The 72,089-nt window shown below is 44.2% G+C and overlaps 1 protein-coding gene and 1 long non-coding RNA gene across 3 annotated transcripts; one reads left to right on the top strand and one right to left on the bottom strand.

Annotated features, from left to right (window-relative positions):
* Positions 1-11,882: 11,882 nt before the first annotated feature.
* On the bottom strand, positions 11,883-25,488 carry LOC142660631 (uncharacterized). 2 transcript variants are annotated; one of them, XR_012850542.1, is made up of 4 exons: positions 25,121-25,488; positions 13,777-13,918; positions 13,376-13,533; positions 11,883-12,733 (listed from the first exon to the last, which is right to left on the bottom strand). It is a non-coding gene; the product is annotated as an uncharacterized LOC142660631 (long non-coding RNA). The 2 variants fall into 2 exon arrangements; XR_012850543.1 differs by having other exon boundaries at positions 13,380-13,533.
* Positions 25,250-62,696, top strand: EEF1G (eukaryotic translation elongation factor 1 gamma). The gene is made up of 10 exons (XM_075837312.1): positions 25,250-25,374; positions 34,382-34,540; positions 34,655-34,718; positions 34,863-35,005; positions 36,466-36,609; positions 36,755-36,884; positions 38,958-39,153; positions 48,717-48,889; positions 59,287-59,411; positions 62,409-62,696. The coding sequence occupies exons 1-10, from the start codon at positions 25,363-25,365 to the stop codon at positions 62,565-62,567; spliced, it is 1,305 nt and encodes a 434-aa protein (XP_075693427.1). The 5' UTR covers positions 25,250-25,362; the 3' UTR covers positions 62,568-62,696.
* The last annotated feature ends 9,393 nt before the right edge of the window (positions 62,697-72,089 follow it).

Raw genomic sequence — 72,089 nt, 5'->3', positions numbered from 1 at the left:
ACATTTTTTTCAAAGTTATTTGCTTTTGTGTCGCCATATTTTAAGAGCCATAACTTTTTTCTTTTTTGACCGATGGAGCTGTATGGGGCTTTTCTTTGCGGGACGACTTGTAGTTTTTATTGGTACCATTTTTGAGTAGATGCGACTGTTTGATCACTTTTTATCAAATTCTTTTGAAGACAGGATGAACAGAAAACAGCAATTCTAGTGTTGTTTTTATTATATTTTTACAGCGTTCACCGTGCGGGTTAAATAATGTAATTCTTTCATAGTTGGGTTCGTTACGGACGTGGCGATACCAAATATGAGTAACTTTTTTTCATCATAAAGTATTTTGTAAGGGGAAAAAGTGTTTTTTTTTTTTTCTTCTTGGGACATTTATTTATTTATTTCAAACTTTATTAAACTTTTTTTTAACTTTATTTTTAGTCCCACTGGGGGAATTTACGGTGCAAAGTTTTGATCACTATTATAATACACTGCAATACTTCTGTATTGCAGTGTATTATTGCCGGTCAGTGTAAAACTGACAGGCACCTGTTAGGTCATACCTCTGGCATGGTCTAACAGACAATTACTAAAGGCAGGTGTATTAGGAGGAACAGCAGCTTGTGCCTCCTGCCGACGTGCAAGAATGTTCAACGCCTGGAGGAGTTGGACCTATCGAGACCGGAGGTCTAGCATAGCCGCCCGCATCTCTTGAGACGTCGTCATGGTCTTGAATCGACCAGCTGGATCCAGGGCCTGAACGTACTGTCACGAAGGGTCTGTGGACCCACTGGGCCGTACCGCCTTGGCGGTATGGCACCTGGCCAACAGGGCGCAGGTCAATGTCTATAGTACGTATAGGTACCTGTGGCAGCTTGGACAGTAGCAAGGCAGACTTGGATGGGACTAGGCAGCAGGTAGACGTCAGGTGAGGTGAAGCAGGTCAGGCATGGTATACAGCACGGCAAGACTTTAGCTCAATACAGTACTCGACCAGGATAGTAAGGAATGCAGGGAACAGGAACACACTAGGAGACCATTGCATAGATAAACTAGGGAAACAACAACAACAACAACGCTCAGGCATCAAAGCAGGGGGCTGGACCCCTCTTATAGTTCAGGGTACTCATGGCATGATGTTTATCAAACACCGGTGCGCATGCTCCCCCTTTAAGAGCGGGCACGAGCGTGCGTGCGCACCCTACGGGATCCGGCTGAGGTGAGTGGAAGCAAGCGTCTCCTGAGGAGGAGGCTGGGGCCAGAGCTTGCCGACTCGTGGCTGCGGCTGTCAGAGGGAGAACGGAGCTGACGGCCCGCAGCCACGGACATGACACCCTCTATCTGCCACAAGTTCATCCTGTTCTGCCTCAGTTATTCTCTGGACTACCTCCACATTATGCCAGTTTTGCGGATGTCTTTAGTAAAAAGGTGGCAGAGGTCCTTCCTCCTCATCGTCCCTATGATTGTCCTATAGAACTGCTCCCTGAAGCCTCACCCCCTCGAGGACGGGTCTATCCTCTCTCCTTACCTGAATCCCAGGCCATGTCCACATACGTCAAGGAGAACCTTGAGAGGGGGTTAATTAGGAAGTCTACTTCTCCGGCCGGAGCCAGATTCTCCTTCGTCAAAAATAAAGATGGATCACTTCGACCATGTATTGACTACCGAGGTTAAAACCAAATCACGGTAAAAAACAAGTACCCCTTGCAGCTAATCTCTGAGCTCTTTGATAGAATTTGTGGGGCCAAGATTTTCACGAAGCCAGATCTACGCAGCAGAATATCATCGCTTGGGCAGAATACCACAAGGTCTTCGTAGTCATCTACGACCTACACTTTTCTCAGAGGATAGCGAATATTGCGAGCAGTTTCAGAAAATATTGAATACGTGTTCTTTAGACCTCATTCGCCTCACAATCTAATATCTTCAGAAGTCTCTAAAAGAATCTACCATTAGAATCACGCTATGGAGAAAAAAATAGAAACAAAGCGCACATCGTGCCTGAGTCTGTATAATCACGGGGAAAGAAGGGTGGTCAAATGTACTGACCTGGTAATGTTATGCTAGGAGCATAACATCCCAAAGTTGCGTATCCAAAGTGCCCTTATAAGAGCCGGTTGGAGCCACAGTTTCCGATCCGGAGGTTTGGAGCACACAAACTCCGCTGAACGAATCCAGTAAAAGGAAAAAAGCAGAAAAGGACGGAAAGATCCAAGGGTGCAGCCGTGTGAAGATAATACATTTTTAATTGTACATAAAACAACAACAAATTATGTGTTTTAAAGCCGTAGTAGTTAATATTTCCTCCTACTCCCTTAACCCCTGTTCTTCATAAAGGTCTATCCTTCTGTCCCACCGCACCTTGTAACACATTTATTCTAGAACAAGAATTGAATCGTTTTTATAGAGCATTAAGATTAAAAACACATTTTGGAGTATCTGGAACGATCACTGATGCTACAGTAGAGAATTTACCACATACATCACTATCTATCTCACATTTGGGTTTAAGTAATCAAAGCAACTTTTCACCGCCTAGAATCTACCATGCCACTGAGACAGCTATTGAATTGATCAAGAGGGATTCTGAGAGCATCCTTAAAAAAATATAAACTAGGTCTATATCCACACCTTAAGAATATGACAAAAGAGGAGTCTAATGCACTAACATCTTTGAGAGCCAATAAAAATATCATGATTAAACCAGCAGATAAAGGAGAGGCAATAGTAGTCTGGGATAAAGCGGATTATATATCTGAGGTAGGAAAACCAATATCCGCAAGAAAATTTCCATTATCCTAGAACATTACCATCATTTAGGGACTATTGATGAAAAAACTCTTAAATATTTACAAATTCCTCATCCGGTAACTCCTGTCTTTTACATTTTACCAAAGATCCACAAATCACTTCAAAATCCACCAGGTAGACCTATAGTGGTCTCCACAGAGTCAATTCTTTCACCACTTTCCATCTTTTTAGAAAAATTTTTGACTCCACTGATTAAATCTACCAAATCTTTCATACTGGACACTGGTCATTTTCTCCAAAAAATTAAGGAACAATCCCGTGTAAATCCTTCATGCATCTTAGCGACTTTTGATGTAAATAGCCTGTACACCTCGATAGAACATGAAAAGGGCATACGAGCCACTAATCAACTTCTTGCATCCACTAATATGACTGCAGAATCTAAGGCATTTTGTCTAAAATTCTTAGACTTGGTATTACATGAAAATTTCTTTATGTTTGGAGATGAGTTTTATGTACAGATTTGCGGCACGGCCATGGGGGTCAAATGTCGCACCTCCTTACGTGAATGCCTATATGGCATTATTTGAACAAGAGCATATTTACACAAACCTAGATTTCATACAACATGCCAGATGCTGGCATCGATACATTGATGACATACTTTGCATCTGGGAGGGCACTCAAGACTCTTTAGAAAATTTTCTACTATACATTAACCAGATAAGGGATGAATTAAAGTTCACACTCAATTCAGACAGCAACAGCATCTGTTTCCTAGACACCATAGTCATGAAGGATAATGAGGGTAAATTGACTACAGACCTTTACTCTAAACCCACTGACAGGAATGGTTTATTACTTTATCAGAGCAATCACCCCAGGAACACCAGACATTCTCTACCCAGATCTCAGTTCACAAGAGTTGCCAGAATTGTTTCGGATGACAATAAAAAAATCAATTAGGTTAGAACAGATGGCTGATAAGTTTCTACAGAGAGGTTATCCTGCAACACTGCTACGTGATGAACTTCAGAGAATATCATCATCAGATATAGTCATACCTACCAGACATCCACAAGCCCGATTACCATTTGTACACACGTATCACCCCATAATGCCTAAATTGCAACAGGTCATCAGAAAACACTGGCCGTTATTGCATACATCGTATCCACAAATAGAGGCTTTCTCACACCCAGCAATGATGTGTTTGAAAAGATCAACAAATTTTCGCGATCACCTGATTAGGGCTGATAATGGATAGTTTTACCAAGATGACAAGACAAACCTTTTTCCAAACCCAATGTAAAGGCACATTCCCTTGCCTACATTGTTCAAGCTGCTCCAATATCATTAAAGGTGATACTCTCCAACATCCACACTGCAATAAAACATTCCCGATAAAGGGATACTACACATGTGACTCTAATTTTGTAGTTTATCTTATTAAATGTCCATGCGACCTAGTGTATGTGGGTGAAACAACCCAACACATAAGAGACCGCTTATCCAGCCACAAGTCCACAATCCGTTGTCATAAAACTTGGCTACCTTTACCTGACCACTTCACTAAAATGAACCACCATTTATCACAATTGCGATTCCAAGTGATTGAACAGGTTCCTAGACCAAGAAGAGGTGGCAATCATGTACATTTATTAAAAGAGAGAGAATCATTCTGGATTCATACCCTTGAAACACTAGCACCCAAAGGTTTAAATAGGGAATATGACCTGTTATGTTAACTATTGATATCATTTTAATTTTAACTATCTCCTATATCTACCTTTTTTCAGGCCCGCTAAGAAAAATACGAATTACTGTGCGACCAGATACAGGTACCATAAAACCGGTTTTCATTTTCCATCACTTTAATTTTTATTTTTTCCTATTTAACCTATTCCCTTTATATTCTATACTGTTTCCCTGGTCCTAAATTTTCTTGTTTTCTTATCTTTCCTTTCCTCCCTCTTGTCTTGTCTTTATATACACTATGACCTTCACTGACATCTTTCAGTGTATCTAGATTATACTCCACATCCATCTCCATTCAGGTTACTTACATCTTTATGCCCAGTTGTCCTGCCGACATCTCGACCCTATTATGCGTGCCACAACACTATGGTAACCACCAGCGTGCGTTTCAACTACCCACACCACACAATCACGTAACGCCATGGACGCATGCGCAGTAGTCCACGCAATCCAGGGTACTTCCACTTCCTGTTATAAGTCCAAGAGACGCACAATACGGAAGCAGACACACATGCAGAGCGTCTGGTAGATGCCTCAATACCCAGCTCCACGAGTGTATACGGGTAACGGTACTTTCATGTATTTACATATTTTCCTTCAGTTTCCTCCACATTATCCACACCACCGGTATCTTATGGTATGGTCCTGAGGGGTATTTTGTTAATACCCATCCATCTACTAAACTCACTGTTTATCTATTTACCATTAGTCAATGCATTTCTGCAGTGAATGTTTTCCATAGGTAATATCATTAAAGTTGAGCATGTAGTTCAATATTTTTCTGTCTCTGGCTATATCTCTGCTAGCTTACGGTTTGTTAAATGGATGCATATTCTTAGTTACTTGAGATATCTTGCATGCCAATTTTTTCAATTTAAATGTAGTTCCATCAATTACGTCATTATATGCGTTACATGTTCTTTATACATTTATCAAGCTTTTGCCTTCTTGTATAAATCCTTTTACTTTTATGTATAGTTGTATGCAATAATACTTATACTCTGTATCTCTTTCTTTTGTATATTAGTTTAAGCGATTATGATAAAGGCCTGGTTTGGTCGAAACGTCGATAAAAATCGCCTGTAAAAAATTACGGAAATCTTGGGAAGATTTGATAAAAATCGCCTGTAAAAAAATTACGGAAATCTTGTGAAGATTTACTTCAGTGAAGATAAAACTGAAAACAAAATAATAAACAAATCTTTCTTATCCATTCGCTTGAGTGCTGGGGTTATCTTCTTGATGTTTAGTAATAAGGTGGCAGGGGTCCTTCCTCCTCATCGTCCCTATGATTGTCCTATAGAACTGCTCCCTGAAGCCTCACCCCCTCAAGGACGGGTCTATCCTCTCTCCTTACCTGAATCCCAGGCCATGTCCACATACGTCAAGGAGAACCTTGAGAGGGGGTTAATTAGGAAGTCTACATCTCCGGCCGGAGCCAGATTCTCCTTCGTCAAAAATAAAGATGGATCACTTCGACCATGTATTGACTACCGAGGTTTAAACCAAATCCCCTTGCAGCTAATCTCTGAGCTCTTCGATAGAATTTGTGGGGCCAAGATTTTCACGAAGCCAGATCTATGCAGGGCTTATAACCTGATCCGGATCCGTAAAAGTGACGAATCGAGGACCACATTCAACACCCGAGACGGTCACTACGAGTATCCCGTGATGCCCTTCCACCTATGTAATGCTTTAGCTGTGTTTCAGGAATTCGTGAATGACATCTTCCGGGATCTACTGCGTTGTGGTATATTTGGACGATCCTGATCTAATCACTAGATCTTCCAACGCATCTGAGTCATGTTCGCCAAGTCCTGAATTCCTGTCGCGGTTAAGGGCATACGCTAAACTCGAGAAGTGCATGTTCGAGAGGAACTCTTTGCCCTTCTTGGGCTACATTGTCCCCTATCGTGGACTCAAGATGGATCCAGAGAAGGTGAAGTCCACAGGGTCTCCGGGCTATACAGAGATTTCTGGGATTCGCAAATTTCTCCATGAAATTTATCCCAAACTTCTCGTCTCTGACTGCTCCACCAAGAAGGAGGTGAACGCCAAGGATTGGACCCCAGAGGCAGAGTCTGCATTTACCAACTTCACTTGACTTCAGCATCCGTTCTTCACCATCCTGACGTGACTCGGCAGTTCTCACTGGAAGTTAATGCTTTTTCCGTTGGCGCTGGGGCACTTCTATTTCAAAGAAACACCAATGGTAAGACAGTGGCTTGCGGCTCCATCTCCAAACTATTTTCTCTTGCAGAGCGCAACTACTCCATTAGGGAGTGGGAGTTACTGGCCGTCAAGTTCGCCTTGGAGGATTGGAGACACCTTTTGGGCGCCATTCATCCTATCATCATCTATATGGATCACAAGAATCTCACATATCTCGAGTCTGCACAACGATTAAATCCTCGCCAAGCCAGATGTTCACTTTTTCGCCCGAATTCAGTTCCTTCTCCATTTCCATCCTGCAGATAAAAATGTGAAGGCCGATGCTCTGTCTCAGTCGTTTGAGACTTACGACTCTGAGGAGGCTCCTCAATATATCATAGATCCTTCTAGGATTGTTGCCATTAACCCTCTGCAAATAAGACATTCCTCCTGGAAAGAGTTTTGTTGGTCCTGCCTCCTCTGGGGACACAATTCCAAGCTGGCAGGTCATTGTGTCCTCTGTCTCTTCTGCATCACCTGCCATCAAGATCCCATCTGTGCCTAGCCATCGCTACTGTCTGGACTATCACAGGTACCCTTGTGCTTGGGCTATATATACTAACTTGGTACACTGTTTGGCCAGCTGCTATCCCGCTACGGCGGTACAGCCCAGTGGGTCCACATACCCACAGATCATGACAGTACGCCCAGGCCATGGACCCCGCTGGTCAACCCAAGACCATGACGACATCACGAGCCATGCAGGCAGACCTACGAGACCTTCGATCACAACAGGACCAAATCCTCATGGCGGTGAATTCCATTGCACATCGGCTGGATGCGCAAGCTGCAGCCGCCACAGCACCTGCTCCTGTTGCCCCGGCTGTTCCTCCGGCTACTCCTCCTGTCAGTGCCGACTTCCGATTCCCCAACCTCCTCACTACGACGGAGAAGCGAGGTCCTGCAGGGGATTTCTAAACCAGTGCCTGATACACTTCAGCCTATATGCCAGAGCATTTCCTTCCGATGGTGCTAGGATCTCATTCATAGTCTCTCTCCTGGCTGGCAAAGCCCTGGCATGAGCGAATCCCATCTGGGAACGTCCGGGATCAGAGACCCATGACTTACAGTGCTTCCTACAAACTTTCCGCACCGTATTTAAGGAACCTGGAAGAGTCTCTTCAGCAGCTGCATCCCTGCTGACCCTGCGCCAAGGAGACACCTCTGTGGGCGAGTATTCCATTCAGTTCCATACCCTGGCGGCCGAGCTGACCTGGAACAACAACGCCTTAGTGGCCACATTCTGGCAGGGTCTATCCTCTGAAATCAAAGACGAGCTTGCCGCTCGAGACCTGCCCTCTGCCCTAGATGACCTCACTCTTCTAGCCACCCGGATTGACATGCGGATTCAGGAACGGTCTCGAGAGGTACGTCGGTCCAGAAGATATCCTAGGCTGGCTCCTACATTTCAGCAACTTCTGTTGCCCTCATTAGCTACTCCACCTGAGGAGCCTATGCAAGTGGACCGCCTCAAATTGTCTGTCCAAGAGAAACAACGCAGACACACTTCGGGACTATGTCTGTATTGCAGTCTCGGAGGCCATTTTGTGCGTCTGTGTCCACAAAAACCAAAAAACTCCACTGCCTAACTTTGGTTGGAGAGACAACCCTAGGCGGAAGGGTGCTATATAAAAGACTCTCTCCCAAATTGCCCATTCCTGTGACCGTAGTGTCTGGCGAGAAGATGCACCGGGTCTCTGCCTATCTGGACTCAGGATCCGTGGCAAGCTTCATCCAGAAAGATCTAGTGGATCATCTCCAGTTGCCCACCGTTCCTCTGGAGACGTCTTTGGATGTTGCCTCGGTGAATGGTCTTCCTCTGCCCGATTTGATCGTGTCTGAGACCAAGCTACTGAAACTACATGTTGGAGCTCTTCACACTGTACGGATTACATTTCTTGTCTTGCCTAAAGCCGTCAATCCGGTTTTGCTGGGTCTGCCTTGGCTCCAGTTGAATGCTCCAGTCCTGGATTGGAATTCAGGAGTTCTCCAATGGGGCCCCAAATGTCCCCACCGCGGCCTTGTACAGATCCATCCCGTCCAGCCTCCACTGCCTCAGTCATTAGCGGGATTACCCACTCATTTTTCCCAGTTTGCAGAGGTCTTCAGCAAAAAGGAGGCTGAGATGCTTCCACCACACCGGTTTTACGACTGTGATTGAACTGGTTCATAACACTGCTCCTCCCCATGGATGGGTATGTCCTCTCTCCTTGCCAGAGACCCAGTCCATGTCGGCCTATATCAAGGAGAATCGGAGAGGGGTTTCATACGTAAGAGGGGAGATACTGTAACATCCATGGCCGCCGACCGTTGGGGTTACTAACCTCTCGACGGCCACAGCCATGGTCTGGTGAGCGCTGGCCCGCATCTCCTCTCCAGGAGACGCCAGCGCTCACTTCCACTCCACTCTGCTGTGTCCCGTAGGGGCCAGTACGCACACATGTAAAACATCATTAATTAGCCCATGACTTTCCTGGACTATCGGAAGGGCCCTGCCCCTTTGCTCATTGCATGAGCGTTATAAGGGTATGTTCACACGATAACTGCAAATATGTCTGTAAATTACGGAGCTGTTTTCTGAAAAACATCCTCTGAATTTGAGGCGTTTTCGAGGCGTATTTCGAAACTTTTTCATGTTGAGGCGTATTTTGGAGCGTTTTTTCACACGTAAATGAGTTGGTATTCGAGGCGTTTTAGACGTATTTTCAGGAGTAATTTGGGCCGTTAAGAGGCGTTTAAAGAACCAGCCCACTAGGGGCTGTACTTCTGGCCTGGGCGAAACCTGCAATTTCCCTTTTGGAGATAGCAGTACTGACTGAGGCAATTATTCCTTTGCTATGAGTTCCGTCAGTCCAGCAGGGCCATCCAAGCAGGGACAACATGTGCTGCAAAGGCCCATAAAAGTTCGGTGGCGCTACATGGTGGCCCTCATGCAAATCTTCCACAATGTCATTCGACGTAAACTAATTCGTGAGGTAAGTGGCTACATTTATGGAGTATGTTGTCAATGTTGTTTGTATTTGTTGCCATGATTCTTATAATGGACATTTGGTCACACTTTATGTTTCACAGGAGCATGAACGTGGACGCAAGTATTGGGTGCACCCCATAAATGTCCTGCTGAATGAAAGGGGTCACATTGGCCACCTTTATGAGGAATTAAGATGGTGAGTTATTGTCTGGATGCTTTATGCTAACGTGCCTTAGTGATATTTCCTCCCGTTTTAATGTGTACTTTAGCAGGTATTGGGCCAAGTCCTGCCGCACTGTGTGTTGCATCAGCCTACAAATGTTGCATGACACAGTCTGTTTCATTTTCCCCTGTGAAATGTGTTCCAAATTTGCCTACATGTGTTGACGGAAACTGTGTTGATTGTAACCTCTGGTTTGATGTGTGTAACCAAAATTTACACGATGCAACTTACAATTTTGAATACATATTGACGTTAGAAATTGTGGTTGCATTGCGTTAATTTGGGAAGCATTCCTATATGTGTGTTGCACATGTTTGTCCATGTAGCTTTCAATGGCCGTTTAGTTAACCCACATTTGTTATGTAACGTTATACCTTTTGGGTCTGTGGATGTCTTATAATGTGTATGTCTCTACAGGTTTCCACCGATTTCTGTCGGATGACAATATCAGCATTTGATGCTTTGGAGGAGATACTGTCGGTCCATCTAAGGAGGCAGGATACGGTTATGCGCACGGCCATTAGTCCTGTGGAGAGGCTGCTGATCACGTTGCGGTGTGTTAGGAATTATTTAAACGCTTTTGTCAAACATTGTCCAGTATGGTGGTTTGAAATTTCATGCTCAGTCATTTATGTTGTTCCTATGTGAATGTCAAAGTTATGCTGGTGTTCCATTATGAATACTTGTTCCTAATTCTTGTTTTCTTTTCTTTACAGATTTCTGGCAACAGGGGAGAGTTATTCATCCCTGCACCTGCAATTCCGGTTTGGGAAATCCACTATTTCAGGAATTGTCAGGTGCACATGCCAGGTGATCTGGCAGTATTTGCAGCCCATCGTGATGCCCAGTCAGACTCGGGAGATTTGGTTGCAGGTGGCAGCAGGCTTTCAATCTGTGGCCAATTTCCCCAATTGCATAGGCGCCGTCGACGGTAAGCACGTACGTGTGCAGCAGCCACCGCGGTCAGGATCACATTACTTCAACTACAAGAAGTATTTTTTCGTGGTCCTGATGGCGGTGGCTGATGCCTCGTACAAGTTTGTTGCTATTGACGTCGGCGCATATGGAAGCACTGGTGACTCCCGAGCATTACTGACTTCGGATTTAGGGAAGCAAATCCTGCTAGATCAGGTAACTCTACCTCCACCCCAACCTCTTCCGGGTACCACGCATCCAGTCCCCTTCGTGATGGTATCGGATGAGGCTTTTCCACTGATGTCCAACCTGCTGCGCCCATACCCACGGAGACTAGATGCCCGGAGGAGAGTCTTCAACGAGAGGCTGAGCCGGGCACGACGCTTCGTGGAGTGCACCTTTGGGATCATGGTTAGTAAGTGGAGGGTCTTCACCTGTGCCCTTCAGTTGGATGCGTCCACAGTTGATGGGGTCATTAAAGCAGCCTGTGTTCTCCACAACTATTTTAGGGATCAGGAGCGAGGTGACGTTGAGGTGGAGACACAGACAGCTTTCCGTGACGCCCACATCAACTGGGGCTTAGGAAGACCATCCAACCGTGGAGTACAGGTGAGAGATGCCTTCATGGACTACTTCATGAGTCCCGAAGGTGCCGTGCCCCGGCAGGATTCCAGCCACACTGTTCAGCAGCCGATCCCGGGCTAGGCCCAAGTATATTGTGTGTTGTCATTAAGAAATTGTGGCTATTAAGCAAAATTAACATCCTTCCCCACTTTGTATGCACTATGTGTGTTATATATTTTGGCATGTGTTGTGTTGGTGTGAATAAAACATCAATGTTTCGGGCCAAGTTGTACAGTTCGACCACAAAAAAACAAACCATTTACACCCCAAAACGTATGTGTTGTCCCGATTTTTCCTTGGACGTTGCTTTTTAGTGTTTGGTCGTGGTTACCTTTTTTTTTACAACAAAACACATGTGACATGTTACATTTGGAGAAATACTTTTAAATCTTTACTTAACATAACGTTAATGCAGAAACCAAAAGGTAACACTTTCCCCCAAACACAAGGATGCTCCTTGTCCATAAAAAACATAGTATTGGCAAACATATTTACATAACCTCCACCCAGACAAAAGGACGATTACATATGGGTAAATCGGGGAGGAGAGTCATAGGTTCAGGTAGGTGGAAAATTTGGGGGGTAAGTTGGCTGATAAGCACTTGTGCTGTATTGGGAGGGTGGGTAAGGGTAGAAGGATTGTACAAAATGGGAACCAGCAGAGGGATTGGATTGGGAGGGCGGGGGGTTTGTGGGCTCCATCTGGGTGGAGGCATTTTGCCATCTAGGGCTGTGGGGCATCTATGAACGCCCCTCCCTATGGCCCGCGGCCCTATTGAGGTTGCCAATTAACTCCTCAAAAGGGGGCATGTTGACAGCGAACTCGAAGACTGCCACCGCCACTTGAAAGTAGGTGATGACATCCTGGGCTACTTACGGTGGCAGCCGACGGCAACGAGAGGCTATGCCATAGCCAAAATAATTGAACTCATCGTCGCCGTGGACGCTCCGGATAAAGGACATGGCGTCTGACTCGACCTCGAGTTGCCTGTCCATTGTCCGGAGGGTTCTTCGAGTACGCTGTCGGGTGGAAGGTGTCCGGGTTGGGGGAGCCGGACCTGTTGTGGATGCCATTGGCAAAGGGGCAGCTGCAGCAGGTGCTTCCATGTTGTCGTCGGACCCCTCTGCTGCTGGGGCCCCCCCATGAAGGACCAGCCTCATCCTCGGAGTGGCCCTCCGCTTCTGGAGTTGCCTGATGGGAGGTAGATGGAGTGGCTTCCCTCTCCCACTGCTGCTGTTCCTCATGATCAACAGGGTGCCCTTCCATTCGTCGTCCTACGTTTCCAGTGGATCTAGGGTAAAGTAAAAAAATAGGTATAATGGCTGTTGTGACCGCAACTAACGTGTATTTGCGTCTGAACTATTTGTCAACAACAACATATTACACACTCACTAATAGGACATGAAACACATTCCTTAAACAAACACCTAGGGCAGAATCAGCTGATAATTATCCTTTGCTAGCCTAACAACTTGCCTGACGCATGGAGTAGTCCTAGAAATATTGCTTGCAATGATTAGCAACCCCAAATCCTACGCTCCTTCATGACACTGCCAGGGTTGTGGTACACAGTAAACAGGGGGAACCATTGTTTTTTGGAATCAGGACAATGCGTCAGTTCCAGTGAGCAGGCCATTTAGGGGCTCACATGAACATGTATGCTCTCTACAATGTCGCTACTTATCTGGACATCTCCACACACACCCACATTGAATGTTAGCAAGACGCAGTTCCAACATTCCATCATTAAGAAACCATAAAATGACAAGCAACAGTTGTGTTTGGGATTACAAAGTCCACATTGGAAAATGGTCTGGGATGAATTAACATGACCAAAATGACAACAAGATGTATTCAGTAAAGGGATGCCTACAAATGACCAGCATGTGTTGTTCGTGAATTGTCAGCCCTTCCGAAGAAAATGGACACAAACCTACTGGCGTAGTGCCCTGTTGGGCAGAAGGAAGAGCAGCTCCTGATGGAAAGGACACTGCAAGGCTTGTGAGGGAGAGGACCCACTCCTCTCAGCCTTCCGAATCTCCCTCTGGAACCGGTCCCTCACACTTTTCTACCGATTCTGCAGATCTTTTTCTGAGAAATAATACAAAAACAAACATGATAGTATACCTTTATGGAAGTGGCACTTGATTTGGGTGTTTGTTTAGAAACACAATTGTGGCATGTCTGTATGCATGTACATTTTGGTTCCTCCTCAGAGGCGTCCCAGACTGTCCTCACTAAAACATTGTTCCGCACATATACAGCATTTGCCGTTCAAACGCCACAACCTCATTAAGGTCTAAGAACCTATGTGTAGATATTATGAACACTCACCAATAACACCCTGCTCGTTGTTTGAGCGAGCCATCCAGTCGGGGTACAGCGCTCTACAAATTTCCTCCCACGCATCCTGGCGAAGGCCTCGGTTGCTGTAGCCAGAATGGCTCTTATCCCAGATATTGAGTCGCGCATGCACCTTTAAGAAAAAAGCAGAGATAAATTAGCAGAACTCTTAGCTTAGCACACAAATTTAGTCATCACAAACAAGTGTAGACAAAGGCCCGTTTTGCCTCCTCAGGTTTTCTGCAGTGTACTTACAGAAACCAGAAACACAAACATGCTAAGCTAGTGATTTGAAATCCTTACACCACAAACACTTTAAGAACATTTGGCTACTAAGGTTACTTCGTGTTGTAAAGTGCGTAATGGTATCCGCGAGGGTTGTACATGCAAAGAAACACAAGGAATTACCAATTGTGTGGGGTTTACACGATGCTGTGCTCCAAACACAGAACAAACAAATGCATGTCCTCACTTTAAAGAGGCTCTGTCACCAGATTCTCAAATCCCTATCTCCTATTGCATGTGATCGGCGATGCAATGTAGAGAACAGTAACGTTTGTTTGTTTTTTTAAAACATTAATTTTTGGCCAAGTTATGAGCTATTTTATATATATGCAAATGAGCTTTGAAATGGACAACTGGGCGTGTTTTTATTATGTCCAACTGGGCGTGTATTGTGTTTTTAACTGGGCGTGTTTACTTGTTTTACTAACTGGGAGTTGTGGAGAGAAGTGTATGATGCTGACGAATCAGTGACCAATCAGCATCATGCACTCCTCTCCATTCATTTACACAGCAGCATCGTTCTTACTAGAACGATGTGCAGCCACATACACAAGTGTCCTGATAATGAATACACATGACATCCAGCCAGGACGTCATGTGTATTCAGAATTCTGACACTTCTGAATCTTTTCTGTGAGATTCCAGCAAGCCGCGCGTAATCTCGCGAGCAGTGGCGTAACTACCGCCGTAGCAGCAGTAGCGGCTGCTACGGGGTCCGCGGCATGAGGGGGCCCGTGTCGCCCGCTGGCACGGGCCCCCACCATGGCCGCAGGCTCCGCTAGCAGCCGCTATGGCTGCTACAGCGGGACGCCACTGTACACTACGGCAGAGCAGGGAGGTATCTCCCCGCTCTGCCATTAAACAAAAGACATGTATCCCCTATCCACAGGATAGGGGATACATGTGTAATCGCTGGCAGCGATAAGGAGAACAGGGGACTGAAAGTCCCCTGACGTTCTCCATCACAAACCTCGGACTTCCGGGGTCTGTGTCGGCAGCTCCGGAGAAATTAATGGAGCGCCGGTCCCGCTTGTGCGCATGCGTGACCAGCGCTCCTTTCATTTTGAGTGAGCTGCGCAGACGCCGGAAGTCAGAGGTTAGTCATGGAGTACTTCAGGGGACTTTCAGTCCCCTGTTCTCCTTATCGCTGCCAGCGATTACGCATGTATCCCCTATCCTGTGGATAGTCGATGTAGCTACTTACCTGCAAACGCTGATGCTGCTGCAGAATCAACTGTAGCCTCTGGTGCCGATGTGGCCGACACGATGCAGGACCTGTGAGTGACGTCACAGATCTGCACTGCCAGAAGCTGGGCATTCTGAAGAGAAGTGGATGTTACTTCTCTTCAGAGCGCCCAGCTAGTAAAAGTATTAAAAACGCCCCGATGTACGCACATAATACACGCCCACTTGGACTTTTACTTTTAAACACACCCACTTGGACTTTTGCAAGCCTCATTTGCATAACTACAAAAATGGTCATAACTTGGCCAAAAATGCTCGTTTTTTAAAAATAAAAACGTTACTGTAATCTACATTGCAGCGCCGATCTGCTGCAATAGCAGATAGGGGTTGCAAAATCTGGTGACAGAGCCTCTTTAACCCAAACATTTTAGCCCTAAAAACATGGATACTCGAAAACATAGATAAATGGTGGTTTAATCTGGTCCTTACCTCGCTTATCAGGGCATCCACATCAATGTGCATCCTGTTGTAGGTTGGGGGTGCCATGGTGAACCTCCTGGCTATTGCTTTTACAAATGCCTTACTTCACCCCTAAACTGGCCTTTCAAAATGGCTGGTTAGGCAACACCCCTTGGGGGAGTGTTTACCAGGTTTCATGCGTAATTCGAGGCGTATTTTGAGGCGTAAATGCCTCAAAATACGCTCCAAATGTGTGTCAAACGCCTGGACACTGTTTTTTGAGACTTCCATTGACTTCAATGGACTTACGCTCCGTCAATTACGGCTGAAGCAGTGCCCTGCACTTCTTTTTACGAGGCGTAAATACCGAACGACGCGTAAAATTACGCCTCGTGGTAACAGTACAGCGTCATACCCATAGAGAGTCATGGGCAGATGTTTGCCGACGTATTCTATAGGTAAGGTATCGCAGAAGCAAAGAGATCTATGCAAAGGGTGTCATGAACACACAGATAAACAGCTAACAATCATTTCAAATTTTCACTAGTATAGTAATCATGACATGACAATCTATGTGTCATATATCTAGTGTGCTGCGAGACCTCCAAGGATAAAGGAATAGATTCCACAAGAAATTAGAATGTAGTATAAAGATTTGTACATACCCATTATCAAGAGACCGAGTGACTGCAACTGAGCTCCACCCCAACGCGCGTTTCGGCGCTAATGCCTTCGTCTGGGGGTGGTGTCAGGTTGAGGTCAGGGGTTCTTTATGTAAGGACTGGCCAATGGACTATGTTTATTTTACCTGGCAAGTGTGTTGCATAATGAGGCTAAACGTCCTGCTCACCTATCAGTCGCTGTCTCACGGGGGCTAAAGGAGCCGCGCCCACGTCGACGCCAGCCGCGGAGAGCCCAAGCCGGAAGCACGGGACCGAGTCAGTATGACTCGGTCACGTGGATCAGGCAGAAGGCACGCCGCGAGTGACGCCGACGGGGGCCGGATCCCATCCTCCAATGAGAGAGCGACACAGGACGGGTGAGCTGTGCATAGTAAAATACAGAGCGCAATGCTGCATTAAAAGATAGCAGCAATGTAAGTTAATAAAGTATGTATATGATGTGAAAGATAATATATCACGGATTACATATATATGTCTTCATCATCGATATTTTTATTGTTATATTGGTCGAAAATTATACTGCACATGCATGGATTATCCCCATATGTGTTTGTGCATAACCATATGTATCGCACGCTGTGTGAACATGGATCAATTATACATAAATAGTTGGAAAGAAAGCAGCAAGAAATAATAATGAAATACAGTTAAAATAGATATACTTAAAAATAAAAAGTGAAAGTGTGGTAAATATGAATATATATACTATAAGAGAATAGATGAAAAATGGTAGTGAATCTTTAAGGTGATGATAATAAAAAAATTATATAATAAGTGTATCATGATTATTTAATTTATAATAAATACATAATAGAATATTCGTAATTACGTTTGTTCCTGAGCGAACTTTAGTGTTGGAGTCGAGTTCATCCCATGCCACGTGTCATCTGCTACGCCTCATGCCTGTCAGAACTTCTATACAGGTACTCTAGTTTTACTCTACTCTAGACTTACATTGACCGTAGTTTGGCCAGCTGCTACTCCGCTACGGCAAAGCGGCCTAGTGGGTCCACATACCCCTAGTCATGACACTTACTTTGTCTTACAACAAGCTTCCCGATAGAGTGTGGCCTTCCCTGCACCTTTTGTAGACCAAGGCGGGAGGGTGAGCATACAGTGGGATACATCGCCTAAACTCCTGGGCCAAAGTCTGGGCAGGGCGCTTCGGATGGTCCAGCATTGTATCTCCTAACTTTACTGTCCTTATATGAACAGTGATGTCAGGAGTTTCCCTAAGTATACATGTGACGGATGCCATAGATTCCTATTTTTTACAATCTTTTTTGCGGGATCCCTAAGAATGGAATCGTAAAGTCTACTATGCTAATCCATCATTCACAAAAAAGGTATACTGACGTAAACCAGCCCAATAGAAACAAAAGGACACTTTTGTTGTATGGGTCCCTGCCGGGCTAATAGAGACCTATAGACACGTTTATTTTGTATGTTGAGCACAAACGCGATGTGAAGAGGGCCTGTGCCACTACAATATTAGGCACACACTGGAAGGCAAGGATCACTCATAGCCCTAGATAAAGGACTGCCAATACATTTGGGAGCTAAGGCATCTTAGCTCACATAAAAACCGCCCTAGCTTTCATGGAAGGCGGCATTTCCGAATCAACTCTGATCCGCCTCAGAGATTTATTAAACAGGAGGATGAGACTGAAAACCGAGACTACTCGTTATTTCAGTGATGCCAAAACAATGACGTGTAGCACAACCCTGTCCCTGTCTGCGGGCTCCAGGGAATAGAAAATAGATGTGTAATAAAACGTAAAAGGTTTTTTTCTACTTTGCTCCTTCCTTTCTTGCAGTTGGAGAAAACCATATGCAGTCCCAATCCATCTAACATCTAAAAGCTACCATTGTATCCAGTCTAGACAACCTGGTTACAGCACAAAAATATCCACTAAAATATGCAGTGTAGCTAAAATACATAATCAATTACATTATATAATAATTGGCTCTCAGCTGTGAGCAGGACTAGATCTGTACAAGTATTGAGACTGAAAACAAAACTCTTTTCATTCAGTGACCGCAAACAGATCTTGAAAATGGCAGGGAACTGAAACTCATATTAGAAAGTTGCAGTTACTTTTAATATATAATAACTATGCTTTATTTACAGAACACTGAAAAAAATCTATCAGAATTGAAGCTGACCATACATTTAGACAGTTTACTACTATGGAGGCAAGTGCAGGGCTGCACCCTCCATGAGGCGAGATGAGATCTAGCCTCAGGGGGCAGCAGCGCCACTTTAACCAGCCGGCGCCACTTTAACCAGCCGCCGCCACCCCCTCCTGCACTTATTGTACCTGCGTCTATGGAACGGAGGTACAATTACATGCCTAAGCGCTGAATGACTTAGGCACGTTCCGTGTCCGACCATTCAGCGCCTTACAGTGATGCTGATTGGCAAGACAGAATGACAATCAGCACCTTTCGACGACGCACGCAGCTTCCGATGTTGATTGGTGGGGGCAAGTCATTCTGCCCTGAGAATCAGCTCTTTTCAACTACGCTAGCGGCACGATGATGTCATCGTGCCGCTACAGTTATTGAAAGGTGCCAATTGACGGGGCAATTTATTCTGCCCTGCCAATCAGTGCCTTTCAGCGATGCAAGCGACGCAATGACGTCATCGTGTCGTTTGAATCGTTCAGCCCCAACAGACCTGAGAAGCGAGCAGGCATGCACTAACACAGGACGGCGCGGCAACAGGATCAAGGTATGTAAAGTTGTTTTATTCTGTAAAAACTGTGCAACGCATTATCTACAGGAGTGGAGGGGAAGGCTATATGTTGGGCACAATTTATAGAGGGGGCTATATTTAGGTAACTATCTACAGTAGGGGGGGGCTATATGCAGGGAACTATATACAGGGGTCTATGTGAAGCACTATAGACAGGGGGCTATATGTGTGCACTATACAGGGGGGCTATATGTGAGGCACTATATACAAGGGGGCTATATGTGAGGCACTATATACAATGGGGCTATATGTCAGGCACTATATACAGGGGGCTATATGTGGGGCACTATCTACAGGTGGCTATATGTGAGGCACTATATACACAGGGGGGCTATATGCAGGGCACTATCTACAGGGGGCTATATGTCAGGCACTATATACAGGGGGGCTACATGTGGAGCACTATCTACAGGGGGCTATATGTGAGGCACTATATACAGGGTGGCTATATGTAAGGCACTATATACAGGGGGACTATATGTGAGGCACTATATACAGGGGGGTATATGTGGGGCATTATATATACAAGGGGGCTATATGTGAAGCACTGTATACAGCGGGGCTATATGTGAGGCACTATTTTCAGAGGGGCTATATGTGGGCCACTATATACAGGGGGGGGGCTATATGTAGGGCACTATCTACATGTAGGGTGTCATGGCCGCGGGCCGTCAGGCTCACTCACCTCCTGACGGGCGCAGTCATGGGTCTGAGAGCGGTGGCCCCCATCTCCTCCTCAGGAGACGCCAGTGCTCACTTCCGCCTCTCTCGGCCGCGTCCCGTAGGGTGCACGTGCATGCTCGTGCCTGATCTAAAGGGCCAGAGCGCGCACCTGAGTTAAAGTGCCAAATTAGCCCATGAGCACCCTGGACTATAAGATCAGCCCAGCCCCTTCCTGTCTTACCTGAGCTTAGTTGTCGTTACCCTAGTCTGTCTATGCAAATTGTCTCCTAAGTGTTTTCCAGTTCCCAGTGTTTCCCGTTCCTTCTACCTGTAACCTGTATCCCGTGCTATCCTGGTCAAGTGCCGTATTGAGTTGGAGTCGTGCTGCTCTGAGTACCACGCCTGTCCTGCTTCCCCACGCCTGATGCCTGCCTGCTGCCTAAGTCCCAGCCGAGCCTGTCTTGCTGCTGTCTTAGCCACCACAGGTACACCTATACGAACTATAGACTGTGACCTGTGTCCAGCTGCCATACCGTCAAGGTGGTACGGCCCAGTGGGTCCACGTATCCAACGTGACATAGGGCACTATCTACAGGGGGGGCTATATGTTGGGCACTATCTACAGAGGGGCTGTATGTAGGGCACTATCTACAGGGAGAGCTATATGTGGGGCACTTTCTACAGGGGGATCTATGTAGGGCACTATCTAGAGGGGATATATGTAGGGCACTATGAGGGCACTATCTACAGGGAGCACTGTGTGCGTGCGGGGGGGACAGTGTATGGTGCTATTATAATTAGATGTGCAGTGTATGGCACTATTGTATTTATATTTGGGGCATAGTGTGTGGCATCATGAGAATTTTATCTTCGTTTATAGGTGCAGCAATGTTTGAAAAGTGAGAAGCTGAAGACATCTGAGTGGCAAACTGTAGAAATGGGTCGTGGCCAGGAGAAGACGTCATAGAGGTCTGGACCGGATGGAGAAGAAAAGAAAAAAAGAACAACTAGAATCTGAGATAGTCAATGGTGAGTCACTTAATTTAAATGTTTATTCTGCCTCTAATCAGTAATATAGTCACTGTATGATCTGTAGCGAGATGATAGTTGGTATGATTCTTTTTTTTTTTTTTTGTGAAACAGCAACTCCCAGCATATCCTTACCATTGGTCAGACCATGCTGGGAGCCATAGTTTTACGCCGTACAAACCTATACAGCAGTGGTTGCACTAAATTGAGCTGTATTTCTGTTGCTGTTGTATTTATGTATTGAGCTTGGTTCTGATGCTGTATATATATGTACTGAGCTTGGTTCTGGTGTTGTATATATGTACTGAGCTTGGGTCTGGTGTTGTATATATGTACTGAGCTTGGGTCTTGTGCTGTATTTATGTACTGAGCTTTGTTCTGGTGCTGTATTTATGTACTGAGCTTTGTTCTGGTGCTGTATTTTTGTACTGAGCTTTGTTCTGGTGCTGTATTTATGTACTGAGCTTGGTTCTGTTTCTCGGCCTCGGCGATACAAAATGGATCTTGTCTACGATTGTAACATGATTTCATGTGTACACATTTCGGTAGTCGCTTGTTGTGCTCCACTCGAGACAGATATATGAGGATTATCATGTACAGTGAGCAGAACATCTAAAGCTTTTTCACCATTACTAGCACGTTTGGGTCTTCCGGATCTTGGTGCGTCATTAATTGAACCGGTTATTTCGGAACGATGAACAGTTCTTTTAACAGTTGACAATGAAATTGGATCACGGATAAGATAAGTGGCATTGAATAAAGCCGCTACTTCTCGATAGGAACTTAGTTTTTTTCTCCGCCATACCCTCTCATCATCAATAAAGTGATCCTATACGTTTCTGTCAAATGCATTTTGTGATCTGACAATAGAAATGTACAAAAATGAAAATTACTCTCCGAATTAGCGCTCTCTGAAATTTACAAGCGACTACCGAAAGGTGTACACATGAAATCATGTTACAATCGTAGACAAGGTCCATTTCGTATCGCCGAGACTGATTGTAATAATACAAAATTTAAAGTCACCTTGATGTGACATTCCCAAGCTCACACATACACACGCTCCCACACACATTTAGGATTTTACCCGCGTGGTACATTTTGGGTAATGCTAACACCAGCGGTAGCCGATAATAAACATGATAACTTTAAAGTTAAATATCTCAGCGAAAAAAAAATCCTATCTCAAAATCGTTTGAGGCATTGTTTTCGTATTGAAAATAGCTTTCAAATGAGCCCCCACTCGACCCCCTGGTGCCATTTAAGATTTTGCTGGCCCCGCCCACCCCACTTGCCCCCAAGGGGTTGGGGGTGCTTTTTGGCGTTAACTGGTAGATTTTATGATCCCATTATATCCCACCAAATTTCAACCCTCTACCTCGAGCCGTTCAAAAGTTATGAGGGTGTTTCGGAACTTTGGGTGGGCATTGTATATGTCAGTGCTTGGTTCTGGAGCTGTAATTATATAGGATATATTTATAATAACAAAATTGCAGGCAGATGGAATTGTTTTCAATTCATTGTATATTTAATGGGGACCCGTCAGGTAATTTTAACCCCATGAACCGCCACTATGCGGTAATACATGACCTGACAATATTTCCAAACATTCCCTTGTATGTTTTTCAGATGCAGTAAAATCTATAAAATCAACATTTAAAATGGCGCACGCTGTATGCTAATTACTCGTTAAAGGGTCATGGGCGGTGTCGATATCCCGAAGAGTCACATAGTCCTGACTCCAAACCCATCTTTCCATGTCTGATTGACATCCCCCTGGCTGTTATACATCACTACCAGTCTCCTCCAACTTTCTCGGATGCGCCATGGCGTTGTACTACTTGGGCACGCACCGTGCCATGCAGCGAGGTGTACTCTGCCCGGCTGCACCGCACATGCCACCACAACTCAACGGCGCATCCGCAAGAGTTGGAGGAGGCTGCTAGTGATGTAGAACAGCCAGGGGGATGTCAATCAAAACCTAGGGGGCGCCACTTCAATTTTTTCCTCAGGCATCAGAAACGCTATAATCGGCCCTGGGTAAGCGCAGTGGCGTAACTACCGCCGAAGCAGCCGTAGCGAATGCTATGGGACCCGCGGCATGAGGGGGCCCGTGTCGCCCGCCGGCACGGGCCCCCACCATGGCCGGAGGCTCCGCTAGCTGCCGCTATGGCTGCTACAGTGGGACGCCACTGAACACTACGGCAGAGCAGGGAGGTATCTCCCCGCTCTGCCATTAAACAAAAGACATGTATCCCCTATCCACAGGATAGGGGATACATGTGTGATCGCTGGCATTGATAGGGAGAACGGGGGACTGAAAGTCCCCTGAAGTTCTCCATCACAAACCTCGGACTTCCGGGGTCTGTGTCGGCAGCTCCGTAGAAATGAATGGAGCGCCGGTCGCGCTTGTGAGCATGCGTGACCAGCGCACCTTTCATTTTAATTGAGCTGCCGACACAGACGCCGGAAGTCAGAGGTTAGTCATGGAGAACTTCAGGGGACTTTCAGTCCCCCGTTGTCCCTATCAATGCCAGCGATCACACATGTATCCCCTATCCTGTGGATAGGGGATGCATGTTATTTGTAGGACACACTATAGGTCGCATTTTTTTTGGGGGGGGGGGCTGTATGGTGTTCCCTACAGGGGGGGGGGCGCTGTATGGCGTTCCCTACAGGGGGGGGCGCTGTATGGCGTTCCCTACAGGGGGGGGGGGGCGCTGTATGGTGTTCCCTACAGGGGGGGGCGCTGTATGGCGTTCCCTACAGGGGGGGGGGCGCTGTATGGCATTCCCTGCAGGGGGGGCAGCGCTGTATGGCGTTCCATGCAGGGGGGGCAGCGCTGTATGGCGTTCCATGCAGGGGGGGCAGCTCTGTATGGCGTTCCCTGCAGGGGGGGCAGCGCTGTATGGCGTTCCCTGCAGGGGGGCAGCGCTGTATGGCGTTCCCTGCAGGGGGGCAGCGCTGTATGGCGTTCCCTGCAGGGGGGCGGCGCTGTATGGCGTTCCCTGCAGGGGGGGGGGCGCTGTATGGCGTTCCCTGCAGGGGGGGGGCGCTGTATGGCGTTCCCTGCAGGGGGGGGCGCTGTATGGAGTTCCCTGCAGGGGGGGGGGCGCTGTATGGCGTTCCCTGCAGGGGGGGGGGGGGGGCGCTGTATGGCGTTCCCTGCAGGGGGAGGCGCTGTATGGCGTTCCCTGCAGGGGGGGGGGCGCTGTATGGCGTTCCCTGCAGGGGGGGGGGCGCTGTATGGCGTTCCCTGCAGGGGGGGGCGCTGTATGGAGTTCCCTGCAGGGGGGGGGGCGCTGTATGGCGTTCCCTGCAGGGGGGGGGGGGGGGCGCTGTATGGCGTTCCCTGCAGGGGGAGGCGCTGTATGGCGTTCCCTGCAGGGGGGGGGGGCGCTGTATGGCGTTCCCTGCAGGGGGGGGGGGCGCTGTATGGCGTTCCCTGCAGGGGGGGGGGGGGGCGCTGTATGGCGTTCCCTGCAGGGGGGGGGGGCGCTGTATGGCGTTCCCTGCAGGGGGGGGGGCGCTGTATGGCGTTCCCTGCAGGGGGGGGGGCGCTGTATGGCGTTCCCTGCAGGGGGGGGGGGCACTGTATGGCGTTCCCTGCAGGGGGGGGCACTGTATGGCGTTCCCTGAAGGGGGGGGGGGGCGCTGTATGGCGTTCCCTGCAGGGTGGGCTGTATGGCCTTCTCTGCAGGGGGGGCTGTATGGCGTTAGCGCCATACAGCCCCCTCTGTAGATAACGCCACACAGTCCCCCTGTAGATAACGCCACACAGTCCCCCTCTGTAGATAACGCCATACAGTCCCCCTCGTAGATAACGCCATACAGTCCCCCTCCGTAGATAACGCCATACAGTCCCCCTCGTAGATAACGCCATACAGTCCCCCTCTGTAGATAACGCCATACAGTCCCCCTCTGTAGATAACGCCATACAGTCCCCCTCTGTAGATAACGCCATACAGTCCCCCCTGTAGATAACGCCATACAGTCTACAGGGGGGGTCTGTATGGCGTTATCTACAGGGGGGGCCCCTGTATGGCGTTATCTACAGGGGGGCTGTAAAAAAGGCACTATCTACAAGGGGGGGGGGGTTGTGTGACACCCAGGGGAGGGGGGGCCCCAGTCAAAAGTTTGCTATGGGGCCCAGTCTTTCCTAGTTACGCCCCTGGGTAAGCGGTTGTCTTCATTATTTTCTAGGAGGTAACAGCCCAAGCTTTGGCATTCAATATAATATTAGTGATGGAGCTCAGTAGAGGAAATCCTGTACCATCATACAGCCAGGCGTGGCTCGCTGCTGCCAGTCATGTATCAGCCTGCCGGTGTCCGCATTGTCCGTTACCAGCCTATATAATCCTCACGCTTCCCACGTTCTGTTATACTCTTGTGCTACCACGAGGTGGCGCAACCTCCGCTCTATATCACGACACCCGGCAGCGCTTCTCTTTGTGGTCGCTGACTGGTGACGTTGTGGCTTTTCGGTACGGCTCCTCCCTTTCTCCTCGAGTGAAAATGGCCGGCGGGGTGAGTAGAGAAGGGGTCCGGGGAAATCTGTCTGCATCCGTTCACCACGGTTATCCCGGGGATTGGGAGTCGGTTATGTGGGCAGCGCAGCGTGTTCTTGGTCTTGGGTTGTCTTTATTTCCCGCGGTATTGATGTCTCGAGGGTGCTAGCCCCCGGTATATGACTCTCCCCCCCCCCCCGTACACTTTGAAATATACAGCGCTGTACATGTGTGCGCACGTAAGGCAAGTGCTGTCGTAAGTGGGAGCACGGCTGTGTTGTGGCGGTGCTCCTCTATTGTCTGCTCGGGGAGCCATTGAATGGAATTTATAAGGCAACTGCTCACATAACTATTACGTTTATCTCCTGCTCCTCCGTTATTACTGGGTGCTTTGTATGCCCATCAGCTGTCATTCAGTCGGTAGTCCCTGTCACTAGGGGGAGGGGCACAATATAAAAAGGGGCTATTAAGTATTTCATTGACTTCTGGTCTTTCTGTGCCAGTCTTTGTTTAGATATTGTGCTGTGCCACTGCCACCATCTGCCTGCCCCCAGTCTGTGCTGTGCCACTGCCACCATCTGCCTGCCCCCAGTCTGTGCTGTGCCACTGCCACCATCTGCCTGCCCCCAGTCTGTGCTGTGCCACTGCCACCATCTGCCTGCCCCCAGTCTGTGCTGTGCCACCGTCTGCCTGCCCCCAGTCTGTGCTGTTTAAATGGCTGACATCCTGTTTTATTGGGCTGCTATCCTCGTTAATTTTTCACTTCTCTCATTAAAAGCCTGTATTATTGTCTAGGTGTGTCTCTAATGAACGTGTCCCTCCTTGGTGGTTGTCTTGGATTAGTGTCTGCATTGGTCTTGTGCCTGGGAAGATGTGTTCTGATCTAGTTACATCTGATCAGGATCTGTCTGTTACATAGTACGGGTGAAATATGACATATATGTCCATTAAAGGAACAGTGTCACCCAAAAATGTTTTTTAGTATCAGTTAGATGTTAGTGTTTTATTAAAAACGTTTATATTTATTTGTTTTTTATTTTTTTACTTTTTCTTCCCTATGGGGGCTGCCATTTTTTTTCCCCATTTCTGTATGTGTCGATTAACGACACATACAGACATGGAATACGGCAGCCACAGTCCCATAGTGAATGCGAACGGGGCCCGTTCCATCCACTATGCTGTACGCCGTCTGTGTGGGAACGGCGCATGCGTCGCTCCCACACAGTCCAAGTTGAACTGTGCGCCGTCCGGTGCCATTTTCCTGTGGATCGGAAGTCGCGGCCGGACAGTAAGATTACTACTTCCGGTCTCGGCTTCCGGACTTGTGCACTTGGAGCCGTGGACGGACCGGAGGGAGCGGCGGCGACTGAAGCAGGTAAGTGATTTCTATGTATGTTCGTGTTTTACTGTGTGTTTACTAGTGTATGTAAACCTTCTACACTGTGTGTTAGCTCAAAAAATGGCGACACACAGTGTAGGAGGTTTGACCGTTCAATCCCCTCGTTTCTCCCCTCGTTTCTCCCAGCACTAGCCAGGATAAAGGAGGGGGGGATGCTGAGAGCTCACTAGAGCGAGTGAGTTTTTTTCCAATTTTGCAGCATAAAGCAATGTGGTTGCTTTACCACATGCAATGCTGCAATTTTGGGAATTGCTCCATCTAGTGACCAGCACTGGGAAATATTATAAATTAGGAAATATTATAAATTAGATTCTGACTCGTGAAAAATTAGAGCAATGTTTAATCACCTGCACACTAATTGTTTAACTAAAAAAAAAAAATACATGTTTTGCTGGCAACACATTCCCATTAAGTTCAACCAAGGGATGGGGAAAAAGAGAAGGGAGTTGTGCTGCTGTCAACCAAGGGGTGGGGAGGCTGTAATGTAGTTGTGCTGCTGTCATGTCTGCCAACTGGCTTATATTCTGTTCTTGCTCCATAGTCAGGAGTAGCATGGCAGATTACTGGGGAGAATCATGAACGGTCACTCGCCCGAAGACTAGCTGTAGAGTTCAGATAGCCGTCGGTCGAACAGCTATACCCACTGAATCCCCTGTACAGGTTCACACGCTTAGCTCGGTTGAATGTGTGTTGTGTCAGGGAGAAAGCTGCTGCCAAACATGTCGGTGGCTTAAAGAGGCTCTGTCACCACCTTTTTTATTTAGAAAAATGATCATTTTTGACGGAGTTATGACCTATATTAGCTTTATGCTAATGAGTTTCTTAATGAACAACTGGGCGTGTTTTACTATATGGCCAAGTGGGCGTTGTACAGAGGAGTGTGTGACACCGACCAATCAGCGTCATACACTTCTCTCCATTCATTTACTCTGCAATAGTACTCTTACTAGAACACTATATGCAGCCACATAAACACACAAACTAACGCTACTCAAGTGTCCTGACAGTGAATATACATTACCTGCAGACAGGACGGGATGTGTATTCAAAATCCTGATACTTCTGTAGTGTTTGTGGTTGATTTGCAGCAGAGCAGGCGTAATCTTGCTGTAAATGACAGTTTACAGCGTAATCTCGCGAGACTACGCCTGCTATGCTGTAAATCAACCACAAATGTTACAGAAGTGTCAGGATTCTGAATACACATCCCGTCCTGGCTGGAGGTAATGTATATTCATTGTCAGGACACTTGAGTAGCCTTCGTTTGTGTGTATGTGGCTGCATATAGTGTTCTAGTAAGGCTGGATTCACACGAGCACATTAAGTCCGTAATGGACGGAACGTTTTTCGGCCGCTAATCCCGGACCGAACACACTGCAGGGAGCCGGGCTCTTAGCATCCTAGTTATGTACGATGCTAGGAGTCCCTGCCTCTCCGTGAAACTACTGTCCCATACTGTAATCATGTTTTCAGTACGGGACCGTTGTCCTGCAGCGAGGCAGGGACTCCTAGCATCGTACATAACTGATGCTAGGAGCCCGGCTCCCTGCACTGTGTTCGGTCCGGGACTTCCAGCCGAAATACGTTCCGTCCATTACGGACGTAACATGTTCGTGTGAATCCAGCCTAAGAGTACTATTGCAGCGTAAATGAATGGGGAGAAGTGTATGACACTGATTGGTCAGTGTCATACACTTTACAACGCCCACTTGGTCAAAAAGTAAATCACGCCCAGTTGGGCATTAAGGGCCTGTTTACATAACCGTTCGCTTTCCGTTCCGGGGTTCCGTCTGAGGTTTCCGTCGGGTGAACCACGGAAAGTGAAACTGAAACCACAGCTTCTGTTTCCATCACCATTGATATCAATGGTGACGTAAACATTGCTAATGGTTTCCGTTCGTCACCATTCCGGCAGGTTTACGGTTTTCCGACGGAATCCGTAGTGCAGTTGACTCCGCTATTGATTCAGTCGGTAAAACGGAAACCAACTGCAATGGTGACGAACTGAAACCATTAGCAATGTTTCCATCACCATTCATCTCAATGGTGACTGAAACGGAAGCTGTGGTTTCAGTTTCACTTTCCGTTGCGGGGTCCATCTGACTGAAACCTCAGACGGAACCCCGGAACGGAAAGCGAACGCTGATGTGAACAGGCCCTAAGAAATATTAGCATAAAGCTAAAATAGGTCATAACTGACAGAATGGCAAGCCTGGCAATTGCCAAGATATTATATCAAACGAGGAAATGCATTGCTAAACACTGGCTGGACGCGGAGCCACCAGGGATGAGGGAAATTGTAGGAATGTTGAACTATAATATCCTGATGGAGCATAAGATATTTTCTAAAAGGGGCACGGAAAAAAAATTTGAGAAACAATGGAGCAGATGGTTGGCCTGTCCTGAGGTGCTGTCACCTGAACTGAGCAGACTAAGGGCGAGAGTCGTCTGAGGACCTGGAGGTGATAGAGTCTGGAGCAAAGAAGGGGTGGTGGGGAAACTTGATAAGAGAAATGTGCTCTGACCAGGAATGGTACTAGAAACAGAGGGGGGCTGTGTGGGGAGGGGGGGAAGTTGGGGATTTCCTGATATGCTGTCACTATTGTATACGATGTTGGAAAATTGTAATGTGAATGTTAATGTGTTATTTCATTTCTGTGTTCGTATCAATAAAATTGGATTGATTTAAAAAAAAAAAAAATAGGTCATAACTGTCAAAGGATCGTTTTTCTAAATAAAAAGCATTACTGTCACCTACATTACAGCGCCGATCCACTTATGTACAAGATAGGCCACTTATAATGTGGTGACAGAGCCTCTTTAACTAATAACTAACAAAAGGATTGGGCGTGTTGTAATTAACCCCTTAGTGACCAGCCCATTTTAGGCCCTAATGACCAAGCTATTTTATTCGTTTTTCTATAGTCGCATTCAAAGAGCTATAGCTTTTTTATTTTTTCGTCTACATAGCTGTATGAGGACTTGTTTTTTGCGGGATTAGTTGTGCTTTTTAATGGCACCATTTTTGGGTACATATAATTTTTATATTAACTTTTATTAACCTTTTTGGGGGGGATTATAAAAAAAACCTGAAATTCCGCCATTGCTCTATGCGTTTTTAAATTGACGCCGTTCACTATGCGACGTAAATAACATGTTACCTTTATTCTATGGGTCGGTACGATTACGGCGATACCACATATGTAGAGTTTTTTTTATGTTTTACGACTTTTGCACAATAAAAACACTTTTGAACGAAAATTATTTGTTTTTGCATCGTCGCTTTCCAAGAGCCGTAATTTTTTTATTTTTCCATCAATGTAGTGATTTTTTGGGCTTGTTTTCTGCGGGACAAGACGTAGTTTTGAATGGTACTGTTTTGGGGTGCATGGGACTTATTGATTCATTTTTATTATGACTTTTTTGGGGGGCAATGGAAAAAAATTGCAATTTCGCCATGGTTTTTTGCGTTTTTTTTTTTACGGTGTTCACTTTGCGGTTTAAATTACCTATTAACTTTATTAATGGAGTCATTACGGTCGCGGCGATACCATATATGTGTACTTTTTTTTTTCTTTTACACTTTTACTAAATAAAACCACTTTTTCTGGAAAAAAATGTTTTTTTTTGTTTTTTTTTACTGTACTTTTTATTAATAATACATGCCCTCCCAAAAATCCACAAACAGATCAAACCTCCCCCTATGCGCCCGATTGTGTCAGGTATCGGCTCCATTTTAGAAAAATTATCTGAATGGTTGGATACAATACTACAGCCAATTGTACAACAAACACCAGCATTCTTAAGAGATACAAGAGACGTCTTATGCTCATTTCAATCAAAAATTTGGAAAAAAGAATACTCATGGCTCACTTGTGATGTAATATCATTATATACCTCAATCCCCCATCAGACAGCATACAGTGCCTTAGAATACCACCTAGCCAATCATAGCTCATATACAAAAACGTTTCAAGAATACATTTTACAAGTTTTGATGTTTCTTATGACCCATAACTATTTTCAGTTTAACAAACAATTTTACTTACAACTCAGCGGGGTCTCTATGGGAGCGAAATTTTCCCCATCTATAGCCAACCTAGTGATGGCATGGTGGGAGGAACACACCATTTTTTCCACCAATAATCCTTTTGGACACCAGATTGAATGGTATAAAAGATACATCGACGATTTACTGTTTATATGGATAGGAGAAGTCTCAACCATCACAAAATTTCTCGATTATATGAACGACAATGTTCACAATCTAAAATTTACCCATAGTTACAATAAAACTGACATTGTATATTTAGATCTAGAATTGAAAGGATCAGAAGGCCAAATAATTGAATCTAAATCCCATCGTAAACCGACCTCCGCAAACACCATCTTGCATGCAAACAGCAACCACTCGAAAAAAACAATCATAAATATCCCCGTAGGAGAAATGCATAGGGCGAGAAGAAACTGCAGTTCTGATAAACAATTTAATATTGAACAACAACAAATACACTCTAGATTAAAAACCAGAGGCTACTCAAACTGGTCACTTGATAGAGCCAACACCATTACTGCGAAATTAGAAAGAAACCATCTACTCCATGATTCCAAAAAATCCAGAGAACCTGACTATCTTACACCCACATTGATACTACAACAAAGCAACCAATTTTCTGAAATCAAACATATAATAAACAAATACTTACCCATTCTACTTGATGACGACAGCTTACACTCCATCCTCCAAGATGGAGTCAGAATAGTTGCACGGAAGGCTCCATCACTTGGTAGTTCCCTCTCTCCATCATTCTTTTCATCAGATGAGTTAAAAACGACCTGGCTAGAAAGTAAAGGCTTTTATAAATGCGGACATCATCCATGCAAAACCTGTACCTATGCTCACTCAAGCAAAACCTTTTCCAATGCAGACAACACGACCACTTTCATAGTGCAAAACTATATAAACTGTAATTCAACTGCGGTTATTTACATTATCGAATGCACAGAATGTAAATTAAAATATGTTGGATGCACAGGGAGAAAATTTAAAACCAGAGTTTTAGAGCACTTAAGCTATATCCGCAACCAAAACATTGTCAATATTTCCAACGCAGCAAAGCATTTTATATATCAACACAATAGAGCAACCAAATCTTTCCAATGCCAAGCAATTGAAAAAGTATATTTACCGAAAAGAGGGGGAGACCTACAACACAAAATCCATCAACGCGAAGCGTATTGGATCTTTATGTTAAACACACGTTTTCCCAACGGTCTCAATATAAGAAATGACTTGAGTCTTCATTACTAAATATTATTCTCAACGTGACCCCTATATAATATCAATACATACTCAATATCTGAATAAATGTTTCCAACCTTATTTTCTTTTACGCTCAGATATATAGTACTTTCATTCATGTACCATAGGACTTACATATCTCACAATCAATTCTTTGTATATCTTCTATACTAATAATATATTTAATTATATATTCATAAAATAATATGTTATTTAATGGTCAATATATATACAAGGGTTAAATAATTACAGTTTTCGTTTTTCCATTGCCCATATCATATATATATTAAATTCATTTCTTCTTGTCAAGAACCATACTACTACTATTTTTAATAATGTATCGTGCATGTTATAGATTTTGTGCATCGTTACATTTTTTATCAGTCATCACACCCAATATACACACCACTGCATCTATATATCTATTCCATCTTTGTCTCTCTCCATAATCTTGAATTCTCAAGATATTCCATACTTTTTCTTGTGATATCCATATCGCATACCGACCTTCTCAATAAAAGATAGACATCTCGATTGCATTATTACGACTGAGCCAACACTGTCAAACAAATAATGGTATTTAACATGTTTCTTGCTTATTCCCTATAACTGAATCCTGATACAAACAAAAATTCCTAGTTATACAAGGAAATCATATCCAAGTACATATGTTATAATTAGCCACTACACACAGCAAATAATATTCACATTCGTTTACTGCATTTACCTCCTAACTTGACTTCTGCTTTCAGCGGCTGCTATGTATCCGAATTGCGTTCCAAGGTTACTATGCACTGTGAAACGCAAACATAAACAATCACTCAGTGAACCCGAAGTCATGTCTACTGACAAATTAGAGCCAATGATATGTATACCTTTTTAAATAAAATCACGATGCATTAAGTCTCTTAAATTTGAATAATCCAACTTATCATATTATTATGATTCATCTTCGATTTCACTGCCGATCATGAAACACGTATACTATTTTAATTCTGTGAGGTTACGAAACAGTGACTCAGAGGAATGCAATTAAATTCATCAGTTACACCTGCAAACGGGGATATATATCCCAGTCAAACACATCAGAAGGTCAGCATCAGCCATGACTAAGGACGCGTGTAGCGTTTGAAACGCGTAGGCTTTACTTCAATACGGATATCTTCTCCTACACTACCAGGATTGCACACTTCTTCACATTTTTATCCTGGTGACTCTTTTCATTTTTAATCGAACAATTTTTTCATTAAACTTGGAACTTCGTTCCATTTTATTTAACAAATCCACGCTGGATCCAAATCCTCTTGTTTCTACTAATATTTATTTCACTTTGATGACTGATTTTATTAGTCCCACTAGGGGACTTTACTGTGCAATGTTCCGATCGCTGCTATAATGCTCTGGTATACTTCGTATACCAGAGCATTATTGCCTGTCAGTGTAAATCTGACAGGCAATCTGTTACGACGTGCCTCCGGCGCGTCCTAACAGGAATATGTCCAGGGCAGACCTGGGGGCTTTTATCAAGCCCCCGGCTGCCATGACACCCCATCGGAGACCCGCGATTTCATTCGCGGGCCGCCGATGGGTGACAGAGGGAGCGCACTCCCTCTGTAAACAAAGTTAAATGCCGCGGTCGCTATTGACGGCGGCATTTAACGGGTTAAACGGCCGCGATCGAAGTAAACTTCGATCGCGGGCGTTGGAGCAGGAGCTCAGCTGTCATCAGACAGCAGAGCCCCGGCTCCTGCCTGCACGGGAGACCCGTGCAGGACTTAGACTAGGCTGACGTGAAAAGGCGTCAGCCTAGCCTAAAGCCCATTAGTGAATCACGTGAAAAGGCGTATTGGTGGTCACTAAGGGGTTAAACCTATCTAACCCTTCTTTCCCCAACAACTGCCATACACGTTAGATGGTCGGCCTGTTCAGCTTTTTGACATCTAAGGTCTATGGCCACCTCAAGAGCTTATCTGCTTTGGGAGCAATTGTAGTAGTAATGGCGGCTGCCTGGGACCTTTTTCCTTTTATGTTTCCTTTCCTGGCTTTTTGATGTCTATTAGCCATCAGCCCCTGCTGTAATGATCTGATAATGCCGCTTCTATCTGTATGGTCAGTCCTTTTTAAACAGTGGTCATGTGAAAGATGACTGGCAACATACAAAACTATGTAGATGTGGTCACCATGATGTCTCCACTGAGGAGCGCTTGCTATTAGCACAGGTTCCTGGACTCGTGAGGGGGTGTAGGTGTGAGACTGCACATGCTGTGGAGGGTGTAGACTCTTAAATGTTTTTTCATACATACTGACTTTTTTTTTTTCCTGCAGACTCTGTACACATACCCTGATAACTGGAGGGCATACAAGCCCCTCATCGCTGCTCAGTATTCGGGGTTTCCCATCACTGTTGCTTCCTCTGCCCCAGAATTCCAGTTTGGCGTCACAAATAAAACACCTGAATTCCTGAGGAAGTTTCCTCTGGGGAAGGTGAGGATTTTAGAAATGTTTGTGTAATAGATAATGTGGAAGGAATAGTGCTCATGAGGCTACAGGACCATAAATGAAGCAAGGAGATCGAACGTGTCTTCTTCTGTTTTTTAGGTTCCAGCATTTGAAGGCAATGATGGTTTCTGTCTGTTTGAGAGCAGTGCCATCGCCCACTATGGTAAGACCTCAATTGTGTGGTTGAACATAATGTTCTATTGGTTTCAGTCACCATATCTTGTATATGTGTAACATATTATTATGTAACATACGTCTGCATTATTTCTTTCTCGCCACAAAAAAAATAATTAAAAATTTTCCCCAGTGGGTAATGATGAACTCCGTGGTACATCCCGCTTAGAACAGGCTCGGGTCCTTCAATGGGTCAGTTTCGCAGACAACCACATTGTCCCTCCGGCCAGTGCTTGGGTTTTCCCTACTCTGGGGATCATGCAGTTCAACAAGCAGGTATTTAATGTTTTTTCTTCTCCAGGCGTTTTGGAAAACGTGCCAATAATCCATTAGTTTTACAGGCTTGTATGCTAATGTAGTGAGCAATCTAGATACATACACTTCCAGGTGTGGCTCTAGTCTAACACCTTAAAGGGAATGTCGCTAGAAAAAAAATAAAAATAATATATATAATATATTTTTTTTCTTCAGTTAAACAGTTAGTATTTAAGTGATTAAACATTGTTTTAATTTTTTCACAAGTCAGGAAATATTATAAATTAGATTCTAATTTATAACATTTCCATGTGCTGGTCACTAGAGGGAGCAATTCCCAAAATCGCAGCATTGGCATGTGGTAAAGCAACCACATTGCTTTATGCTGCAAATTTGGTGTAGACACACACGCTGCCTTCGATCATACTCCTTGCGTCTTCGCTGCCTGGAACATATGTCCGGAAGTTGTCATCTTACCGTCCGGCCGCGGCTTCCGGTCCACATGAAAATGGCGCCGGATGTCGCTCTGCCGAAGACCTTCCTTTTGGACTGTGTGTGAGCGGCGCATGCGCTGTTCCCACAGACGTTGTACGCTATAGTGAATGGAACGGCTCCCGTTCGCATTCTCTATGGGGATGTATGTGCCGTATTCCATCTCTGTATGTGTCGTTAATCGACACATACAGAGATGAAAAAAAAATGGCAGCCCCCATAGTGAAGTAAAAGTAAGAAAAAAAGAAAAAGTAAAACACAAAATTAATTTTAATAACACACTAAAAGCAAATTCATATAAAAATATTTTTTTTCGCGACACCTTCCCTTTAATGGTCAACCTAGCACATTATGGGCTCCTCAGATGTGCCACTTCACATTAGTACACACACACACACACACACACACACACACACACACACACACACACACACACACTCTTTCTGTGCAATTGCAGCAACCTTTCCATTCTAATCTCCTTTATAGTCTTTGAGATACAGAGACCTTGATTGTTTCTGTATGATCTGTTTACAATAATGGTGGGTACACGTATGGCCAACTCTACTTGTCACCCCTGTTCTCCATACCCGTGATGATCCCATTAATTGAACTCTCATCGATCAAACATTTTACAGCAGGATTGGGCAGATCAATAACTATTTTACATTCTATTGTTGGAAAGTGACATTACACAGATGGAAAAGAGGAGCTATATAGGCCAGTGGCCTAGAACATCTAAATGGTGGTTACAGCTTTCATTTAACCATTTTCTAAAAACTACAACTAAAGTCTGAACAGAGTTCAACCGCTGAAAGCTACGCCTCCTGTTTGTGGCATCCTTCCCTCATTGTTTTTAACCTGAAATCCGTGTAAACTGCATGGAAAAAAATCTCAATCCTGGTTTTCTATAGAACCCCTTCTAAGAACACTTCCTGGGAGGGGGGAGCACCATCCTGCTGCGTATGAACCTATAGTTTTCTCTTTATTAGGCCACAGAACAAGCCAAGGAGGAGGTGAAACTTATCCTTGCTACCTTAGATGCTCGTCTTCAGACTCAAACATTCTTGGTTGGTGAGAGAGTCACACTAGCTGATGTTGCTGTTACGTGCTCGCTGCTGTGGCTGTACAAACAGGTAAATGTTACCTCAATCCTCCGATTTGATTCTACTCCCTTGATCGTACCCGTTTCTTCTCTGCACCCTTGCCAGCTGCAATGTTCAGCAGCTTGTGTGGGTGATTTTCAGAATCTGTTCTGATATCCTGAATTGCTTCCCACAGGTCTTGGATCCATCCTTCCTCCAGCCTTTTGGTAATGTCACAAGGTGGTTTGTGACATGTGTGAATCAACCCCAGTTCCGTGCAGTCTTGGGAGAGGTGAAACTTTGTGACAAGATGGCTCAGTTTGATGGTAAGTTTTTCTCTCAATGGCAAGAATAGAGCTTTGGAACCATATTCATTCAGGCGACTACCGTGTGAAATATCTCACACAGATTGCCACTGACGGCTGATGAGAAAGCATTTTAAATCTGATTTTTCAGTATCCTTTTAGGACTTCGGCGAGGGGGTAGCTACAAAAATAGCTGCCGTGGACTGAGGGTACCTATGATATAGTAGAAGTACTTAATGTCCGGAGTCTGCATTAGGCACTTTGTATGTTTGCTGGTAAAAACAAAGGTGGATCTCAAGATGAGCAGAAAGTGGGGCTGGGGTGTGAGTGACTTCTCTTTTTGGTAATGGTTTTCCTGTTTCTCTAATAGGATCTTCTCTTGTTTCTGGCAAACAAAAAAATTTATCCTTCATGGCTTGAGAAAATGTCTGCTGGATGCAGCATTGTTCCAAGCTTGCACTGTCCTTTCCGGTTTGCAATCAGGTCTGGGCTATTTTGCTGACCGCATTACTTATTAGAATATGGCCTGTTTGGTAATTAAGATATCTAATACACTATGATAGGGTTGTCACAATACATACTTTCAATGCAGGGGAACCTTTTTTGCGCACCTCCTATAATTAAAACAAATGGAAAATCCATGGGCGTGGTCTTAAAGAGGCTCTGTCACCAGATTTTGCAACCCCTATCTGCTATTGCAGCAGATAGGCGCTGCAATGTAGATTACAGTAACGTTTTTATTTTTAAAAAACGAGCATTTTTGGCCAAGTTATGACCATTTTTGTAGTTATGCAAATGAGGCTTGCAAAAGTCCAAGTGGGCGTGTATTATGTGCGTACATCGGGGCGTTTTTAATACTTTTACTAGCTGGGCGTTCTGATGAGAAGTATCATCCACTTCTCTTCAGAACGCCCAGCTTCTGCCAGATCACGCGGTGACGTCACTCACAGGTCCTGCATCGTGTCAGACGAGCGAGGACACATCGGCACCAGAGGCTACAGTTGATTCTGCAGCAGCATCAGCGTTTGCAGGTAAGTAGCTACATCGACTTACCTGCTAACGCCGATGCTGCTGCAGAATCAACTGAAGCCTCTGGTGCCGATGTGTCCTCGCTCGTCTGACACGATGCAGGACCTGTGAGTGACGTCACAGCGTGATCTGGCAGAAGCTGGGCGTTCTGAAGAGAAGTGGATGATACTTCTCATCAGAACGCCCAGCTAGTAAAAGTAGTAAAACCGCCCCGATGTACGCACATAATACACGCCCACTTGGACTTTTACTTTTAAACACACCCACTTGGACTTTTGCAAGCCTCATTTGCATAACTACAAAAATGCTCGTTTTTTTAAAATAAAAATGTTACTGTAATCTACATTGCAGCGCCTATCTGCTGCAATAGCAGATAGGGGTTGCAAAATCTGGTGACAGAGCCTCTTTAAAGGGCTTGTCCTGGATTAGAAAAAAAGCTCTGCCCTCCCCAGAACCACTGTCATGCCTTCTGAGGCCACATGCACACGACTGTGTCTATAATCACGGTCCGTGATTACAGGCACGGCCGGCTGCGGACAGTCATCCACATTTGTGTACCATGCTCCCAAAGTATGGGTGCACAGTCGGTAAAAAAAAATAGGTCGTGTCCTTTTCTTTTACGGAAGGTTTCTACGCCACTGACTCCTTCCTGTAAATTTACGGAAAGGTGGTCGTCGGCCCTAGAGATGAATGGGTCTGTAATTACGGATTAAATCTACGGTCGTGTGCGTGGGGCCTTAGGCTGTGTCTAGTAATGCTGTTCAGACCTATTCACTGACATGCGGATCAGCTGTAATACCAGGCACATCCCATGGACAGGCGTGGCACTGTTCCTGCTAGAAAACTTTTTTTTTTTTTTTTAATTCTAACATGGACAACCCTTGTAATGTTTCACTAGACCATGTTCTTACACTAGCCCCCATAGATTCTACCATGGGTAAAGGCAGCTCTTATTTGACTATATGCTGTCAGACAAGTGACACATAACATCTCTGCAAATAATTGTACCCCTTAAACTGGTATTTATTGGGGTGCTTTTTTTTATTTTTTATTTTTTTCCACTAGCTAAGAAGTTTGCAGAACTGCAACCTAAGAAAGAGACCCCCAAGAAAGAGAAACCCGCAAAAGAGCACAAAAGAGAGGAGGAGAAGAAGCCCGCGCCTGCCCCAGCACCAGATGCAGAGGACGATCTTGATGAGTCTGAAAAAGCTCTTGCAGCGGAGCCAAAGTCAAAGGATCCCTATGCTCACCTCCCGAAGAGGTATGAGTCTTTGATTACTCCTCAGTCTACCAATCCTGGTGTTGTGCTTCCATATGTACTCATCTATTCTTCCCTGTTCACACGTGGCAGCTTTTTTTTGTAAAAATTTCTGCTGAAAATCTGTTTCATAAGTGTGAATACGGGTGTTTCTGCAGCATGTGCAGAAATGTCTACTATAAATCTACCATATGAAAACCAATAGGAGCTTTCATTTGTTGTAGATCAGCATATTTGCCAGATAATGACCCACACTTTGGAGAGATTAGTTGGGGAGATATTTGCTAAATTAAAAGGTGCATGCTTGGAGTATTTCCATCAGACATATATGGGTCCCCTGTCCCTGCCTGGTTAGATGGCTGCTGGCCGCCACATCCAGGTGGCGGGGAGTAGGTGCAGAGGCGGTCAGGGTTCTGAAAATAGCTGTGCTCAAACTGCTTTTTCCAGGATCTCTGCCACTTCTGCACGGATTCCTTGTCTTGATGCGGTGGCCATATTACCAGGTGGGGATGTGGCCGGAGCATCCCGATCGCGTGATGGGTGCAGGCATCGGAGCTCGGGCCCGCATCTTAAACATTTATGGCATATACTATGAATATGGCATAAATGTCTGAGATGGGAATACACTTTTAATAAACTACATTTTGCATTTGTCCTAAACTATGACTCCTGGGAGGTGGTGCCGACTCTTCTCGTCCCTTTTTAAAAATTTGTTAGTGTAATAGTCAGAATTTCTTAAACCTACATTTTAGGCCAAAAACTGGCACCGCTACTTCACTGTGTATTTACGGTCTCTAAGATTTAAAAAATGTCTGCCTGCCTCTGAGATGTTGATGATGCTGATGTAGGTAAAAGTACTTAATGGGTAGGGAGACACGGCAGATAAGCTGCGATAAAGTACGCAGCGTATCTGTCCTGGAAACCGCAGAGAATTCCGCCCGAAAAACCACACCAAACTGGTGCAGTTTCAGTCCGAATGTATACTGCAGGAACAAAAATTACACTTGCCACGTGGGCATTGTCATGGTGACACGTCCCTATGCTCGGAGTACAGCCTGACCTCATGGAATGATACTAGTCCATGTGACTGCTGCAGCAGTCACATGTGATGAAACATCCTCCTGGGTGGCACTCAGAAACACGATCCTCTGTTCTATGACGTTGACCGGGGCTAAGTAAGTTGGTTTTTTTTTATTCCAATTTTTTCTCCATCTGCAATTTTTAGGCTGGATTCACATGAGCATGTTCGGTCCGTAAAGGACGGAATGTATTTCGGCCGCAAGTCCTGGACCCAACCTACTGCAGGGAGCCGGGCTCCTAGTATCATAGTTATGCAGTTCAATGGGGAAGCAGTGACGAGACGGCGGGGCGGAGATTCCTCCCGCAGCTCGGCACGGCGGCGCCACTAAAGAATAGATTCTATTATTCTGTTAAACAGAATCGTGAGTCCTTGAGGGCGAATTAATCAAATTAATTCTATTCGCCAAGCCCTAATCCCATGTGTGCTACTGGACTGAAACACAGGGTGCTGGAGCAAAGGAGCACCTAGAGGATTTTGTGGCCTCCTTTTTATATTCGTATATATTTTAGGCACAGTGTCCGGTTTGAAGAGCTCTTGCGGTGCCAAAACAGTGGAAATCCCCAGAAAGGGACCCCATTCGGGAGATTAAACCCCCTCAAGGAATTTAGGGGTGTAGTGAGCATTTTGGCCCCTCAGGTGTTTTGCGGAAATTATTGCAATTACGCAGTGAAAATGAAATCTACGTTTTTTTTTTCAAAGAAAATGTAGGTTTAGCTAATTTTATTTTTTCATTTCCACAAGGAGAAAAAGCACAACAACATTTGTAAAGCAATTTCTCCCGAGAAACAATACCCCACGTGTGGTCATAAACGACTTTTTGGATACATGGTAGGGCTCAGAAGGGAAGGAGCACCAATTGAATTTTGGAATGGTTTCTCGGTGCCATGTCACATTTGCTGAACCCCTGTAGTACTAGCTTAGTGGAAACACCCCAAAAGTGATTCCATTTGGGAAACTACACCCCTTGAGGAATTGTCTAGGGGTGTAGTGAGAATTTTGACCCCCAAAATTATTTTTTGCTGAATTAGAATTAAGCCATGAAAAATGTATTTTTTCACCAATAACTTGTAGTTTTAGATCAACACTTTTCATTTTTACAAGGAATAAAGAAGCACCCCAACATTTGTAAGCAATTTCTCCCGAGTATGGTAATACCCCATATTTGGTTATAAACTGCTGTTTAGACATATGGGAGTGTTCAGAAGAAAAGGAGTGGTATTTGACTTTTGGAGCGTAGATTTTGCTGTAATAGTTTGCAGACGCCATGTCTCATTCTCAAAACCCATGAGGGTTTAAAAAAAAATTAAGTGACCCCCCCCCCCCTTTTATAAACTATACCCTAAATGCACTTGTCAAGGGGTGCAGTGCGAACTTGGACTCCCCTAGGTGTTTTTCAGAAATTAATACGCAGTGGATGATTCAAAGTGAAAATTGCAATTTTTGCACTGATATGCCATTTCATCGTATAATATGTTGTGCCCAGCTTGTGCCACTGGAGAATTCTATCCCCATAAATTGTTAAATGGGTTCTCCCAGGTATAGTAATGCCTTACTTGTGGATGTGTTATCCTGCTTGGGCACACTGTAGGGCTAAGAAGGGAAGGAGTGCCTTTTGGCGCATGGATTTTGCTTGGTAGTAGTTTTGAGTATTACTGGTATTTCAGTTTGTGTGGACATACGTAATCTGTGCATAGTACATCAGGGCATAATAAGAGGGTATAATAATGGAGTAAATAATACAATTATCCATAGATGTGTGTGACGCTGTGAAGCAATTTATGCACAGGCCAGTGTCGTACTGATGAGGGGAATTTGAAAGAATACAGTTTATGGAACACTCTGTGCCTTCTGGGGACCTTTTTCTCTTTTGTAGTTTGGGAAATTTTGCTGGGAAAGTCTTGTGCTGGTATAACATGGTGCCCTCTCTTCCAGCAGATGTGATTTCCCTTCCTGGTTCCTAAATGCTATAGCCCTGAAACTGAAGGAATGTTCCCCTCCGGCCTGCACTTTGGGATGTTTTTTTAATCCCCGTATTACTAGTGTCATAACTTTTTTTTTATTTTTCGGTTAATGGAGCTGTTTGCAGGCTTTTTTGCGAGACAAGCTGTAGATTTTTTTGGTATCCTTTTGGGACACCTACGACTTTTTTTATCGTATTTACCAAAAACAAGCAATTCTGGATGTATTTTTTTTTCGGCATTCCCCGTGCGCCATACATTACATGTTAACTTTATTCTGTGGGTCGATACGATTACGGCGCTTTTGTTTATTGCAGCTTTTGCCCAATAAAATCACTTACATTTTTACAAATTATTTTCTGTGCTGCCATATTCTAAGTCACAACTTTTTTTTTTTTTGCTTGGAGAAAGCTGTGGAGTTTTATTTGTATTTTACTTATTTTTTTTCGAGACAGGTTGTCGTTTTTATTGGCACTATTTTTGAGTAAGGGCTCGTTTACACGAGCGTAATATACGTCCGTGCAACGCGCGTGATTTTCACGTGTCGTACGGACCTATGTTAGTCTATGGGGCAGTGCAGACAGTCCGTGATTTTTGCGCAGCGTAAGTCCGCTGCGAAAAACTCACGACATGTTTTATATTTGTGCGTTGTTCGCACATCACGCACCCATTGAAGTCAATGGGTGCGTGAAAATCACGCATGCCTCACGGAAGCACTTCCGTGGGACGCGCGTGATTCGCGCAACAGCTGTCAAACGATGAATGTAAACAGAAAAGCACCACGCGCTTTTCTGTTTACAAACATCCAAACTGAGTGTCATAATGATGGCGGCTGCGCGAAAATCACGCAGCCACCCATCACACGGAGCTGTTAAGTGCCTTTTGCGCACGCAAAACGGCACGTTTTTTTGCGTGCGCAAAACGCACACGCTCTTGTATACCCGGCCTGTTACTTTTTTGATCACTTTTTATCACATTTTTTTTTTGAGGTGACTTTTTTTTTTTTTTTTTTAATACGGTGTTCACCGTGCAGGATATTTTAAAGATGTTATAAATAGCCTTATAGATTGGGTCGTGACGGACGCAGCGATACCAATTATGTATAGTTTTTTGTTTTTTTTCCTATAATTGACTTATGGGTAAAAAAGGCAGTTTGGCTTTTTAACTCGAAACTTGTGTGTTTTTTTACAACCTTTTTTATTAACGTTTTTCACTTGTCCCACTAGGGGACTTGAAGGCCTGATTCCTTGATCGCTGCTCTAATACACAGCACTACATACGTAGTGAAGTATGTTAGAGCTGTCAGTTATTTACTCTCGGCAAGCCTATGAGGAGCCGTCTGAGGTGGGTCCTCATCGGTTTCCGTACAAGACAGACACTGAGGCCATCATTTGGCCTACATTTGCCATAGCAGCCCAGCGATTGCGTTGCCGGTCAGGTAAAAACCCCTCAGATGCTGCGCTCTATTGAGCGCAGCATCTGAGGGGTTAATTGGCCGGATCGGAGAATAGCTCCGGTCCTGACCGTTACAGGAGGGTATATAATACAGCGGTTACGCCGTGGTGATGGTGCAGACTCCGCTTCTGAGCCTGCACCACCACCCGACCTAACTGTACTGCTGTCTGCGGGAACACCTTCCCAACAGCGGCGTGTATATACAGCGGATGTCGGGAAGGGGTTAGTAGTTTGCATACTTGTAAAATATGAGGCAGCTGTTAGAGGGCTCACAAGCTTGCTATATTACATGCTGCTGAGGATGTTATTATATTAACCACTTCCTGGCCGCTCACTGTAAATTGAATTCATGTTTTTTGTTAACGGTGATCGGGTGGCGCTGACACCCAGATCGCGCTGTTAACATCTGCCTCTGGTCCCGGACACATGATCTGGTCCTGATTGGTTCAGGTCCTGATCATGTGACATTGCAGGGAAAGTTTGTAGCAAGAAACTTTCCCGGCATCGATTGTGGGTGTTTCCGCTCTTTTGTCATGGCATCCGGAGGCCATACAATGACCTCTGGTACTGCCATGCATGGAAACCTATGAGTGACTGTCAGCGTCACGCTGACCATTATAATACATTACATAGGTAGTGTAATGTATTATAGCAGCGATCACTGCTGCAGGTCTTCAAGTCTCATAGTGGGACAAAACAAAAAAAGTAAAATAAAGTTTTATAAATTAAAAAAAACAAAAAACTGGCTTTTTGTTCCTATAAGAAGTCTTTTGATTAGAAGGGAAAAAAATGAAGCTGTTAAAAAAAAAAAAAAAAAAGACCTATTTGGTATCACCGCGTTCATAAAGACCCAAACTATAGTGGGTTTTTTTTCGCACGGTGAACACTGCAAAAAATAAATACCAGAATTGCTATTTTTGGTCACCACCCCTCATAAAATATGATCAAAAAGTAATTTCCCCTGAAATAGTACCAAAAAAACTACAAGAGTCCCGCCAAAAGCTAGCACTTACAGGTTTTTTTTGACTGAAAAATAAGTTACGGCTTTCAGAATATGCAACAAATAAAAAAACTATACATCTTGTATCGCCGTAATCGTATCAACTCGCAGAATAAAGTAAAATTGTTATTTTATAGCGCAAGGTGAGCAAAGTAAAAAAAAAAAAGCATTTAAGACTCCAAACTATTTTGGCTTTTTTTTTTTTGTCACCTTAGCGCGCAATTTTTTTAAGTGATCAAAAAGGTGTATGGACCAAAAATTGGTACCAATAAAAACTACAGCTCGTCTTGCCAATAATAAACCCTCACAGCGCTCAATCGACCAAAATATAAAGTTATGGCTCTCAGAATGTCACAAAACAATGTGTTTTTTTTTTTTTAACAGTATTTTTTTTTCTTTGTAAAAGTAGTAAAATATAAACGCCTATATAATTTGGTATCACTGTAATCGTATTCAGCCGCAGAATAAAGTTAAGTTGTTGTTTTTAACGCACGGTGAAAGTCGTAAAAAACAAAACCCAAAAAACAATGGCGGAATCGCGGTTTTCTTTCCTATTTCAGCCAGCAAAGAATATTTCCGGTTTCCCAGTACGTTATATGGTTCTTTAAATCAGGTCGCTAGAATCTACAAATCGTCCAACAAAATTATACCCTTACACGACTCTATTGACGGAAAAATAAAAAAAGCTATGGCTCTTGGAAGGTGGGGAGTGAAAAACTAAAATGGAAAAGCAAAAAAGGATCCGTCTTGAAAGGGATCAATTAATTTCTAATGAAAAACCACATGTGGGGTATTGCCGTAATTGGGAGATATTGCTTTACAAACTATTGGGGTGCTATTTCTCGATCGTTTGCGAAACAGAAAAATGCAACATTTTAGTGGAAAAAAATTCTGATCTACATTTTCACGGCCGAATTCCACTTAATTCTGCAAAAAACCTGTGGGGTCAGAATGCTAACTATACTTCTAGAAAAATTCCTTCAGGTGTGTAGTTTCCAAAATGGGGCAATTTATTTTTTATTTTATTTATTCCCCCCCCCCCCCCCCCCCCACTGTTTTGGCACCACAAGACCTCTTCAAACCGAACATGGTGCCTAAAATATATTCTAGAAAAAGAGGCCTGAAAATCCACTAGGTGCTTCTGAGGCCTGTGTTTCAGTCTAACACACCAGGGCCACATGTGGGATATTTCGAAAAACTGCAGAATCTGGACAATCAATATTGAGTTGCGTTTCTCTGGTAAAACTTTGTTACACAAAAAATTGTATTACAAATGAATTTCGGCAAAAAAAAAATATTTTATAAATTTCACCTCTACTATGCTTCAATTGCTGTGAAATGCTTAAAGGGTTAAGCTTTCTGAATGCTGTTTTAAATACGTTCAGGGGTGCAGTTTTTAAAATGGGGCAAGTTATGGGGGTTTCTAATATATAGGCCCCTCAAAGCCACTTCTGAATTGGGAATGTTAATTAGTAACTTTTTTTTTTGGTGTGGTGTTACTATCTATCTTACAAGCATATACATTTAAATTTAGAAAAATGCTAATTTTCTTTTTGTTTTTTAAAAATAAATCCTGAATTTATTGACAAGATTTTTCCACTAACATAGTACAATGTCATGAGAAAACAATCCCAGAATCGCTTGGATATGTAGTCATTCCAAAGTTATTACCACATAGACTATTTTTTCAGATCTGACATGTTACTGTGTCCACAAGGCCAAAACAGGCTGTGTCCTGAAGGGGTTAAGGGAGTTTTTCAACCCCATTTTGGTTTGATTTAGAGTATCCTTGGTGTATGAAAATGACAATTGGGTTGTTTTAAAACCTTTTCCTTGAAGGGAATAAGCGATCGTGAGAGGTGTGCTGCGCTACCTCGACTAGTATACAGCATCAGAGAAGAACCTATTTTGACCGATCTTGTTAGGGGCCGTTCACATGTGTCTGGCGTCCACTTCAATTTACTTCCGGCCTGTTGAAGAAAAGCCGGAGGCAAACTGATGCTAGAACTGATCCCATAGCTTTCTATGGGATCTGTTCTGGCACGGGGCACAAGTTTTGGCGCCAGACCTCCCTGGGAGCCGGATCTAAAAACGTTACCTGCAGCGGTTTTTGTTCCAGCTCCCAGGGAGGTCTGGCGCCGTATCATATCTGTTTTTAATGGTGGCCGGATGAACGCTGGGTGCTGCCACATCCACCTTCCGGCAGCAACCGGTGGGAAGGTGGATGTGAAACAGGAGTGGAATCCCTGGTCATAGCATTACTGGGGATTCCGCTCCAGGCGGAGACCTTGACAACTACCCTCTCACTCAGGGCCAACCTTAGGGGTGTGCGACCTGTGCCATTGCACATGTCTCTTCACCACAGCAGGTGGAAGGGAGTTCTGTGCTGGCTCCCTTCCCCTGCTTGTTTCAGAAGTGCCTGGGCCCGGTGACTCAGCAGTCGCCTTTCTGCCCGGCCGCTTCACTCAGTGGCGTCGCTACCGCTGTAGCAGCCATAGCCGCTGCTAGCGGCGACAACAGGCATGAGGGCGCCCGTCGGGTCAGGGGACGGAACCCCGCGGCGCCGCTAGCAGCCGCTGCTACAGCGGTGGGGACGCCGTTATAGCAGAGTAGGGAGGCATCTCCCTGTTCTATCTACTAGCACCACTGTAGCTCCCTGAAGGAGTGGAATTCCTGTGTGGCCAGGGATTCAGCTCCTGGACTGAGCTTGATGTCTCTGTCCATATGTGGACAGTGACATCAGAGGCAACTCCTGAAGCAGAATCCCGGTACACAGCGTTGCCGACTCTATAACCGGGGATTCCACTCCCAAGATAAGCCAGTGATGTCACTGTCCGTTAATGAACACCCGACGACAGGGGCTTCTGGAGTGGAAGCCTCGGTCACAGTGTCGGCAACGCTGTAATTCCGCTTCAGGAGTTGCCCCTGATGTCACTGTCCATATACGGACAGACATCAAGCGAAGCGCTTCAGGAGCGGAATCCCCAGCGAAAGGGGGATCTCGCTCCTTCGGGGAGCTACAGTGGCGCTACCTACAGGAAGGGGGGGGGGGGTGCTACCTATAAGGGTGCTGGGGCCTGTGTGGCGCTGCCTACAACCCTGTTGTGTGAATCCCTGCGTGGTGTGGGTAGGAGATGCAGGGTGGTATTGGGTAGCTGTAAGGGTATGTTCACACGCTTAACAAAAAACGTCTGAAAATACAGAGCTGTTTTCAAGGGAAAACAGCTCCCTGATTTTTAGCATTTTTATTTTTAGCAACTTGTGTTTTTCACGGCCGTTTTTGGAGCTGTTTTTCTATGGAGTCAATGAAAAACTGCTCAAGAAGCGATATGCACTTTCTACGGGGTGTGTTTTTATGTGCCGTTTTCAATACGGCCATGTAAAAAAAACGCCCCGTCGGAACAGAACACCGTTTTTCCCCATTGAAAGCAATGGGCCGATGTTTGCAATTTTTATTTATTTTTATTATTTTTATTTTTTTCAGCCGTTTACGGCCCGAAAAAGACGTTTTTGGCACCTTTAGCGTATGTTCACACTATCTACTCACTGAAGTTAGGGCTAGTGTTTGGCATATTTTCAGGCTCCCATGGCTGCTTCGAAGATTTGGTCTGAGGTCAGTGGACAGCAGCTGCCTTCTGGGCTCTCTCTTGGCGCCGGCCTTGGCGCTGTGCTGAATGACACACGTGACATTACAATGTGTCAGACTTCAGTGTAGCGCCAAGGCTGGAGCAGAGAAGGAGAGCCCTGACATGGTACACAAGTATCTACTTTATCATGTATCCATGTAGTCAACTACGCTATTGCTTCCGGCAAAGCTACTGATCCGGTGCACAGAAGAGACTAACGGAAACCACGGGCACCGGCTACGTCACCATTGATTTCAATGGTGACTGAGACGGAAACCTCCGGTTTCCGTCGGTGTCAGTTTGTGTCTGCTCAGGGTCCCGTTCTGACGGAAACATACGACGGAATGTCCGAACGAGACCCCAACGCAGATTTGAACAGAGCCTAAGTTTAGTGGTCATATACTGTCTGTATAATCTTCCTCAACCATTGTTGTCTTGCTTTCCAGTTCCTTCATTATGGATGAATTTAAAAGAAAATACTCTAATGAAGACACACTTTCTGTGGCTCTGCCTTATTTTTGGGAGCATTTTGATAAGGAGGGCTGGTCCATCTGGTACTCTGAGTACCGTTTCCCTAATGAACTCACTCAGCCGTTCATGAGCTGCAACCTCATTACAGGTATGTGACTGATGGGTGTGTGTTGGATTTGGAAGCCCTAAGGCTGAGTTCACTTGGCGTTTTTTGCAGGCAGAAAATTCTGCCTCAAAATTCAGTTTGGAATTTTGAGGCAGATTTTGATCTGCCTGCACGCCGTTTGCTGCGATTTTTCGCAGCGTTTTTTGCTTGCGCCCATTGAGCGCCGCGGGCAAAAACACAACGAAATACGCATTCTCTGCCTCCCATTGATGTCAATGGGAGATCAGAGGCATAAACGGCCGAAGATAACGCATGTCTCTTTTTCACCGCTAACTTTTTTACGGTTTTGCGAGGGAAAAAAAATAGCTTTTTTTGGCGCGTTTTCCAATGCGGTTTCCGTGTCAAATGTGTCAAACTCCATGTGAACAGGGCCTTATATCCTCAAGATGTTGCCTTTCCAGCTATTGTGTAAAAATTGGATTCTTCACTCTTGCAAGCACTCTGGAGGCTAGTATTGGTTTGATCTGTGTATAGTAACCAAACTGGCTGGACATTGGTGCTTTCTTGGCAATACGCAACAGATTCATGTCCGCTGTCTCTTGTTAGGCCCTGGAAAAATCTGCTCCGGTTTTTAAGTGGTTTTGCACCACACGCGTTCTTTGCCGCTTTTTTTTGAGGCTTTTTTTTTTTTTTAAGCTATCTCCAACAGAAAGATGGAATAACCACGAGCGTTTTTGTTTTTTGTTTTGTTTTTTTTGCCGAAAAATCGCTGCAAAAAAGGCGTCAAATGCGTTTATTTCCATCTCCCCATTGATTTCAATGGGGTTTTTGAGGTGGAAAACGCCTGAAGTTAAAGCATGTCGTGGCTTTTTCGGCGCGACCATTTTTTTTTGCTCGCGGTAAAAAAAACTCCTCCCCTCTTCCATTTAAATGAATAGGATTCAATTTCAGCGTTTTTTTTGCCACGGCTCTTGCGGAAAAAAACGCGGCAAAAAACTCAGTGTGAACAGGGCCTTAAAGGGGTTTTCCAGCTGGATCAATAAATGATCTGCGGGGGTCCGACACCCGGGCCCCGCACAGATCAGCAGGTTCGGCGCCTCCATGCATTGGACGTACAAGCCGGAAGCAGTTATCTCCGGTCATGGAATAGCGACCGAGCTGCAGTACTGCAGCTCTGCTCCTATTGAAGTGAATAGGAGCAGACCTGCAGTTCTGTAGCACGGACGCTATCTACGGAGCCAACTGCTTCCGGGCTCCGTCCATAGCATTATGTGCCACAACATCCGGTGCCCGCAGGCCACCAGAGCAGCTAATTGGTCCGGGTGTCTGACCCGCACCGATGTACTGATGACCTATCCACCAGAAAGATCATCAGAAGTTGGACAACCCCTTTAACATGCACCAACAGTTTGTTTTCATAGAATGTGTCAGCTGCTGCTAACTCGGGGTGTCAGATCCAATCTCCCCTAGTAATAGTTGTACAAATTCAACTTGTCATATCATTGTTCCTTTTTGAGTTGTGTCCAGGTGGCTGATGCACATGACTTCATGGTGTACCCAAAGTTTTAATCACATGAGCAGTGCAATTCCAGAGGCTCTCTGCTGCCTGCTTTTAAAGGGTTGCTGGTTTTTCATGTTATAGCAAGCAAAGGCTTCAGCGGTACTCTAGAAGAGCACACTGTAGGATCTCTGGAATGGGGCAATTCATGAAAGGGGTATGTGGAGCTGCAGGGATTTGGTCTAAATTTAGTTTCTGGCATAATTCTCAAAATAACAAGAAGTTATAATTATGGATGCAAACTGAATTATTTGCTAGTCTGCTAAACAAATGTTTTTGTATAATACATGGATCTAAAGATCACCGCTCCTGGATTCTATTCTGAGCAGGTGCTCCCCAATCACTCAAGTAAACGCAGCATTATTGATTCTGCTTGTATCGGTCGCCCAAAAGTGTAGGGATGCTTTAACCATTTCCCGCAAAATTACGGGTCTTGTACGTCGGCATTGCAAGTAACTTAACGCAATCTGACGTACCAGGAGCTATGCTCGCTTCATCTTCTGTGGGTGTCAGCTGACATTCCACTGCAACGGTGGCAATCGGCTACCGTCGATCGCCGCCGTCTAACCCCTTCAATGCAGCGGTCAATGGCGTCCACCGCATTGAAGTAGTTGACAGAGGGAGGGGGCTCCCTCTACCCCACCGCCTCCCCCGAGCGATCGCTGGTGTCGATGGTTGCTATGGCAACTGGGAAGCCCAGCAACGGCTTCCTGGTTGGCCAGGTACAGAAGCCAATTAGGTCCTGCTTAAGGCAGGACCTAATGGGCTAACTGTCGGTTGGAAAATGAGTTACAATACACTGCACTACATAAGTAGTGTATTGTACCGGGGATCAGAAGATCAGATCTTCAAATCCCCTAGTAAGTGGGGAAAAAAGTAGGAAAAAATAATAAAGCTTTTTTATTTATTTCTCAAACATTGTTTTTCTTTTTACTTAAAAAGAAAAAAAATCATCGCACCTGATAAAGTCCTTTTTATAATTAGAAAAATATGAAAAAAAACTACATGATACATACTGGCACGTTTGGAACTACCTGAACTATAAAAATATCACGTTCTTTTTACTGCACTGTGAACACAGTAAAGAAAAATAAACTATTTTATGGTTTGTCACCTTGTCTCAGAAAAAAATGTCAAGTGATCAGAAAGTCGCAAGTACCCCAAAATGGTACCCAGAAAAACTACAGTTCGTCATGTAAAAAACAAGCCTTCCCACAACTATATCAACTGAAAAATAAAGTTATGGCTGTCTGAAAATGGTGACACTAAAACGTGATTTTTATTTTTAGAAAGAGAATTTTTATTGTGGGGAAAGTAGTAAAAAAGTAAATTGGGTGTCGCTGTAATGTTATCGACCCACAGAATAAATTTAACATGTTTATACTATATGGTGAAGATGAGGCAATACTGGGAGTGCAGATATTTTGTACAATACCCAAAAACCCGGCCTGTGTATAAAGGATTGGTTCAAAGTGTACCACCCCAATCCATGGAGTATTAATTTTATTATTCATTCACCCCATTATTAAATCATCCTATTATGCCCTGCTGTACTCCGCCCAGCTTACATATGCCCTGATGTACTGCGCCCAATACCCTAATGTACTCTGCCCAGCTTACATATACTCTGATGTACTCCGCCCAATACCCTAATGTACTCTGCCCAGCTTACATATACTCTGATGTACTCCGCCCAATACCCTAATGTACTCTGCCCAGCTTACATATACCCTGATGTACTCTGCCCAGCTTGCATGTACCCTGGTGTACTCTGCCCAGCTTGCATGTACCCTGGTGTGCTCTGCCAAGCTTGCATGTACCCTGGTGTACTCTGCCCAGCTTGCATGTACCCTGGTGTGCTCTGCCCAGCTCTGTCCACTGTTTTGGCCCCATAAGACCTCTTTAAACATGACATGGTGTCTAAAATATATTCTAATAAAAAGGCCCCAAAATCCTTGTCCCTAATGCCAGAACAGGCTGTCCTGAGGAGGGTTAAATGGGTTTTATATAAATAAAAGCTTAAATCCGTCACATTTCTTATGCCCTGCGTTAGGGCTGCATAAACAACCAACAGAAGTCAGAAAAATTTACGATCCAATGGCCGATTTTTATATTTGTACAGAAGGATTGACTTTGAAATATGTTTTGCATTTATTTTTTTACTACCTTTTACAAAAAAATTTTTTTAGACACCCTGACCAAAACATACCGCCCTTGTCTAACCGCTTAGATTACACATTCATTAAAAGTTGTGCACAGGGGCCTCCTTTTAAAGCAATGCAGCCTGTCCTATTGAAAAAAAATAAAATATATATATATATATATATATATATATATAATTTTATTTTGATTGACTTGGAGGCTCATGATGTATCTGTAGGTTAAACCACAGACAAGGTTGAATGAAGGGACAAGCTGCTGGCTTTCTTAACCCCCTTCTCGCTCCACAACGTACTATTCCATCATGGTAAGTGCATAGTTCGCGCTCAGTGACTGAAAAGTATGTCGCGGGAGGAACGGCCATATCGGCCGGCAACCCGACACATACAGGAGCTGTGACAACTGTCTCGTACAGCAGTTGTCGCAGCTCCTTTAGCGGGGACCAATCGTGGTGTCCCCACTGACTAACCCCTTAGAAGCCACGTTCAATAGCAATTGCGGCTTCTTGGGGCTTAAACCACCATCGACGGCCCGCTACGTATCCTGTAGCGGGCGGCAATGGTTGCTATGGCAACTGGAGGCCTAATGGCCGCTGGCTATGCCATCTACAGAAGCCTAGTGGGTCCTGTCAGTCAGGACCCACTATGCTTGCGGTCAGGGAGTAGCTGACCGCTCTAATACGCTGCATTACGCATGTAGTGCAGTGTATTAAAATTCCGATCCGGGCCTCCTGCCTCCAAGTCCCCTAGTGGGACAAAGTAAAAAAAAAAAAAAAAGTTGTGTAAAAAAAAAATTTTTTTAAAAGTAAAAATCCCTCTTTTCCCTTGTCGGTCCTTTTTATTAATAAAAAATAAACCACATATAATTGGTATCGCTGCGTCCGTAACGACCTGTACTACAAAAGTATTTCGTTATCGGTCCCGTGCGGTGAACGCCATAAAACAAAATATTAAACCATACCAGAATAAATTTTTTGGGTCCCGTCACCTCCCAAAAAATTGACTAAAAAGAGATCAAAAAGTCGCATGTACCTAAAATGGTTCTGATTGAAACTACAGTTCGTTATGCAAAAAACAAGTTCTCACTGCTTTCTTCATGGAAAAATAAGTTATGGCTCTTAGAATAAGGCAAATCAAAAAGTTAATGATTTTTTATAAAAAGTATATTGTGCAAACGCCATAAGACAAAAAAATCGCCGTAATCTTATCGCCCCGCAGAATAAAGTGAATGTCCTTTATAGCGAACGCTGTAAAAAACAATAGTAGATTTGCTGTTTTTTAATCAACACGGCTCTTAAAAATAGAATAAAAACTGATCAAAGCCGCATGCACCCCATGAAAACTACAATGAATTCCTCAAGGGGTCTAGTTTCTAAAATGGGGTCACTTTTAAGGGGGGGAGGGGGTGTCCACTGTTTTGGCACCGCAAGACCTCTTCAAACCGGACATGGTGCCTAATAAAAAGGAGACCACTAAATCCTCTAGGTGCTTCAGGCCATTAGCGCACTAGGGCCACGTGTGGGATATTTCTCAAAACTAAAGAATCTGGGCAATAAGTATTGAGCTGCGTTACTTTGGTAAAACCTTCTGTTTTACAGAAAAAATTAAATACAATTTTCCGAAAAAAAAAAAGACATTTGTAAATTTCACCTACTTTGCGTTAAATTCCTGTGAAACACCTAAAGTGTTAATAAACTTTCTAAATGCTGTTTTAAATACTTTGAGGGGTCTAGTTTCTAAAATGGTGTTTGATGGGGGTTTCTAATATATAGGCCCCTCAAAGCAACTTCAGAACTGAACTGGAACCTAAAAAAAAAAAAGAGGCTTATGACATTTTATTCAAAATATGAGAAATTGCAGCTTATGTTCTAAACCTAGAAAAAAAGTGTTCAAAAAATGCTGCTAACGTATAGTAGACATATGGGAGATGTGAACTAATAACTATTTTGGGTGGTATAACCCCCAGATGCATTTAAGTTCAGAAATGTTTAAAGTGTTCTCAATTTTGCTATATTTCCCATATAAACACTGAATATATCGACCAAATTTTACCACCTACATAAAGCCTCATGTCTAGAATCGCTTGGATAGGTTTAAAGAGGCTCTGTCACCAGATTTTGCAGCCCCTATCTGCTATTGCAGCAGATAGGCGCTGCAATGTAGATTACAGTAACGTTTTTATTTTTAAAAAACGAGCATTTTTGGCCAAGTTATGACCATTTTTGTATTTATGCAAATGAGGCTTGCAAAAGTACAACTGGGCGTGTTGAAAAGTAAAAGTACAACTGGGCGTGTATTATGTGCGTACATCGGGGCGTGTTTACTACTTTTACTAGCTGGGCGTTCTGACGAGAAGTATCATCCACTTCTCTTCACAACGCCCAGCTTGTGACAGTGCAGATCTGTGACGTCACTCACAGGTCCTGCATCGTGTCGGCACCAGAGGCTACAGATGATTCTGCAGCAGCATCGGCGTTTGCAGGTAAGTAGCTACATCGACTTACCTGCTAACGCCGATGCTGCTGCAGAATCAACTGAAGCCTCTGGTGCCGATGTGTCCGACACGATGCAGGACCTGTGAGTGACGTCACAGATCTGCACTGCCAGAAGCTGGGCGTTCTGAAGAGAAGTGGATGATACTTCTCGTCAGAAAGCCCAGCTAGTAAAAGTAGTAAACACGCCCCGATGTACGCACATAATACACGCCCAGTTGTACTTTTGCAAGCCTCATTTGCATAAATACGAAAATGGTCATAACTTGGCCAAAAATGCTCGTTTTTAAAAAATAAAAACGTTACTGTAATCTACATTGCAGCGCCGATCTGCTGCAATAGCAGATAGGGGCTGCAAAATCTGGTGACAGAGCCTCTTTAAGCATTCCAGAGGTATTCTCACATAAAGTAAAAATGTCGGATTTGAAAAATGGGCTCTCCGCCTTAAAGAGACTCTGTCACCAGATTATAAGTGCCCTATCTCCTATATAAGGAGATCGGCGCTGTAATGTAGGTGACAGTAATGCTTTTTATTTCGAAAAACGATCTATTTTAAACCACTTTATGAGCGATTTTTAGCTTTATGCTAATGAGTTTCTTAATGCCCAAGAGGGCGTGTTTTTACGTTGGACCAAGTGGGCGTTGTGAAGAGGAGTGTATGACGCTGACCAATCAGCATCATACACTTCTCTCCATTCATTTACACTGCACTAGCGATATCGCTATGTGCAGCTACATACACAAGAACTAACATTACTGCAGTGTCCTGATAATGAGTATACATTACCTCCAACCAGGACGGGATGTTTATTCAGAATCCTGACACTTCTGAATATTTTCTGTGAGATTCCAGCAAGGCAAGCGTAGTCTCGTTTGAAATGACAGGTTACATCGTAAGCTTGCGAGATTACGTTTGCCTTGCTGTAAATTTCAGAGACGCTACAGACGTGTGAGGATTCTGAATAAACATCACGTCCTAGCTGGTGGTAATGTATATTCATTGTCAGGACACTGCAGTATAGTATAGGCAGTGTAAGTGAATGGAGAGAAGTGTATGACGCTGATTCGTCAGCGTCATACACTCCTGTGTACAACGCCCACTTGGTCTAAAGTAAAAACACGCCCACTTGGGCATTAAGAAACTTGTTAGCATAAAGCTAAAAATCGCTCTTAAAATGGATCGTTTTTCTAAATAAAAAGCATTACTGTCACCTACATTATCGCGCCGATCTCCTTATGTAGGAGATAGGGCACTTATAATGTGGTGACAGAGCCTCTTTAAAGGGAATGTGTTGCCAGCAAAACATGTTTTTTTTTTTTTATTAAACATTTAGTGTATAGGTGATTAAACATTATTCACATTTTTTTTATTTTTTTCATGAGTCAGGAAATATTATAAATTAGATTCTAATTTATAATATTTCCCAGTGCTGGTCACTAGATGGAGCTATTCCCAAAATTGCAGCATTGCATGTGGTAAAGCAACCACATTGCTTTTTGCTGCAAAATTTGGAAAAAAGCACTCGCTCTAGTGAGCTCTGAGAATCCCCCCCTCCTTTATCCTGGCTAGTGCCGGGATAAACGAGGGGATTGAACGGTCTAACCTCCTACACTGTGTCGCCATTTTTTGAGCTAACACACAGTGTAGTAGGTTTACATACAGTAGTAAACACACACAAACACGAACATACATAGAAATCTCTTACCTGCTCCTGCCGCCGCGGCTCCCTCCGGCCCGTCCGCTCCGTCTGCTGCCGCTGGTCCAAGTGCACAAGTCCGGAAGCCGCGACCGGAAGTAGTAATCTTACTGTCCGCCCGCGACTTCCGGTCCACAGGAAAATGGCGCCGGACGGCGCGCATTTCAAATTGGACTGTGTGGGAGCGGCGCATGCGCAGTTCCCACACAGATGGCGTACACATAAGTGGATGGGACGGGACCCGTTCGCAGTCCCTATGGGACTGTGGCTGCCGTATTCCATGTCTGTATGTGTCGTTAATCGACACATACAGAAATGGAAAAAAAAATGGCAGCCCCCATAGGGAAGAAAAAGTGTAAAAATAAGAAAAAGTAACACACAAACACACAAATTAATCCAAACGTTTTTAATAAAGCATTAACATCTTTAACATATTAAAAAAAAAATTGTGATGACACTGTTCCTTTAAGGCCCAATCTAGGCTGCGTTCTTAAAGAGGCTCTGTCACCAGATTTTGCAACCCCTATCTGCTATTGCAGCAGATAGGCGCTGCAATGTAGATTACAGTAACGTTTTTATTTTTAAAAAAACGAGCATTTTTGGCCAAGTTATGACCATTTTTGTAGTTATGCAAATGAGGCTTGCAAAAGTCCAAGTGGGTGTGTTTAAAAGTAAAAGTCCAAGTGGGCGTGTATTATGTGCGTACATCGGGGCGTTTTTAATACTTTCACTAGCTGGGCGCTCTGAAGAGAAGTAACATCCTCTTCTCTTCAGAACGCCCAGCTTCTGACAGTGCAGATCTGTGACGTCACTCACAGGTCCTGCATCGTGACGGCCACATCGGCACCAGAGGCTACAGTTGATTCTGCAGCAGCATCAGCGTTTGCAGGTAAGTCGATCTTACCTGCAAACGCTGATGCTGCTGCAGAATCAACTGTAGCCTCTGGTGCCGATGTGGCCGTCACGATGCAGGACCTGTGAGTGACGTCACAGATCTGCACTGTCAGAAGCTGGGCGTTCTGAAGAGAAGAGGATGTTACTTCTCTTCAGAGCGCCCAGCTAGTGAAAGTATTAAAAACGCCCCGATGTACGCACATAATACACGCCCACTTGGACTTTTACTTTTAAACACACCCACTTGGACTTTTGCAAGCCTCATTTGCATAACTACAAAAATGGTCATAACTTGGCCAAAAATGCTCGTTTTTTAAAAATAAAAACGTTACTGTAATCTACATTGCAGCGCCTATCTGCTGCAATAGCAGATAGGGGTTGCAAAATCTGGTGACAGAGCCTCTTTAAAGGAACAGTGTCATCGCAAATAATTTTTTTATATGTTAAAGATGTTAGTGCTTTAATAAAAACGTTTATATTCATTTGTGTGTTTGTGTTTTACTGTTTCTTATTTTTACACTTTTTCTTCCCTATGGGGGCTGCCATTTTTTGTTCCATTTCTGTGTGTGTCGATTAACGACACACACAGACATGGAATACGGCAGCCACAGTCCCATAGGGACTGCGAACGGCTCCCGTCCCATTGACTGCCGTGTACGGCGTCTGTGTGGGAACTGCGCATGCGCCGCTCCCACACAGTCCTATTCGAAATTGGCGCCGTCCGGCGCCATTTTCCTGTGGACCGGAAGTCGCGGCCGGACAGTAATATTACTACTTCCGGTCGCGGCTTCCGGACTTGTGCACATGGAACAGCGGCAGCAAACGGAGCGGACGGGCCGGAGGGAGCCGCGGCGGCAGGAGCAGGTAAGAGATTTCAATGTATGTTAGTGTTTGTGTGTTTACTACTGTATGTAAACCTACTACACTGTGGGTTACCTCAAAAAATGGCGACACACAGTGTAGGAGGTTAAACCTTTCAAACCCCTCGTTTATCCCGGCACTAGCCAGGATAAAGGAGGGGGGGATGCTGAGAGCTCACTAGAGCGAGGGCTTTTAACCCAATGTTGCAATGCTGCAATTTTGGGAACAGCCCCATCTAGTGACCAAAAATGGGTAGTATTATAAATTAGAAATTTATAATATTTCCTGGCTCGTGCCAAAAAAAATAAAAAAATTTGAACAATGTTTAATCACCCACACACTAAATGTTTAATTTTTTAAAAAAAAACATGTTTTTCTGGCAACACCATCCCTTTAAGGGGTTAAGGTAGTGTTGAAAAAAAAGTCTGCTGATGACTTGTATTACATTCCTAAGATAGGGTGCAGCTTGGGAAAGTGGCTCTAAAGCTGGGTGGAAGGAGGTTATCACACTGGTCTGCACGCTGATGTGACTGGTGTATTTGGCGACTTTAATGTGACTATTTTAAAACCTGATCATTAAACTTGTCTTTTAATCCTGGCAAGACAAAACATTCCATGAAACAACAAGTGATCATCTGGTCTCCATTCCCAGGGGATAGAGCTGGCTGATCCAGCTTGGTCAGGTCACTCTATAGTGAGGTGTCCAATGATGAATTATAAAGTTGTATTTCTTTTTGTTTTGTAAGATTTTTAAAAATGCTGCCCATTTCCTTGGTAGGTATGTTCCAGCGTTTAGACAAGCTGCGTAAAACAGGCTTTGCCAGCGTTATCCTGTTTGGGGCCAACAATGACAGCTCAATCTCTGGCATGTGGGTGTTCAGAGGCCAGGATTTGGCATTCAAAGTAAGTTTCTGAGAATTGGTCTGAATGTTGTATTTTTGGCACAATGGACATTTCCTGACATTTCACACTTTAATCGACAGCTCTATTTTAGGCACGAATTTAAAAACACCGCCAAATCTTTTCTTATATTTACTAGCTCCTTGCATGGTTTCACATTGCAGCTAGATGTTTCTAAGATCTCCTAGCACAAGCCTGTAGAATGCTTATGTACCAGAGGTTAAAGAGGCTCTGTCACCAGTTTATCAAATCTCTATCTCCTATTGAATGTGATGGGCGCTGCAATGTAGATAACAGCAGTGTTTTTGTTTTTTTTTTAAACTATAATTTTTGCCTAAGTTATGAGCAATTTTATATTTATGCAAATGAGCTTTTCAATGGACAACTGGGCATCTTTTCTCGTTTTACCAACTGGGCGTGTATTGTATTTTTCACAATACACTGTGGGTGACGTCACGCTGTGTGTCTGGAGTGAAAGAAGCTGGCTGGGAATTATGACGTCACCCACAGGTCCTTCAACCTTGGCGTCGGAAGAGAGAAGACACATCGGCTCCAGGCGTCAGAGTACAGTGCAGGGTATGTGCAGGTAAGCATAGCAAACTCCCTAGAGACGTGCATATTAACCTTTTGGACGCCTGGAGCCCATGTGTCTTCTCTATCCGACGACAAGGTTGAAGGACCTGTGGGTGACGTCACGCTGTGTCTGCTGTGAAAGAAGCTGGGTGGGAACGATGAGAAGTGTATGACGCTGATTTGTCAGCGTCATACACTTCTATTCACAACGCCCAGTTGGTAAAAACACAATACACGCCCAGTTGTCCATTGAAAAGCTCATTTGCATAAATATATAAAATGATGGCAAAGTTTTTTGTTTTTTTTTAAAACTTATCTACATTGCAGCGCCCATCACATTCAATAGGAGATAGGGATTTGATAATCTGGTGACAGAGCCTCTTTAACGCTAAGGCCGGGTTTAGAGTATGTTCACACGCTTAACAAAAAAACGTCCGTAAAATACAGAGCTGTTTTAAAGGGAACCAGCCTCTGATTTTCAGTTGTTTTTTTTTTTTTTTTTATGCATAAAGCGTTTTTTTTTTTTTTTTACAGCCTTTTTTCAGAGCTGTTTTTCTATTGACCAATGAAAAACTGCTCGAAAAACGGCTCAAGAAGTGACATGCACTTCTTCTTTACGTGGGTGTTTTTTTTTTGTTTTTCTTTACGCTCCGTTTTTAAAAACTACCATGTAAAAAAATGCCCTGTGGGAACGAAACTGGTTTTCCCATAGAAATCAATGGGCAGATGTTTGAAGGTGCTCAGCCTCTGTATTTTCAGCTGTTTTTTGGGGCGTTTATGGCTGTGTAAAAATCACACAGCATCTCCAACCTGGAACGTGGTGAGGTCTTTCGACCTGAACTTTCGCAGTGGCAAAAGCACTGGGGAGAAGAAAGACAAAGAAAAGATCATACTTGCCTCTTCCCTTCGCATAGTCTGGCCTCCTGGGATGACATTGCAAGCCATGTGATGCTGCAGCCTGTGAAGTCACATGGGATGAAATGTCACCGCAGGAGGCCGGACTGCGGGAAGGAGACTTTTGGGTAAGTTATCTTTTTTTTTCATTTTTTTTTTTCTCCTCCGCTTAGTTTTTTTGCAGTAGATACTCTGCGGCAAAAGTTGTAACACTTGGCTTTCTATTGCAAGTTATTCATCCTCATTGAATTCAGTGGGGAAAAGCCACAACAGAAAGTCAACGAAAACGCAGCATAAATTCACATACTGCAGAATTACATTCTGCACTGCGGGTCAATTTATTAAGGTTTATGCCGCGGTTTATGCCCCCCGCCTTGGGCAAGAGATTTTCTAAATCTCGTCTACTTTGCTGCTACCGTAAATGCTGTGGAATTTCTGCGCAAAATTCCGTTGCAAAGACTGCAGCTTTAGGCCGAGTTCCACGTAGCGTAAACGCTGCAGAGACTATGGCAGACATTTGTCAGGTAAAGGCCATCTGCCATGACATCTTAAAGGGAATGTGTCTCTAGAATTTTTCTTTTTTTTTTTTAGTTAAACAATTAATATTTAGGTGATTACACATTGTTTTAATTTTTTCACAAGTCTGGAAATATTATAAATTGGATTCTAATTTATAACGTTTCTATGTGCTGGCCACTAGAGGGAGCAGTTCCCAAAATTGCAGCATGGTCAATGTGGTAAAGCAACCTCATTGCTTTATGATGCAAATTTGGGGTAGACACTAGTGTCCTCACACAATTCCCCCCCCCCTCCCTTATTCTGGCTCGTGCCAGGAGAAGGAGGGGGTTGAATCTTCAGACCTCCTACACTGTGTGCCATTTTCTGAGCAACTGCAGTGTAGGAGGATTAGATACAGGGCTCATCAGACAGTATCACACGAACATTATACACACATCACATACACAAACATAAATTACCTGCTCCTGCCGCCTACGCTCCTATTCAGTTGTTTTTTTTAAAACTTTTTATTAAGAACTGTTGCAGTAACAAGTATAAAATCAGTCACACATCTCTGACTGTAAAATATACGCTCCTATTCCTTGCACCTTCACTTCCTTGACCATATGGCCGGAAGTAGTCATCTTACTGTCCGGCAACGGCTTCCGGTCCACATGAAAATGGCGCCGGATTTCACTCAGCGAACGAGCTTCATTTTGGTCTGTTTGAGCGGCGCATGCGCCGTTCCCACACAGATAGCGTACGCTGCAGAGAATGGAACGGCTACCGTTAGCATTCTCTATGGGGTTGTATGTGCCATATTCCATCTCTGTATGTGTCGTTAATCGACACAGATGAAAAAAAATGGCAGCCCCCATAGAGAAGTAAAAAGTAGAACACGAGAACACAAATAAAATTTATGTTAATATCATATTAAAAACAATATGATATGAATTATTTTTTAACACCTTCAAGTGATACTTGGCAAATGGACTATTTGTTGGTTATTTTACACCTAAATCTTTTTCTTCACAGCTGAGTGAGGATTGGCAAATAGACTATGAATCTTACAACTGGAGAAAGCTGGACTCTGATAGTGAGGAGTGCAAAACCCTGGTGAAAGAGTATTTCTGCTGGGAAGGAGAATTCAAGCATGTGGGCAAACCCTTCAACCAGGGCAAAATCTTCAAGTGAGGACCCTGGGGAGGAAGAGAGGAGATGTCTGTCCTTTTGAAGAGTGTGCTATTAACTGTTCTCTTCAAACACAACACTCAGACCTTTTAACTTAAGACGGCAAACACAAAAAATAAAAAGTCAAACCTCTGCTGTCATGTCGCAGTTTTTCTGTTTTTCTCTCCATGAAGTTTATCTATTGAACATACCTTGCACACAATTTTTTGCAAGCAGTTGCGCTATAAAATGGTAGATGCAGAGACAAACTTGCAGTTAACAGGAGTGAAGCCTGGAGGTTCCTTGCGCAGTAGGTTTTCAGAGTCGATCCTAAAGGAGGCAGTAGGAGTGTGAAACTTTTCTTTTAACCACGCTGTCTCTAAAAATGCATTACAAACTGCATTGTATGAACCAGGCCTAAATTGGATCTCCAAGCCCCAATTTCTGAGATGTAAGAAATAGAAATGGTAACCAAACATTACGCGATAAAAAATGTGCATAATTTTTAAGCCAACTGGGCTCCTGCTTGAAAGGAAAATAATAATCCATTAACCTCAGGTAGAAAGAATAAGCGCATTATTGCACATTGCAGTACTCAAACTGTCCAAATGGGGTCACTGCTATGGTCAAAGTAGGAATTCTTTACACGTGCCACATACCAGCAACCTCTACGGAGCTCCTTTCAAAGAAATCCGTGTAAGCTCTTCACGCCTTAGCCCATGTACACATGCATTAGGAAACTTCTAAATGAGAAGACAAACGTGCCTAGCAAAATTATAGCTGTAATGCCATTTGTGGAGGGGTTTGTCCAGGCTTATATCATTTTTGGTTTTATACAGATTTAGCTTTAATTTTGTATTACGAAGGGAGTCATTTTTCATGTGCAATGTGGCTGACCAAGTGTACACAATGCAGCAGAGGCTACACCATTACATTGCCTACCTGTACATTGTGCAAAGCACCACATCCTAAAGACTTGGATGTGGCAGCTGTTTGTTTGCAGTAGAATGTTAATACTGCAAATCTCCAGTCAGATGACATGAAGAATTACATTTCTAATACAGACTGTTTGGAACGTTAACGCCTTAACGACCACTCACTGTCTTTTAACGGCAGATGGTGCATGTGTTTCGCCTACAGCGACGTCTTTTTGCTTCGCTGTAGAAGAAGCTGATGAGCGCTCATCCTAGGAGCTGTAGATTACAACTCCTGATCTTAGAGCAGCTTGCTGAACACAGCTGGGGGCCGAAAACATTCCAACCCCAGCTGTTCAACTCTGATCGCCGTGGCATGATCAAAGAACTCTCCTCTTGAATCTTGCCATTGGAAACCTGGTGATGTGATCAAAGACAAGGGAATCCCTCTGCTGTCAGCCCAGGGGACCTATAAAGGACCCCAGGGCTGTCTGTTCAGTTTGACACCGTGTGCCCTAACAGCAGCCTATGTGCTGCCCTAACAGCAGGCAAAGTGAAAATATAATGTATTGGCATACCAGAGTATGTGAATACACAAAGTAGACAATAGTTGTAAATAAAGTTATACCTTAATGGGATTAAAAAAATAATATCCCAAACAGTCATTTAGCATAAAATATGTTATGGCCCCTAGGTTACATAACAAAAAACCTACACATGCTAGGTATCTACACAACCGTAATAACCTGAAGAATTAATTTAACAGGTTATGTTGTGTGAGCAGGTGCTTACAATAATAGCCACTCCCACTAGTCTTGAGGGGAGTGGCGTGTGGTGCATGGGATGTGTAGTAAAAAAAAATAATGAATAGTGTGTGTGCAAGTGATAATAGGGGTGAAATATAGGGGGCAGTAATGAGGAAAGTGCATGGGGTGCCAGTGTGTGAAACATGGAGGGATAGTGTGTAGGTCATGAGGCGCAGCGTGTATAGCCAGGTAGAAGCCTATTTGTGACGCCTTGATAATTCATAGAGCGGGCTACCCTGCTTACTATGTCAAACAGCACACCATACTCTCCCAGCATCATTTTTCATTATTACTTATATTTGCGTCTTATGGACACAGCCGGGTTTTTCATGCTGGGAGAGTATGGTGTGCTGTTTGACATAGTAAGCAGGGTAGCCCGCTCTATGAATTGTCAAACAGCACACCATACTCTCCCAGCATGAAAAACCCGGCTGTGTCCATAAGAAGCAAATATAAGTAATAATGAAAAATGATGCTGGGAGAGCATGGTGTGTTGTTGTTTGACATAGTAAGCAGGGTAGCCCGCTCTATGAATTATCAAGGCGTCACAAATAGGCTTCTACCTGGCTATACACGCTGCGCCTCATGACCTGCACACTATCCCTCCATGTTTCACACACTGGCACCCCATTATTCATTTATCTTTATTTATGCACTTTACTCATTACTGCCCCCTATATTTCACACCTATTATCACTTGCACATACACTATTGATGACCTGGCTGTGTCCATTTGTAAGTATGGCCTTTTTTCGGTGTTTTTGTGTATGTCCCCTTGTTTTTATCTGTTAGGTTATTTTGTGTGAAACAAACAAAATAAACAAGAAAAATGATTGCGAGAATGGCTTTTTCTTGCACTCACGTTGTACAGATAATTTTTTTTTTTTCTACCCCCGAACTGCGGGGAGAAAAAAAATAATATAACGCTGCATAAAATGAGGCCTCTTACAGCCACGTCAATGAAAAAATAAAGTTATGGGTGCTGAAATGCAGAGGTGCAAAAACAGAAAAATTTATCTGGTTATTCAAGCCTGGTCATTAACCACTTCCGGACCACCCATGAGCTATAAACGTCCGGGTGGTCTGCAGTTAACTCTGCAGGGCTGTTCCAGAACGTCCTGCAGAGTTAGCAGGTTTGCTGCTCCCCGGCGGCCTTTATCTCCGTGATACAGCTGTCTCATGGAACTTTAACTAGAGACCACTCAGGGTGGTGTCTGGTCATGTCATCGCTGTGACAACCTGCCTCAACGATCACATTGCTCCTAACAGCAGCGCTTACATGCCGACTGTGACGAGCTCTGATACGAGACAGCTGATATCACGGAGCTTTCACCCGGAGATCATTCAGTGAGGATGCCGGTCATGTGATTGCTGTGACAGGCTGTCACAGCGATCACATTGCTACTCCCAGCAGCGCTTGTGCGCCGACAGGCGCTCCGCTATGTGAACGCTGTGACAGCCTGTCATAGCGATCACATCCATGCCGAAGGTAAGGGGCTCCATGATACAGCTGTCTAGACAGCTGTATCACCGAGCTTCGAAGTGGTCTCTCGTCAGGTGATGGCTGTGACTGCCTGTCACAGCGATCACCAGTTGAATCTTCTTCCTCTCTGGCAGACTGCCAGAGAGGAGAAGAATAATGTAATGTAAAAAAAAACCAAAAAAAACTTTTTCTTTTTGCAAAAAACTGTGAACTAGGCCTCAAATCTCACATTTCTGACAGACAATAGTCGGCCATCATAAACTCGTTTGCTTAAATTTTTATAACAATTCTTGGCCGAAAGGGTCAGCTGTGTACGGGCAGCTATAGAGCAGGTAGATGCGCCAAATTTATCAGTGGCGCAAGTTGTATGATAAGTTTAGCACATATTGCTAACCATGTTAGAAACTCTTCCTTATACCACCTCTTGGTTGATGGAGTTATTTATTTCATGCTGGAACAGGAAAGGGCCTTACCTAGACTGTTGCTACAAATTTAGATACTCACAATTGTCTAAAGCCCTCTGCACAGGTTGTGGATTTGTTGTAGATTTGCCGTTCAGTTTGCGGGCGGATTACTACTGCAGGAGACAATGGGATTTTAAAAAGTCTCATCCACGTGCTGCTGCACAATTACCGCATGGAAATCGGCACATGCTGTGGATTTTCAATTCTGCAGAATGCTTATTCTGTTCTGTGGATTTCACCCTTTTCAATGTAGAAGGGGTGAAATCCACCACAAAATCTGCACATTACACGTGTGGATTTTGCGGCGGAAATGATGCTGATATGCTGGAAAATCGACAAAAAAAATCTACGTGTGTGAGTACCTAAAATGTCTGTATATACCATTCACTGGTAATAAGGGGACTATCCCAAAACCACCCTGAAGAGCAGTCCTGAACCATTATTGCGCCTCCACCAATTTATACAGTAGGTGCAATGTATTCTTTTGGGTAGCGTTCTCCTGGAATCCATCATACCCAGATTTATCCGTCAGACTGCCAGATCGTGAAATGTGATTCATTTCAGAGAACACGCTTCCACTGTTTCAGAGACCGGTGGCAGTGTGATTTACACCACTCCAGCTGACACTAGGCATTCCGCATGGTGATCTTAGGCTTGTGTGCAGCTGCTTGACAATGAAAAGACATTTCATGAAGCTCCCGATGCACAGTTCTTGTGCTGCTGTAACTTTCAGAGCAAAGGCACCCAAAAACAATCATGCGACAGCAGGTCACACAAATCTTGCAACTTGATGTTGCGTTACCAAAGTGGCTATGTAACTGTAGCCTTAGAGCTTGTGTCTGTGGATCAAGTCCCCTGTAGCAGTGAGAGGGTTAACTGATGTGTTCAAATTGCAAGCATGGATGTCCAGATGATTGGCCTGGCAAATAGGGCTGTTGTACTGAATTGTTCTATATCTACAGCTTAGCTGAAGCAATTCTGTTTGATATATTATGTTCCATGTGGCTAACAAATGCCTTCTATGTCCTCTAACATCTGATCTCATGTTGGATCAAGGCTGTTAGGGTAAGTTCACACAGGGCGGATACGCTGCGTAAAAGCTAGGGAATGTTGGGCGAAAAAAATACATTTTCGACTGAAATGTCCGCTGCAGGAAAATTGCACCTGAAATAAAACCAACATTCGTACTTACGTAGCCATGGCGACAGCTTGTGATTGGTTGCAGCGGTCACATGGGGTGAAATGTCATCCCAGGAGGCCAGCCTGAACAAAAAAACAACACAGAATTCTGGGTAAGCATAAGATATATATTTTTTTTCTGCCTCTGAATCGCTGCTTTAAAAAACGCAACATCTGATATTTGTTGCGGGTTTTACCTTTCCATTGAACTCAATGGGGAAGACCCGCAACGAATAAGCAGCGTTTACGCAAATACAATTGACATACTGCGGATTAAAATAACGCAAACCGCAGCATTTACGCAGTGTGCTGATGAGATTTGTTCAAATCTTATCCACTTTGCTGCTACTGTATTATACTGTGGATTTTCCGCAACAAAATCAGATGTGGAAAATTTGCGGTATTTACGCTATGTGTGAACTTAACCTTATTGTTTTCCTTGCAGGCACACCCTGTGCTTCTCTAATATAAAACATCTACTGGCGTGGCCGGATGTAGAGCGGAGTAGCAGCAGGAAAAGTTAGCTCTGTGCATCAGTGGGACAAAACGGCTCAAAGCAGGCACGTAACTGCCAAAATAACCACCTTACCTACTCTCACTAATCGGCGGTTAATCCAGTGCATCAGCCGAAATGACCAGGACGAGACGAAAGCTGGGAAGCCCGGCCAAACTTACCTCCTTCTCAAGCGTGGCACAGAACCAAGATGGCGCCGGACCGCATGGTGCATCGGCCTCCACCTTGCAAGAGGGAAATCCTCGGTCGTCTCCTCGTGACAACGTGGCTAGAAGTGTGAGGATCCCGCTCCCGACTCTTCAGCAGTCCGGTCAAGGTGAGATCTCCAGACAATCTCCTCTGTCTCTCCAGAATCGCTGCAGCAAGTCTATGGGGGAATTTGCTGCCACATCTTCCCCAGGCAGTGATGCTCCCTTGCACTCCATGTCTTCAACAGAGCCTCCTGTCACTATCTGATATGAAATGCCTGCTGAATGAGTTAAAAGAAACTATACATGCAGACATTCATGGTGCAATATCATCTCTTCTCACTGAACTGAGAAAGAACGGCACATTTAGAGGACAAGATGGAGGATTTCACCACAGCTCCTAATAGTTTGGTGGACGCTCATAATTCTGCAGAAGATGATTTAGCACTTATCAGGCTGAACTTAGCTGACCTAGAAGACCGTTCTAGGCGGAATAATATTCGATTCAGGAATATACCTGAAAATATTACAGATGACAAGCTAAGAGTATATTTAGCTGATTTATTTACAGCATTGATTTCCAACGCCTTGGAAAGGGATCTACTAATTGATAGGGCCCACAGGGTCCCTAAAGCCATACCTCCCAACCGTCCCGGATCCGGCGGCACAGTCCTGGTTTCTCACCGCTGTCCCGCGGTCCCGTTGCTGCAGCTCTATCAAAACAGCTGATCGCTGCTGATAGGCGCCCTGTGTGCCGGACGTCTGCAGCAGCGATCAGAAGAAGGCAGGAGTCTTGCGGCGGTGTTCTGACTGGGATAGATGCCTGCCCGGGAGTGGACCAGTCCAGTCACCTGACCTGTCATCTGACCTCACCGGTCGGATGACTGGACTGGTCCACTCTCGGGCCGGCATCGACACCAGTGAGAACGCCGCGGCAAGACTCCTGCCTTCTTCTGACGGTGAGTGACATCAAAGCAGAGCGGAGAGTTGTAGCAGTAGGGCCGGCTACCTCTACCGCTCTCCGCTCTGGCGGCATTGTGGCACAAAGTATAAGGGGGTTGTGTGGCACTATGTACAAGGGGGGATGGGGGTTGTGTGGCACTATGTACAATGGGGAGGGGGGTTGTGTGGCACTATGTACAAAAGGGGGGCTGTGTGTGGAGCTATCTACAGGGGGCTGTGTGTGGAGCTATCTACAGGGGGCTGTGTGTGGAGCTATCTACAGGGGGCTGTGTGTGGAGCTATCTACAGGGGGCTGTGTGTGGAGCTATCTACAGGGGGCTGTGTGTGGAGCTATCTACAGGGGGCTGTGTGGAGCTATCTACAGGGGGGCTGTGTGTGGAGCTATCTACAGGGGGGCTGTGTGTGGCGCTATCTACAGGGGGGATGTGTGTGGCGCTATCTACAGGGGGCTGTGTGTGGAGCTATCTACAAGGGGGCTGTGTGTGGAGCGATTTACAAGGGAGCACATGTGGATGATTTTTCCATTGACTGGTAGCAAAGTTACACAACTGGAAAAAAAAATTCCCATCATGTAACTCTGCTACCTGTCAGCTGAAAAGTCATCCACCACAGGGTCTCCCTCTTGACTTTCATTGTTCTCTGCCTTTTGCTTTGTCCTGCAGCTGCTGCTGCCGTGATGAGCAAATGTTATACCCAAGATAGGAAAAGTAATATAAAGACGACATAACCAGATCCATAATATCTGTGATATCCAGACAGTCTAGAGATCCGCAGTGAGAATATGATCTTGTTATTTGAAGAAGGATCTGGCCGTGATTTGATGTGTTTATGCGGGATATTGGGCGTGGTTAGGGGGCGTGGCTTAAAATGCACCTCTTTTCCGAATTCAAAAGTTGGGAGGTATGCTAAACCCAGACACCTGGCTCTTGCAATTCCTCGGGATGTTCTGGCTAGAATACATTTTTTTCATTTAAAAAATGCGCTACTGAAGGCTGCAGCCACTACAAAGATTCGTCCTGAAAGGTTTCAAGATATTTCATTGTATGCAGATTTATCAATAGCCACACGAGCCAGAAGACGAGAATTTGCTCCATTCACCCAGGTTTTGAGACAACATAATATACCCTATAAGTGGGGTTTTCCAGTCAAGTTGATAATCTGGCATAATGGAACGACTCACTCTATTTCCTCTCTTAAAGAAACAGCCAGTTTACGGAAGCAATGGTCTCTAGAAGTCCCATTAGATGGCGACAACAAATCACCAAAAAGAAAGAAACCAGCTTCTATTCAACAAGGATGGTTCACTGAAGAATGTCATGAAGCTTCTTCTACTCCAGCTACTTGAAATGTAGTAAAACAAATTTTGGAGATTTAAATTGTTGCGATACTTACTTTTTGAAAAGATACCTGCTCTTTTCACTTCAACTACTTCATGTATCCTGCTGATGCACACCTTATTTTGTTTTTTTTCTCTTTTGATCTTGTACTTCCAGACCCCTTGATGTCAAGTGACTATCCTAGGATGTCCAGACGGGTTCACTTAGAACAAATACTTTTTTACCCAAAATTTTCAGATATTTGGGATGTTTTTCAACTGTTAATGTTTTTTTTTTTTCGATTACTTCCATGGTATTTTCTTAGACAATTAATGCTGCATTTACACTTGAAACTTCTGTATGCGAGATGTGTTTTCATTAAGCAATGCGATGTCACCAGTAACTCTCATAGTTATACCTATAGCATATGTAAAATTCTCAAAATGGTTATTAAGATATGCACTTTGAATGTTAAAGGTCTCAATAGCCCTTTTAAGAGGTCTCTGTTTTGGAAAGAATGCGTTAAACAAAAATGTGACATAATTTGTGCCCAAGAAACTCACTTAAATGAAGGTGATGCCCCTAGAATATGTAATAGATATTTCCCGCATATATTTTACTCTCATGCAACGGAAAAATAAAGGGAGTTTTGATAGCTTTCAGAGATACTGTTGCATTTCAACTAACATCTCTGATATCGGACACAGGGGGTAGATATTTGGTGAGTATATGTCCCACTAACAATGCACCATTTACCATAGTTAATATTTACGCACCCCACACTCATCAACATAAATTTCCGAAAAAAAATATTCTACTGTATATAGTTCAGTCAAAGAAAAAAGGCAACTTTAATAATTTGTGGAGATTTTAATAGGACTATAGATCCTATTCTTGATAGAAATCCCTCCCGTCCTAGAGACAATAATTGCGACCTTCGTAACTTGTTACATGCAGAAGAATTATATGATGCGTGGAGAGTCACTCACGCATCTGCAAAAATTATACTTTTTTTTTCTAATCCACATAATACATATTCTCGTATAGATTTGATTCTAGTGGATAAATGGTTATTACAGAAAATATCATGCTCAAAAATTTATACGATCACGTGGTCAGACCATGCATTACATTTCAAGAATCCTTTAACTCTCCTCCAACATCCCCCTGGAGATTAAATAATTATCTTCTCAACAACGAGTCATATGTATCTATCATAGAAAATGCACTGTCAGTACTGTTTAATGAAAAATATTCAGACGACATCTCTAAAACTGCCTTATGGTGCGCCCACAAGGCTGTTATAAGAGGTCACTTTCTCAAATTAACAGCGCTAGAAAAACGATCCAGATTGGCTAATGTTGAAGAACTTACAGACAAATTATCTATTCTAGAAAATAAAAATAAATTTAACATTTCGCCTAAAGTAACAGAAGAAATTAAATCCCTTTGTCATTAACTTTATCTTACCCTTCAAAATAAGTATGAACTCCATCTCCGGAAAGCTAAACTTACAAACTATTGTCAAAATAACAAAGCTTCCAAACTTTTGGCGAACAAATTAAAGAAAAAAGGTGCCAAATCCAGAATCCCTTACCTTTTAGATAAAAACAAACAAAAACTCCTTAACCCTCTTGATATTGCCAACGAATTTACTAGTTATTATTCCTCTTTATACAATTTACAAGATGGTCCCAATACTCCTCAACCATCTCTGGA

This window comes from Rhinoderma darwinii, chromosome 9, assembly GCF_050947455.1.
Source record: "Rhinoderma darwinii isolate aRhiDar2 chromosome 9, aRhiDar2.hap1, whole genome shotgun sequence".
NCBI classification, from domain to species: domain Eukaryota; kingdom Metazoa; phylum Chordata; class Amphibia; order Anura; family Rhinodermatidae; genus Rhinoderma; species Rhinoderma darwinii.
The sequence above is the reverse complement of the archived record's forward strand: the minus strand, read 5'-3'. Positions and strand labels throughout refer to the sequence as shown.

Bases quoted from the DNA above. Each gene is read 5' to 3' on its own strand.
- EEF1G (XM_075837312.1), top strand. The intron at 34,719-34,862 runs GTAAGACCTCAA...AATTTTCCCCAG, and splicing joins CAGTGCCATCGCCCACTATG to TGGGTAATGATGAACTCCGT. The intron at 48,890-59,286 runs GTATGTGACTGA...TTTCCTTGGTAG, and splicing joins GAGCTGCAACCTCATTACAG to GTATGTTCCAGCGTTTAGAC.